At 47.4% G+C, this 58,858-nt stretch overlaps 1 protein-coding gene across 1 annotated transcript; it reads left to right on the top strand.

Moving 5' to 3' along the window:
* The first annotated feature begins 7,995 nt into the window (after positions 1–7,995).
* dnajc13 (DnaJ heat shock protein family (Hsp40) member C13) lies at positions 7,996–50,029 on the top strand. Its single transcript, XM_084460961.1, has 58 exons — positions 7,996–8,072; positions 17,408–17,483; positions 17,930–18,079; positions 18,740–18,781; positions 18,932–19,132; positions 20,180–20,386; positions 21,042–21,137; positions 21,344–21,435; positions 22,226–22,392; positions 22,581–22,660; positions 22,903–23,072; positions 23,470–23,502; positions 24,438–24,537; positions 25,023–25,130; positions 25,326–25,481; positions 25,727–25,783; positions 25,952–26,073; positions 27,057–27,132; positions 27,342–27,437; positions 27,677–27,817; positions 29,131–29,148; positions 30,326–30,408; positions 31,999–32,152; positions 32,457–32,560; positions 33,428–33,587; positions 33,901–33,963; positions 34,320–34,421; positions 35,094–35,198; positions 35,318–35,339; positions 35,501–35,681; positions 35,860–35,944; positions 36,149–36,303; positions 36,416–36,461; positions 36,861–37,015; positions 37,346–37,547; positions 37,808–37,923; positions 38,117–38,195; positions 39,980–40,115; positions 40,396–40,580; positions 40,953–41,027; positions 41,166–41,285; positions 41,485–41,678; positions 41,874–42,066; positions 42,271–42,384; positions 42,752–42,868; positions 43,164–43,341; positions 43,651–43,742; positions 44,062–44,161; positions 44,326–44,400; positions 44,509–44,621; positions 44,791–44,960; positions 45,277–45,319; positions 45,528–45,701; positions 45,914–46,093; positions 46,330–46,470; positions 46,800–46,943; positions 47,429–47,528; positions 48,709–50,029. Exons 1-58 carry the CDS (start codon positions 8,005–8,007, stop codon positions 48,804–48,806), a joined length of 6,810 nt encoding a protein of 2,269 aa, XP_084317087.1. The 5' UTR covers positions 7,996–8,004; the 3' UTR covers positions 48,807–50,029.
* Positions 50,030–58,858: the final 8,829 nt, after the last annotated feature.

Genomic DNA, 58,858 nt, shown 5'->3' with positions numbered 1-58,858 from the left:
AGTATCCCAGAAAAACGAAAAGCTCTCTTTTCCTCTTGTCTAGGCCTATCTATAATTAAATTAGGCTAACGGGTAGCGCATGGTAGGCCCCCGAATCAGATGCTCCGTAACGTGACCACTCTGTGCTTCTGTTCCACTTCACACTACTCTACACTGAGTCTCAGAGGCCACGATGTTCCCCCTCTACCTTCAATCGCGGTGAGTCAATCACATTTTAAAACAGGGCCCAGGTGTTACTAAAATACATCACTAATCTCGAATTGAATGGGGTCGTGTTTTAAGATTTGGGCTACAGATCTGTTGTTTTAGATTGCTCTGTTGAATGACAACAAAGATGAGAACAAACGTATGCGATACAGGTAGCCTACAGTTTCTTGAGGTTTGTCTTTTGGTGTGATGTCAATTTCATGCCACTTCATCTGAGGCTGTTGTGGTGACTGGAGACGAGATGTGGGGGGCAACTTTGCATTATATTGTTTTGTTGTGCAATAAGACCTTTATCGTGTAGTAAACTGGTTGTTTCTCTGCCTTTTGGCTAAAATCAACTGTAGTATCTGTTATTGTCAGTTAAATATCTCCTCCATAGGAGGACTACATATTAAACTGATATTTAGGACATGGGAGTCGGAAAAGGTGCTTGCTCTGTTCGCTCCATGCATCTACCCGTTATTGCAGTGTCTCCGGGAATGCCCCCTCTTTTTATGGTGGCACGGTGCTCACTGTCGCATCGCAACAAGAAGGTCCATAGGTTCTATTCCCGCTTGGGACGCTGTCGGCACTGTAGAGCATGTTCTCCCCAGGGGTTTGAGGTATAGGTCTACTCAGGTGGGGTGTCTCCCGGGCCTTTCTGTGTGGAGTTTGTATGTTCTACCCGCGTTCACAGGGGTTTCCTCAATAGCCTATATAAAAAAAAAAACATGCGGAAGAACAGATTGCTCTCCTGTCCGTCCCTGACCAGGATTGAACAGAGCATTTGGATTGGTCCCCGGGCCCACACATTGCACGTGTGTGTTGGAGTCAAGTTCTGTGTGACAAATAAATACTCCTTCTTCTAGTAGTGATATTAGCCACATTAAGAAAAATCTAGATACTGAATTGAGTTTCATGCCACTTGGTTAAAATGTTTAGATCTTTCCTTGTGGAACGTCATGTTTATTTAAGATGCTCTATAGAGCAATTGAACAATCTAATCTTTACATTTACATGCTCCTATTAGCTCAAAATATGGAAAACAACAAAATATGCTGCCATATGCAGACAACAAAACATTTATATAACCATATCACCAGGGGACTATAATCCCATTGCCTACAAGCGCTGAGTAAGTGCATTGAACAAATCAACGATTGGATGTGCCAACTAATGTCTTCAACTAAACAAAAATAAAACAAACGAGCCAGAGAAGAACGATTAAAAGTCAGCGCTCAGCTCCAATCAGTAATGCTAAAAAACACAAACGAAGCCAGAAATGGTGTAGTAATGGACTCAGACCTGAATTTCAACAGCGTAATTGTACTATCACCTGAATATATCAAGAATTAAAGGATTTGTGTCCCAGCAGGGTCTGGAAAAACGTGTCCATACGTTTATCTTCAGTATTGACTACTACGGTGTGTTTACAGGTAGACTATCTCTAAAAAATCGATCAGACAGCTGCAGCTGATTCAGAACGCTGCTGCTCGAGTCCTCACTAAGACCAAGAAAGTGGATCACATGACTCCAGTTCTGAGGTCTTTACACTGGCTTCCACTCTGTCAAAGAATTTACTTTTAAATACTGCTGTTGGTTTATAAAGCACTGAATGGTATGAACAGGCCTATTTTAAACCTCACCACAGACAGGGCCTATGGGCAAGCAGCTAATAGGTCTACAAACGAAGATGTCTGTTTTTGCAAAAGAACCCCTATGTATGTTGTACGGTTTAATCGGGAATAATATTCTGAAATCAGATCTGTAATCATTGAGCAATAGGCTAGGAATTGGTTCGTTTGCGTGTGAGTCATCAAAAATCAAAATATGTAAATGGTCAATGATCGAAATCTAAATAGGAGTTGGATATGGAGTTTGGATTACTGAAAAAAAAGAATTGCAGTACTGCAGTTTAGCTGAGTATTTTAATGATTTGATCATGTGTGGGCTGATTCCATAATTGTTTAGGCTTGTATGTGTAGCTGCTACAACTCGTTTTATACCATCTATTTTGTACCATGGTAAACTAGTGGGCAAAATCAATCAGAAACTCGAAAAAGTCAGGATTATGCAACCCTGGCTGATCCATTCATTGCCAGTCATCAGAGTGTATTGTGCTGTGTGCTTGAGTCATTTAGGCTACGTAGGCTAAAGACACTCTGTTCTGACATCTGACTGTTACCTGTTAAGATTGGGCAAGACATATATAGGCCCAACAAGTTACCACTTCCAGTGTGAAGCATTTAGTAGCTTAATTAATAAAGTAGGCATATTTTTTAATTTTGAAACAGTAGTCGTATGGTATTATTTCGGTTGTCAGTAGGCCTTAGATGGATTTGCTACACTGTTCCTTCCTAACACATTTCACATTTACACTAGTGAGGTCTAGCAGTCAATGCGGGTTCGGGTTGCTTGAAATTATGAGGGGTGGAAGTAACAAAAATTAATTAATCGACAGGGATAGCCTGGATGTACGCATGTGGGCGTGGTCAGCTGATTGACACATACAACACACCAGTCTAATGATAAAGGCTTTATCGTTAGAGTGGTGTGTGTTGGGAAAGGGCAAAAGCGCAGTCTAATGATAAAAGTGAAAGCACACTGTTATGATAAACGCACAATCTAATGATAAAAGCACACTAATGATAAAAGCACACGCTAATGATAAAAGTCCAGTTTACTGATAAAAGCACACTAATGATGAAAGCACACTTTTAATGATAAAAGCGCACTCAAATGATAAAAGTGCAGTTTAACGATTAATTTAATGAATAATTGAATAATTAATTTAATGAATAATTGAATTTGATTGAATTTTAATCATTCACACATTTAATTCGATTGCATTTTAATCGATCACACATTTAATTCAATTGCATTTTAATCGACTATTTATTTATTAATTTTTGTTACTTCCACCCCTCATATGAAATGGCCTGTTTTGAGTTTTTGGCTTGGCAGAAACGATAGCCTATTAGTAACTTTGCAGTGTAGGGAAAGTGCCCCTAGAGGGCAGTAAACTCACAAAAGTCTGCAGCTGCAGGCCTGTAAAATGCAGTGTTAGTCTATTATCCTACAGTAGACAGATTAGTTGATAGCTAAAATGGCACAAACTCAGTATTCCATTCTATTATTTACATTTATATTATTTTGACAGAATAAAAGTGATTGGTGTCTTCTTTAGCCTACCTGACAGGTCTTACCTTTTCATATAAATAATGGACCTATAGGCTATGTAGTAGTTGTTATTTTCTGGACAAATTATGATAGCTTTATCATATCTACTGCAGTATTGCTACTATAATGCACTATTTCACAACTAGACCTAAATAGGTCTACATGCGGTTTTCATGTGAAAATCTCATAATATGCCTAATAAATCAGTGTGTGAAAACATGCATTTTTTCGGTGCTCCAATTATCGTATTGATAGATCCTGTATTGTGACTACACACTTGGAAGGCGTCTGTCGTTCCTACCATTTTTTCATATCCATATGCATCCTGTAGACATTCCTCTATCAATTCTGTGGTCTAACTTAAGGACCGACTACAGGTCAGATCCTGGGTTCGCTGTCAATCGATACATTGATAAGGACTGTTCTGGGATCAGGCGTCTTGCTGTAGGTACTTCCTGGTAACCCAATCAGCTGACAGACTCATGACAGCAAATCTTCGCGCTTGCGCTATGATGTACTTTTGATATGAGGAATATGGCAGCGTCCTGAGTTCTGGGAAGACGGCGCAATAGATAAACTACATCATCGATTGGAAAAACAAACACACCTGCAACGCATTTTGGAGGGTGGGGGCCGAGGGACGGATACGAACTGCATTTGGTAGCGAATATACAGGTAAATTGATCTGCGAGTGCTACTCCCCTCCTACTCATCTCCTCCATGTTTGCGCTCCCTGGCTTGATTCAGACAGGTCCTCCTTGCTAGCGCCAGCTAACGTTAGCTTGACCAAAATACGGTCTGTTTGTCTTCCCAGACAGCCGGCTCGCTAGCTAGCTCGCACTCCTCCCCGTAAACGTGAAAAAAAAAAAAATACATTCCGACTTCCCTGTCACAATCTAACAAAAGTGTAATGATGCTGCCTGCAACAGTGCATCACCGGAATGGCCCTGTCAAACTTGCTATTAGCTAGCTTGCCAGCTAGGCTACACTAGACTGTTCCCGTGGCCTCCCGCTGTTGCTGCTACTACAGAAGCTAGCTCGCTATTGGACTTTATAGGTAGCGTTCAGCTAGTTAGCTTGCCCTGCCAGTTAGCCACTACAACGTCTCTGTCAAACGGGGTGTGATCATCTTCAAATGAGTCGGCTGTTATTTTATTAAACTGCAGACAATTGTCTTGTTTAGCGAACAGGCTGCGAGCAAGACAGATTATATTTTATCAACGCGTTGCTCAACTTAGTTAATGTTACTATTGATAAGTCATAAACAGAAAACACATGTAGTAAAACATGGTATTAGTGACATGCAAATTGTTTTGTTGAGAAACCACTCATGGCTTGCACTAGGTTTGCACTTAGGATGGCTGGTTGTACTATTGTTTGTTTCCCCCCCAAGAACATTCGTGGTTGAAAGTCATTGGTATCCAGATTTAGGTCAGTTTGTCACTGTCTTGCATGTGTTTTATTTTGGGACAACGTCTCACCCACACAAGCATTCTGTTATCTTTCCGTAGCCTATAACCTAGCCTAGCTACACTGCATATGTACTGTGTAGCTACATAGTCCAGTAGGGTAGACTGAACTATCAGCCAGTCTGCACAGTCAGCACTCTCTCTCAGTGCTTTGAAAGCCAAGATCTTCCTGCACAGGTTATATAACCCCCCTGCTGAGTCCCACCACTGTGAGGTGTCACTACAAACCTTGATTGTCCTCTGTGTGGATTTATCTCTATAGAACCAAGGTGGTCTTCTTTCTCTACAGTACACCAAGGCTTGTGGTTTTTCTGTAGCCTTCAGTGGTTTAAGTCATGGGGCTACTCTGATAGCACAAATGCAATTTGGCAGTTTTTATATCAGATTAAGAAGTTAATAGGCCTATATTGTCCATAGGCGTCCTGTATAAGTTGTCCTCCAGTAAGTGACTGCCCTTTGATATGGACGGTTTTATCGACTCACAAGAAGGGCCGGGAAGGGCCCGTCACATGACCACGGCCTGGAATCTGCTTCGGTCTTTTTATACCCTCATCACAGTAACAGAATTAAGCAGGACGGCCATCCAAGGTGCTGAAGAGCACGTGGTGCCAGCCTTTATGCCCTGTTGTAAATCTCACTATTGTTCATCCTAGTTCGGTTGGTCTCCTTGCCAGCGTAGATGAAAAGTGTAATAGTTAGCATATAGGCCTTAGGCCCATTACACGCATTGCTTTGGAAGTAGCCAGTGTGTTTTAAATACAGTGCTCAATAGCCTGTGAAAAGAGTCAGAGAGGCTCTCTCGTCTCGTCACCTCGGTAGACTGTGGACTTCATGATTTACTGGGACTTATTCTCTGTTCCCCCCGCGGTTCGTTTGCAAGCTGAAATGGAGAGGAAGGAAAAGTTGTTTCCAGGATCTGAGCAGAGTGCTGACACAGGTTCCCCTCGTGATGGCACAGTGGCCAGCAGAGAGAGGTTAATGTCTATCTGTTCTGTTCTTCCCAGGGCCGGGCCGCCCCGCTCCCTGTGCTGTGTACGGCCCATTGTCTTTCGGGCTGTCTTTCTTACTGGCTGGGTTTGATGTTGTGATGTTGTAGTTGTCCCGTGTGATGTGCCTGCTGGTAAGCGTCGTTTTGGTCAAGTGTGAGTGCGATCTTAAACTCTGCATTTGTGATCTCAACTCCGCTACTCATAATACATTTTTGACAATGTTGAAGAGAAAGCAGAGCAAAATGAAGGGAGGTCTGGTGCGGAGTAAAGCATGTTAATTCATTTTCCAGTCTTGTAGGGCCTCTGTCATGGTAATTAGATTTCAGCTATTTAAGGCTAACTCCTGAGACTCCAAGACTGTTTTGTTTTTGTCTAGTTGATCAATACCTTCCCTGTGTGCGTTGATCTGACCAGCCCAGGGGGTTCTGTTAGGCTTCGTTTTAAAGGCCACTTATCCCACACGCTGTTTCCTTCCCATTATGCTGTGTAAGCACTACGATGCCTGGCCTGCATGCATGGCTGACTTTAGTGCCTTTTGAGGATGTGCACGCAGAGGCTGTAAAATAGGAGGGCTGGATAAACTGCATGTGACTTGGTACAGGTACAGTGACTTGCTGTGGTTGTGTTTATTTGTAGTTGAAGTCTCTGTCAGAAGTGAAGAAGATGGATGCAGTCAGCCAGCCAGTCAGTCAGTCAGTCAGTCAGTCAGTCAGTCAGTCAGTCAGTCAGTCAGTCAGTCAGTCAGTCAGTCAGTCAGTCAGTCAGCCAGCCAGCCAGCCAGCCAGCCAGCCAGCGAGTCAGTCAGTCAGCCAGCCAGCCAGTCAGCCAGCCAGTCAGCCAGTCAGCCAGTCAGCCAGTCAGCCAGTCAGCCAGCCAGCCAGTCAGTCAGTCAGTCAGTCAGTCAGTCAGTCAGCCAGCCAGCCAGCCAGTCAGCCAGTCAGTCAGTCAGTCAGTCAGTCAGAGAGTCTCACCTCTGTATCCTGTATGAGGATTAGATTCCCTGCTGCCTAAATATTGTTCATCTGTGCAGACTGCGGAGTGATGCCACTGGCAGCGCAACACTGGGACTCTCCCAGCTGAGAGCCTCAATCAATCGAGGTGTAGAATGTTTTGAGGCTGTGTGGAGTGTGTGTGGAGTGTGTTTGAAGTGTGCGAAGTGTGTGTTTGCACGCTTGGCCTGCACGCACGCATGTTTGTGTGTCAGACAGTGCATTTGGAATGTGTGACATACAGTAAGCTTTATGCAGTGACGGGTGAAGGTCAGGGTGGGTCCTTAGTAACTAGTCAATAGGACTATTATAAGGTATTCCTCCTCCCTAACTCACATGACTGCTTCACGGTGGGGAGGAAGGAGGGAGGGAGTCTCTCCCACTGACCTGTTCCGTTTCTGCTAATTGAAGTCACATTCTTAATCCCGTACTTGGATGTCAGTCGCTTAAACGAAAGGTACCCTGCCTGGCATTGTTGTGGTCTGCGGACAAAGCACACAGCTGTGTGTGTGTGTGTGTGTGCATGTGTGTGTGTGCGTGCGCCTACACCTGTGAAACTGCATCGATAGGGCATTCTTAGAGCCCTGCATCAGGCCTAAGGCCTTCCCTATACGTCTTTCCCACAGGATTGGAGTGTGGCTCTATTGGGGGGAGGGGGTGAGCTCCGGGGAGGGAGGTTAACAACAAGGCAAGAGTCTGATCTATCTAGTCTACATCATGTCGCTTCTAGCTATAGTAGCCTAAGTCAAATGGGCCAACAGGCAGCTAGTGTAGACAGACTGTAGAAGTGTTGGCAGTTGTGAGATTTCGTTGATTTGTGTCAGTTTAGCTACTGTAATCATCTAGGCTAGGCTAGCTATCCAGACCAGTGATAGGAGTTGGAGATGCGTGTGTGTGTGTGCTGTGTGTGTAGCAAGTGTGGCTAGAGAGGTTATCAGTAGTAGAGTGAGAGGGGACGGGTTGAAATGCAGGTCAGCGGTATCAAGGTTTTACTTTTCCAGATTTGGGAAGAGGAAGGTTTTAATGTGAAACTGGCGGGCTGCTAATTCTAAGCATGGGAAACACTGCCTGCCTATGAAACATGCACATAAGTAAGACATAGAATGATTCATCATTCATCACTCAGAATCCCCGCTGAACCCCAACCCCCCTTGCTTGACCTTGTCCTGTTGTTGCAGGTCCTGCCAGAAGATGAACGTCATCAAAGACAACAAAGACCTGGCCTGTTTCTACACCACCAAGCACTCCTGGAGGGGAAAGTAAGACGCACCTTCATCCTCCGTCCGTCATCCTTCTCCCTTCTCCGTCTCCTCATCTGTTCTTCCGCAGAATGAGAGGATTTCAGGCCCTTTCAGGTTCTGTCCCTCCAAAGGGACCAGGTTGTTTCGAAGCGCAAATCCGCCTTTTAGTCAGTGCGTTGTTTGCCAGTTCTCTCCCACAGTCCTCCTATAGCTGCTACCGCCGCGGCGTAAGTAGCCTAGTTTGCCAGCCGTTTATTTGGGAATGTGACTATCTTGGTGTGAGAGCTACCGTGTGATCTTGCTGATTATGTTCAGTTCGCGCCGCTAAGGTAATGTAGTTGTAGTGCTAGGTCAGGGAAAGCCCTGAAATCCCTGAGTCAGCGCTTCCATTTTGTGGGCCTGCTTATCTTCACTGGGGCTTGAACACATGACATGATCCCCAAGATAGCCTGGCATTGAGTAAGTCCTTGTGTTTACAGGCCTAGTCTATGACATCACATTGAAGATAAGGTTTCCGAGAAGCATTAATCGAAGTAGACCTAGTCCCCGATTCCTTGTTTTGTTTGCAACAAATTCACTCTTCTAGCACGCAAACCGGTTTGTCTCTGTACAGTTAGAAGGGTCAGCAATTTGGGAATGACCAGTAGGACATGGGAAGAATGAAGTGATGACCCGTATGTCCTCTGTTTGTTTTCTGCCGTGTCCCCCGGAGTCATAGACTGAACGTACGTTCCACCACCAGGGATACTAAGAGGATGTGATCACATTACCAATACCTGACTCCTAACTGGCTTAGTCCCATTAGGGCCTCCATTGACCGAGGTAACTTAAGCAGGGCTGTGGAGGAACTGCATTAGGTACCGTGAGGCCTTCATTCTCCTAATGCCCTCTGACATGTCCGCCAGGGACCAGCCGGCGTTGATGTGCCTGTATGGACAGTGAGTGGTGTAGGGGGGGGGGGGAGAGGGAGAGAGGGGAGAGCTTTGTTGTATATCGGTCTGGGTCAATATGTGTGTGTGTGTGGAGTGGACAGTGACTCAGAGCTGTGCCAGAAGGGCCAAAAAAGAGAGGTGGCTTACACATCCCATACAGTAGCTACAGGGAAGAGGCGGTTTTGTGTGCGTGAGCCAAGCGTGCGTCGCACAACTGTATCACAGTGAAGCTTCTCTCAGTGAATTCTTCCAGGGGGCCAACACTAATTATAATCAACCAGATTACAATCAACTTAGCCTGCCCTCCACTTAATGGAAACACTCTGGCTTTTAATTATGAAGCCTAGGCCTTCCCTCCCAAAGCCATTACAGAATAAATGATTTTGAAAGTACTAGGCTCTATTTCTCTTCTTTTAAATGTCACTTAGTACAGTAGCAGGCTATTTCCTCTCTTCAGCGTGCTGCCATCACGTCCTCTTTTTAAGTCCTGTGACTCGGCTTGTGGGGCGTATTAGATCTGGTTGCGCTGGTGTGGCGGACAGGCCTCTCAATGTTGAACAGACAAAGAGCCTCTCAGAGCCATCGTTGTCTGGACCGGCGGCAAGAATTCCTGCCCCACTGGTGTAGCGCTGCCATGGAGCTGCTCTCTGCTGTAGTTATGGACTAACTCACACACACACAAAGCACACACAGACAGACACAGACGTGCACTCACGCACATTCACACCCTCATATACATACTCACACACGCATTCGCACTCAGCACAAACGCCTCATGACTTTATACTTGACTTGGCTGTGGTTTGAGCAAGTGTCAAGATCCATCAGAGAGCAGAGCCGAAGAGCGCGGTGCGCTCGGCCGACCCCAGCTGTGTCAAATCCAGATGCACTGCCCCGTATATTTGACATTTGCCGCCTCAAAATTGAGTTAGATAGTTCTGCACGTAGCTAGCTAGCACTAGATTACTGCTGTTGGTCCTGTCATATCTGTCTAGCTAGCTAGGTAACGTTAGCTGAGTGCAACGGTGATGCACCACCAGTATATTTTTGACATTTGTGTAGCCTCTTATGTATCGGCACCCCAATGTCACTGCGCATGCAGACGACGTGATTTCATGGGAGGAGATCTGTGCTCATCGGTTGCCCGATCTTCATTACATAGACTACATACTGAGCTAAGCGCCAACTCGGGCAAGTACTCATGGTTATAGGGGCTATCCACGTGTTCTCCGCCCTTCGGCCAGTCCAGTGGTGAGACATGGAGTGAAGGGTCGTGATTACCTGTTATCTGAGTCATTGATTGTTTTTGTCATAACACTGACCACATCCTCAACACTTAACACACCCTCAACACTGACCACATCCTCAACGACGGTGGAACAACACGAGGCTTCGCAAAGCAGAAGGTTGTTGTTGCAAAGGTGTTCTTAAAAGTTAGCTAAGCCCTTGGCTGCTTTCAGACACTTCTGGATTATGGCACATTGTCTTTGTATGTTCACCTAGCTAGTTATTTCTCCCTCAGTTGCTGCATTTTCGGGCGCAGAGCAATAAATCCTGAGAAGAGAGCAACAAGCACCTAAAAAAGATCTGAGATAAAAACATCTTCATTTCCCTAAAGAAAGAATGCAAAAAATATGAGGCAAGAATTTCTATGGTATCTCAGCAACTGTCAGTTCAGGGCCTTTGTGTTGGCCTTTGTTGTAGGATTTCAAGAGCAGTATCTTACAAGCCAGGGAGTCCCTGTACATTAGATTCTAGTGTGTTTTTTTGTGTTTTTTTTGTTTTACCTTTATTTATCCATGGAAGCACCACTGAGACCAAGGTTTCATCTGCAGTGGTGCCCTGGTTACACAGCATATATCATAGACAATTTAAAACAATATACAGTTATACAATAACCATATAACAATATTATCACATTCATACATATCACACAATTAAATACACTGACAACATTATCCAAAACATACACAGACCTTAACCCCATATTCCTGAATCATGTGTTTAAAAATGTCCAAAGTAACTAAGACAATTTAAAAGTTAGTTGAACACTCTTGAGATGTGTGTTCTGTACTGTAGGCTAGGTTCTAACTCTGGAGATGTATGTTCTGTACCTTAAGTTCTACATAAATAGTTGAACACTCTGGAGATGTGTGTTCTCTACTATAGGTTCTAGTTGAACACTCTGGAGATGTGTGTTCTGTACGGTGGGCTCTAGTTGAACACACTAGAAACATGTTCTCTACTGAAGGTTCTAACAGTCTGGAGATGTGTGTTCTGTACGCTTAAGTTCTAACAGTCTGGAGATGTGTGTTCTGCCAGGATCTGCAGCAGATCAGGAAGTTGCTTCACATGCAGCGTTATTCTGAAACCCAAGAGGCGAAGAAAGAAAAGCGAAACTCCAGGGTTGAGTCAGTTTGCAGACAGAGGCAGCGTGGGCCCGGCTGCAAACCACATACAGTACTGATACTGGGAAATCATTTCAAATGCTCATAGTGCTCGATTGATCTTGCCTGGGACTATGTGACATTCCGGTACAGCCAGACTCAAGCAAACAGCACTCAAAGTATTTTCTCAACACTCTGACCAGTGTTTGGCCAATAGATGAATGAAGAAGTGGTCTGTCAATTCTCATATCTGACACAGAGATAATCTGCTCTCTGGATGACGTGCTGCTGTTCCAGCCTGTAAAATGTGGTCTCCCATATAAATGTCCTTTGTTGGAGGAGACTAACCTTCACAGACTCGATTACACCCTGGTAACATAATCTACCATAACCACCCTCTGAGGAACGCACGCGCGCACAGGCACGCACGCACACACACAGACACACACACAAACAAACACACACTCCTCCCCTGCCTCCTTTCATGCAGGCCAACAGTGAGGAATTGTCAAGATGGCAGCAGACAAACGTGGCCTATTCATGTCGATGGAACGGCTCATTCACTGTGTATGTTTGTGTGTGTTTGTGTGTTGGCCTACGCTGTGTGTGTTTGTGTGTTGGCCTACGCTGTGTGTGTTTGTGTGTGTTTGTGTGTTGGCCTACGCTGTGTATGTTTGTAGACATTTGCTTTTCCAGCTGTAGACAGTGTCCTAGTGCCCCTCAGTACCTATCACTGCCTATCTCACAGCAGAGCGGTAGATCATAGAATAGCACATCATATAGTTTAACATAGCACAGCAAAGTATAGTATAACACACAGTAGGGCTGCTCGATTATGGCAAAAATCATAATCACGATTATTTTGATTGATATTGAGATCACGATTATTTAACACAATTATTCATTGATTTTTTTTTTTTATCAAAAGTTTTGACATTTTCTTAACAAATCAAATTATACATTGACTTTGATAACAATTAATTTATTAAATGTTGACAGTGGCTTTTCTTTTTAACAATGTTCTTTGGATTAGATACATGTCTCCCATGGGAGACGAATAGTGGACCTTGATAAATAAATAAATAAAAATGCCAAAACTGATAAATAAAGAAGCTTGAAAGCACCGCCACCACCACAGAAGAAGACTACCTCGGAAAAATAATTTCACTAGGACAGAAGGCGTCTAAATAAGTTATTTAATGGTAGCGCCGAGGCTTCAAAACCCAGCATTTGTTAAAATAGACCCTTTTGCTTAGGTAAGTTAAGTTTCATCTTTATCTGACACTTGTAAATATGAGCGCCTCTCCTAAATAGGCCGACACCGATTTATTTTGACGGCAAAGTGAATGGACCGGCAAAGGACTGTTGTCTGGCATGAGCGAGCGGAATGCGACAACGGGACTGAGAAGGGCTACTTTGAGGGGCACGTAAGACTGCGTAGCAAATTTTACACACCGTGTCAACCTGGTCCAAATCTGTCTCCGCGAACCCATAGTGTTTCCACACCACTGACGTTGTTTTAGCTCTCTTGTCCACCTCTCATTCTGCTGCCATAATCTTCTTCTTGTCGTGTGTTGTACAAGAGGAGCATGCATGCGCCTCGCTTGACAACTCGTCTCGCTTTGAACTAAAGTGTTTGTTTTGGGGCTTTGGGGGGTGGGGGAGGGGTCAAGCACAGTATAGCTCTGCAGTGTAGGGTGCACTTGATTTGTGCTAAATCGTTTTATGGCGATTATTTTGTTTTAATGATCGTTGACAGCCCAAATCTTAATCTAGATTAAAATCCCATTAATCGAGCAGCCCTAACACACAGCATAGTATAACACAACACAGCCTAGTATAATAGAACACAGAACACAGCACAGTACAGCCTAGTATAATAGAACATAGAACACAGTACAGCACAGCATAGTATAACACAGTACAGCCTAGTATAATAGAACACAGAACACAGTACAGCACAGCCTAGTATAATAGAATACAGAACACAGTACAGCACAGCCTAGTAAAACACAGTACATAATAGTGCAGCAGCGTAGGTCCTGCGTGTTTTTCTCCTGCAGTCACCCTGCACTTTACCCAGGAAATGGCTCTCAGCTGACGGGCCTCACCACAGGGGGTAAAGTCTCTTCCTGTCTGGCAGTCTTTAATGTGAGCGTTGTTACCTTTACTGAGGTTAGCGACTGATGCTTGTCTTCCTCAGGGACAGCTCAGCAGCTCTGCTCAGCTACAGACAGGCCAGGCCTGGCACGGACCAGGCCCAGATGAGACAACTCCTTTTTTTCTTTTTTTCTTTTTTAAAGGATGCAGTCCACCCTCCTTTTATATTCTTTTGTATCTCCACAGAGGCGGAAATTAGATATGGAGAAAGGGGAACAGCACAGAGAGAGCTGTAGGCTGGGATTTGATCCCCCGTTGAAGGATGGCACTATGTGGTCGGAAGGCGGGGCAGCGTCTCGCCACCATGCTAGCCACAGCGGACTCTTTCGTATCAAACTCCTAAGGTGGAGGATATGAAGCCTACAGTACCTCGTTCAATCCCCACTGAAGATTTGAACGTGCCAAGCCTGTTGTGTCGGCCTCAGTTTATCCCTGCCGGCGTGCCTGGGGCTTCTGAGTGATAACACATACATATGGAATGAGATAGCGGGGGCCTGGTGATGATGTCAGACTCAGACCTTGTGTCAGGTCACGGACAGTAGAAACGTGACCATTATTCTGTTTGGAGGACGAGTCATATTACCAAATTTTTAACCCATCTTTTAGCTAGTCTTTTCATACTGTTGTTATGACCTGACATGTAAATGGTAAATGGACTGCACTCATATAGTGCTTTTACCCGAAGTGCTTTACAATGGCCTCTCATTCACCCACACATTCACACAGCGATGGTGGAAGCTGCCATTCAAGGTGCTAGCCTGCTCATTGGGAGCAATTTGGGGTTCAGCGTCTTGCCCATCGAACACTTCGACATGTGGACAGGAGGAGCCGGGATTCGAATTGCCGACCCTACGATCGTTGGACGGCCCGCTCTACCTCCTGAGCCACCACCGCCCCAGTATTGTACTGTAGTGCGTTTTGCCTCCGATAGTTGAATTTCCCTGTTCCAGCTAATCACAGTGGCCGTACTGTCAGGCCAGTGCAGCTCACAGCCCAGCCCAGTGAGCGTGAAAAAGGTACAGTTTGTACTGTAACGCTGGGCAGCGCCGCCCAGTGCTGTCAAGACCTGTGCTGCGCTCGGCTGGTTGAGACGCTGCCTGTCTAGTCCGTCTGTCTGTCTGCCTCTCAACCTGCCGGACGCGTCTGCCTGTTTGTCTGTCTGTCTGTCTGTCTGTCTGTCTGTCTGTCTGTCTGCCTGTCTGTCTGCCTCCCTCTCAACCTGCCGGACGCGTCTGTCTGCCTGTCTGCCTGTCTGCCTGTCTCTCTCCCAGTCTCCCGTCTGCCGGGAGAGAGAACACAGAGGATGAATAATTAACCAGGCGTGTGAGGAGGCTCAGCCCCGAGCCGCTGAGCAGCGAGGGCACACGCCCCATGTAGGGGGCGACCCTCGGAGGAGAACAGGGGCCCTGCACCAAGGACCGATGGAGAGAGAGAGGGAGAGAGGGAGGGAAGGAGACGGGGATGGAAGTCTGTAGCTAGCGGGAGAGAGAAAGATGGAGGGAGAGTGAGGGAGGGAGGGGGAGACGGAGGGGTGCAGAGAGATCGATGGGGCAGGAGCAGAGAGTAATTGCGCTGGGGAGCGGAGGGTTTAGACGCGTTGTGTAAAAAACATCTTCATGATTTCTCTAAAGACAGAATGCAAAAAATATGAGGCAAGAATTGCTACGGTATCTCAGCAGCTGTCAGTTTGCGAATAAAGCAAGGACAGAGAGTCCTCAGATCCTCAGATCACCCACGCCCTGTCGTACCGCTGTAGCTGTGTTTCCTCAACAGTTCTGCGTGGTCGGAAAAGGCCACGTTTTACTATGCTTTCATTTTTTTAAAACGGCGTTTACGTAACTTGAGTCAATGGAGTTGGCCTGATCACAAGAGTGGCTAGCGTTATTGGACGTGGTCCAGGGTAAGTTCCTGCCATTTAGGTTGCATCCAGTGGAGCTACCCTGGCTGGAACTACCCTTTTTCCCAGGCCAGGAGGCTTTTTTGGGACTATGGTCCCTACACTGTGAGGTACAGTTGACCAGTTGACGTGCTTGTGTGCGTCCATGTGTGCCTGCTTACGTGTGTGTGTGTGTGTGCACGTGTGTGCGTACTCCGACCTGACTCAACACACACAGACGTGTCCACTCATACACACACTCTTACTCAGCGTCATAGTGGGTGTATTTTTTACTGGGTAGCTCATCAGACTGTCCTGCTTCCCCTTCCTCCACACACACACACACACACACACACACATGCAAACATACACACACACACTCACACAGACATCTGCTTGTTTACACTCTCTTCATCATCTTACTGTACTTGGCTGAGGCACTCTTCAGATGACTGGTACAGTAATGTGACGGGCGGTAGTCATGTCTGACAGGTCTTCTTGGCCATGCTCCTCTGGGTCAGTGCATCAGGCCTGACCCCATCACCCTCTCCGCCTCATAAAGAACAGTGTCGTGGAAGGCTAGCCAGGCTTCGCCGGACCCAACTCGCAAGAGCGCTTTTGGGTCTGGAGACTCAGTTCATTTTCGATTTCCAAGGGGCGTTATCAACGGTCGCAGATCAAAACGCATCCGGATGCAATTGGATAGACCTTCAACCGATCAGAGCAACGAAACGTGGGTTAGTTGTCGTATGAAGTGGGTACAGTAAACCCATCAATGCCGCCCCATATTAGATAAATGGCTGTGATTGGCTGGACCAATAGCTGGTCAGGCAGAAATCAGTTTGAACGGCTGCGTAACCGGACTGATATGTGGAGTGAAACAGAATGCGAGCTCACGTGATCAGGCTGGTGAAGCCAGGCCAGTAGGAAGCAGCCAGTGAGCTCAATCCCACTAGGTTTGTCATGCGTGCCAAATATACAAAATAATCCAAAGCTAAACTAAGCATTCGCTCACTTCACTTAACAGTGAAGGAACTACATTACATCTCAGCGTCCCAAACAAGTGACATGTGGCAGGTGGAGGGTGGAGCCTCCCTCACAGAGCAGTGTTGGCTCCATACGGTGCAGTCTGGTGATCTTTCCTGTCCCCCCCCGTCCCCCCCGTGACCTGATAGATCTGCGTTTCCATCAGGGGCTTATTTTCAGCCCTGGGGAGGTTATTTTCAGAGCTGTGATCGAAAGGGAACAACGTTGGCATGAATTCTGAGGGTCAGTAAGGATTCACAGGCCAGTGCCAAATTCCAGACGCTGTCGTACTATAATGTAAATCTCCGCCTCGTTCGACAAAGGCCGCCCAGGTCCGCCCTGACTCACTGGCACCCTGGCTGCATAATATTTCCATGCTGCTTTCCAGATTGAGAGATATCTCCAGTTTACCCACAGTGTTCACTCCACCACCACCCTCCTCCCCCGGGCCGTCTGACGTCAGACCGGCTTGACCTTGGTTAGTCGGGGGCGGGGGGGGGGGGGTTTGGGTCAATGGTCGGGGCGATCCTTGGGCAGCTCGAGGGTGGACTTTAGCCGTGGTTTACCACAGCAGTCTTGCTTGTCCTGCGGCTGACTCTCTCATCCGTGTGTTTCATCATCCCCCACCTCTCTGATCCCAGGGAATTCAGTTCCACTTCAAATATGCGTTAGTGTCATGAAGTGCTGTGAACAGTAAATATTGCCGAAGCTCAACAAAGACAAAACACTAAAAACAATGAAACAATGAAACGGTTAAAACCAAATAGAATCAGAATGTAAGGCTATATTAACTACAGTACACTGTTCATATTTATATGTCTTCAGAACATCATTGAACCGATACGCTGTTGGTGCGATGATGTCTCTAAATGGATTCAAGGGGGTGTATTTGACACATTGACAGTACAGCACAGGTATGTACAAAATACAGATGTGGACAGAGTTCTGACTCTCCCCTCCTCTCTGTTCCAGGTACAAGCGAGTCTTCTCAGTGGGAACCCATGGCATCACCACGTACAACCCCACCACACTAGAAGTCACCAACCAGGTCTGTATAAGGACACATGATCCTGGCTAGGCCACAGTGCAGCCTCCTGTGTCTCACTGTTCACAGATTCAGCTTCAGTTAAATCAGCTTCAGTGTGCCCCGGATATGTGGTTTGACCTCTCTTTCTCTCTCTCTCTCTCTCTCTCTCTCTCTCTCTCTCTCTCTCTCTCTCTCCTCTCCCCTCCCCTCCCCTCCCCTCCCCTCCCCCCTCCTCTCTGTCTCTCATTTTCACCCTCATCTCTCCCCCTCCCTCCCTCGCTCTCTCTCACTCCCCCCCCCCCCTCTCTCTCTCTCTCATTTTTACCCTCTCTCTCCCCCTCCCTCCCTCCCTCTCTCCCTCCCTCCCTCCCTCCCTCTCTCTCTCTCTCTCTCTCTCTCTCTCTCTCTCTCTCTCTCCCCCTCCCCCTCCCCCCCCCCCCCTCTCTCTCTCTCTCTCTCTCTCTCAGTGGCCTTACGGGGACATCTGTGGCATCTCCCCGGTGGGTAAGGGCCAGGGCACCGAGTTCAACCTCACGTTCCGCAAGGGCAGCGGGAAGAAGTCGGAGACCCTCAAGTTCTCCACGGAGCACCGGACAGAGCTGCTCACAGAGGCGCTGGTGAGAGGCCAAGAGACGGCGCTTTCCCACTCGCACGCCCCCGCTAACGCTGTCCGAGCTCCGCGGCTGTAAAGGGGAAAAAATGCACCGGACAAAAGCTTGTGTTTACACTTTGTAGTGCCCCCACAACAGCATGTGTGTTACTGTGATGAGTTGAAGAGAGGCAGCCCTAAATAAATGCATCCGAAACCAATTATTTTCATAGACGACTGTCAGCGTCTGTCTACAACAGGCACGTGCATGCTCAGTGTTGCGAATGGTGTTGCGATATGGTGTCCGTGTAACCCTGATAACTTCTGGCCACGCTGATGAAACGTGTAACCCAGAGGTCATTCTCGTTCTGGAGAGTGGCCCTGTAACTGAGGGGCCAGAGCTGCTCTCTCCCGTGTATATGAACACTCCGCTCCTGTCATCCCCCAATGTCCTCATCTGAAGTGTGGTATCTCTGTCAGACTCCTCCGCTGTCTAATCAAACTGCACTGCCAGACCACAGGAGGTATTTGAATTCCTGTAAATTTGCTCTGTAAACTCTGTGTGCTCTCAGTAGATGGCGCTGATTTAGAACACTGTAAATCCCCCCAAAAACAAAATCCCCAAAAAACAGCACTGACGTGGGGTGTAAAAAGACGTGATTTCCTGTCGGTATCTTTTTGTCTTCAGAGGTTCCGGACAGACTTCTCAGAAGGGAAGATCACAGGCAGGGTGAGTATCGAGACTGAATGAACACTTTCTAAGGGATGGATACTGAGGACTCTAACTGTTACAGTAGTGTCTTTACTGTACTTTAAGGTACTGTCATTTCTTATTGTGTGTGTGTGTGTGTGTTTGCGCGTGCTTGCTTGCGTGTTACAGCGTTACAATTGTTACAAGCACCACTGGAGCGACACGAGGAGGTCGGTGGGTTTGGAGGTGACGCCGGGGGGCATCGACCAGATCGACCCCCTCACAAACCGGGTGCTGTGCTCCTACGACTACCGCTCAGTGGAGGGCTTCGCTGAGGTCTCGGACTACCAGGGAGGCTTCTGCATCCTCTACGGCGGCTTCAGCCGGCTGGTACGTACCTCTGTGTGTGTGTGTGTGTGTGCGTGCGTGCGTGCGTGCGTGCGTGCGTGCGTGCGTGCGTGCGTGCATATTCATTTGTTTTTGTGCATGGCTGTAAGCCAGTGCACCTAGGATAGCATTTGTCCGGTTATCACTCCCTCCCTCCCTCTGTTGAATGTTGACCTGCATTTCTCTGTTGGAACCACAAGAGGCAGTAGTCCCAGCACACCAAAATAAAGAAGGACACCAAAATCAACCCGCCGATCTCCACCGCACAAGTAGAGTAGCGGTGAAAGCAATGGACTCCCACCCAGGAGACCGGGGTTCAAGACCCCAGTGGGGATGACTTTATGGGACTATACCCCAAACCTCCACATGTTCATCCTTTCACTCCAACCTTTACCCCTTGCCTTATAGATCAGATCCTGTCCCAACCCCAACCCTTTTTCTTACCCCAACCCACACTAAGGACTGGAAGAAGGACACCAAAACCAACCTGTCTAATCTCCACTGCACAAGTAGAGTAGTGGTGACTCTCTAATCTTTAATCTAATCTTTTTATCCCTTAACTTTGTCCAGAAACAGAAGTTGAACCAGTTGCAGCAAAATAGCTAACGTTACAGGAATCATCAGTGTTACTGCTTTAGCCACTGACCGCTACCATTAATTTTATGGAAGCTGCTGCTAGTTGTTATGAGCTCATGAGCTAACTGGCTATCCCACTCTTATTGTGCTGGATTAGCATTGGAAGCATTAGAACTGATGTGTCCAGGCGACAAGACCTATCTCAATTTATCAGACACTATTTCACGTCATTTCAATTCACAGCTATTTCAGTGGCATGACTACCTTCCGTCCTACCAGTCCTGAACAGAAACAAGCCAGCCACGCACATAAGCCAGGCTGGACCTGGCCTGGTTCTGATGTGAAAATGCAGTCGTTCCACACTCCTGTGTGGAAAAAGATTCTCTCTCATCTCTTCTCTCTCTCTCTCTCTCTCTCTCTCTCTCTCTCTCTCTCTCTCCCTCTCTCTCCCCCCCCTCCCTCCATCTCCCCCAGCACCTGTTTGCCGCCGAGCACCGCGACGAGATCATCCGCAGTGCCATCGAGCACGCCGGGAACTACATCGGCATCACGCTGCGCCTGCGGAAGGAGACACTGACGTTCGAGGGCTTCGCCACCGACCGGCTGGGGAAGTACAGCTCAGACGAGTGCATCACCTCCCTGGCCGAGTTCGTGGTGCAGAAAGTCTCCCCTCGCCACTCGGTCAGAACCGCCGCCGCCTCCTCCTACCAGAACCCGCTAGCCGCTCCCAAATAATTCAAACCCCAACCCGCCCAATACTGTACTTCCACGCTAGCCTCGGGCAAACATTACTTGTAATCGGAACGATTTCCAAAAGATTCTCAAACGCTATTTCACCCAGGTGTGACGCCAGTTAGGTTTGCATGGATGAGAGTAGGCTCTATCGGTGATGCTAACTCTGGTGTCCCAGCTTTGTCCGTGACTGAAGATCTAGCAGGTCTGGAAGTAGAAGCTACTGTGGGCCGCGTTCACACGGCGCCTTTGGCCCGCCGCTGAAAGAGCGAAGCGTGTGTCGTAACGAGGGAGGAGCACGACCTCGAGCACGCCGCTCCATAGGCAACAAGTGTGCAAACGCCATCCAAAAGAGGCGACGTGTGAACATGGCTTTCTAGTCAGTGTCTGTAGCAGCTGGCTTCACGTGGAGGAGAGTTCGACACTTAACATCAGCTCTGTGTGTGTGTGTGTGTGTGTGTGTGTGTGTGTGTGTGTGTGTGTGTGTGTGTGTGTGTGTGTGTGTGTGTGTGTGTGTGTGTGTGTGTGTGTGTGTGTGTGTGTGTGTGTGTGTGTGTGTGTGTGTGTGTGTGTGTGTGTGTGTGTGTGTGCGTGCTTTTGACAGGAGCCGGTGAAAAGGATCCTAGCTCTGACCGAGACATGCCTGGTAGAGAGAGACCCCGCCTCCTACAACATCGTCACCCTCAAGCCCTTCGGGGAGGTGGGTGGGATTCACTAGCCCAAGATGTCCGTTGTTGAACTGCGACCTCCACCTGTTAACAAACTATCCTCATTGTGCTGTTATTTTACTCTGTGGTGTCTGTGTGTTGTGGTGTGTGTGCCGTGCGCGTGCGCGCGTGTGTGTGCGTGTGTGTGTGCGTGTGCGCGTGTGTGTGTGTGTTTGTGTGTGTGTGTGTGTGTCGGCAGGTATTTGCCCTCGTCTGTGATGTGGACAACCCCCAGCTGTTCACTGTGGAGTTCATCAGAGGCCAGATTAGGAAGTACTCCTCCACAGAAAGGTACAGCACACACTCTCTCTCGAGCGCACGCACACACACACGTACACACACACACACACACACCACCCGTATATCACGACTTTTCGTTCCAGCAAAAACGAAATGTAATCTATTGAATCGCTCTACACAGAACAATTTTTCTCTGGACTGGGCGAAACTTTAGCCCATGTATTTCTATTGAACACTGACTGCCCCACCAGGAAACCGCCCGGGGAAACGACTGCCTCCCGAAAAACGACTGCCCTGCCGGGCCTGGTCCCCGGACTGGTTAGGGTTAAGGTTAGGGTTATATGAAAAGGATAAGAAAATCGTTCAGTGGAGAGCGATTCAATAAATTAATATTCGTATCCTCAGGAGCGAAAATTAGTGAGACCTGGCTCAGAAATACATGGGCTAAAGTTTCGTCCAATCCAGAGCGAAATTGTTCTGAAATTTGCTCTGTGTAGAGCGATTCAAAAGATGACATTTTGTTTTTGCTGGAACTAAATGTCGTTTGACTGGCCTCCACACACGCGCACACACACACACACGTTCGCATACACTTGCACATGGTAGTGTATTTGCTTGCTTATATGCATCTTACACAACCTCATCCGTTGTCAGTCCCTGTTTGTTTGATATGCGCTATGTGCGTGTGCGTGTGTGTGTGTGCGTGTGTGTGCGTGTGTGTGTGTGCGTGCGTGCGTGTGTGTGTGTGTGCGTGCGTGCGTCTGTGTGTGTGTGTGTGTGCGTGCGTGCGTGCGTGTGTGTATGTGTGTGTGCGTGTGTGTGTGCGCGTGTGTGTGTGCAGAGACTCCCTGATGGCCAGCCTGCTGGATGGGGTGCGAGCGTCGGGGAACAGGGACGTGTGTGTGAAGATGGCGCCCACCCGGCGGGGCCAGCGCTGGGGGCTACTGAGCATGCCCGTGGACGAGGAAGTGGAGAGCTTACACCTCAAGTTCCTGGCAGCGCCCCCTAGTGAGTCAAACCCCCAAATGCAAACTACACAGACCATCGAGAATCCCCCCCCCAGGATAAATAAAGTATAAACTGTTGATTTTGATATTTTAAGTTCAATATTCTATCGGCGGAAATGGACAGCTTTTGAATTTGTATCGTGCTGAGTCGTTGGATTCATCACAGTCTCGTCTCTCTGTCTTTCTCAGACGCCAACTTTGCAGATGCAGTTTTCAGATTCAACGCCAACGTCTCGTACAGTGGAGTGCTGCACGCTGTCACGCAAGATGTGAGTGTGCTCAAGCTGTGTGTGTGTGTGTGCGCGCGCATGTGTGTGTGTGTGCGTGTGCGTTTGCAGTCTGTTTGTCTACCACTCTGTAACCCGCCCTCTTTTTCTCAAAGAAAAACTGCTTGCTCCCGTTCACGTGTGTGCGCGCGCGCGACTGTGTGTATGTGTGCATCGCTGTGTTCATCTCAGTCGGTGTGTACGGTATGTGTCTCTCTCTGACTGATGCCCCCCCCCACCGACAGGGTCTTTTCTCGGAGAACAAGGAGAAACTGATCAGCAACGCCATCCTGGCCCTGCTCTCCCAGGAGGCGGAGATGGCCGGGCCCAACACCGAGCTGGAGAGCCAGTTCCAGGCCCTCCGGCGCCTGGTGGCCTCCAAGGCCGGCTTCCAGGCTTTCACCCAGCTGCCCAAGTAAGCACACACACACACACACCCCCCACGCCCCATCCATCCCCCTGTCCCTCTGTCGTCTGTCCCCTTCTGCTTGTCGGAATGGCGTTCTCCGCCTCTTTTCCCCCCTCGCTGTCTCTGCTGCTCCGCCTCCCTCCTCTGTTAGATTCGCTCTTTGTCCTTCCTTCCCTCTCTTTTCATCTCCTCCTCCGCCTCCCCCCATCCCTAGTCTCCTGTTTGCTGTAGAGTGCTAGGTTGTTGCTGCTGCTGTGTGTGCGTGTGTGTGTGTGTGTGTGTGTGTGTGTGTGTGTGTGTGCGTGTGTGTGTGTGCGTGTGTGTGTGTGCGTGTGTGTGTGTGTGTGTGTGTGTGTGTGTGTGTGTGGTCGTCGGGGTAACAGACTTGCTCTGTCATTCTAAGGTCTGGTCAAGGGTCTGGACTCACAGATGGAACGTAAATATGAATCCATACATCTCAGTCTGCCCCCATCTCTCTCCTCTCCTCTATTCTATTATTTCTCCTTCTCTCTCTTCTGTTCTCTCTCCTTCTCTCTCTTCTTCTCTTCTCTCTCCTCTCTCCTCTTCTCTCTCTCTTCGTTTCTCTCCTCTCTCCTCTCTCTCTACTCTCCTCTTCTCTGTCCTCACCTCTCCTCTTTTCTCTCTCCTCTCGCTCTCCTCCTTCTCTCCTCTTCTCTCTCCTCTCTTGTTCTCTCTCCTCTTCTTCCTCCCTTTTTTCCTCCTCTCCACTCCTTGAGTCTTTGCTTCTGTCTGTCTGTCTGTCTGTCTGTCTGTCTGTCTGTCTGTCTGTCTGTCAGTCAGTGTGTCTGCTCTCTCTCTCTCTCTCTCTCTCTCTCTCTCTCTCTACTTAATCTGCTCTCTCTGTTCTCCTGTCATCAGAGTCTTAGACAGGTCAGTCTGCCTCTTTGTTTTGCTCTTTATCTCTCCATCTGTACACCTCTGCCTTTCATGCACACACACACACACACACATACACACACATACACACAACAAGTGTGTGTGCGTGTTATCTGTGAGTTTCTCCCCTCTCTCTCATATGCAGTATCCAGACCAGACTGTCTCTCTGTCCTCTGGGTCACTGAGATGTATGAGAGGAATCAGCTGTGTGCCTACTGTCTACTGTCTTTGTTCCTGTGGGAGAGCCAGCTTCCCTCAGTGATATTTGTATAGTTTTCCATACAAATATGACTCTGGCCCGTCTGTAACGCCAGGGTTTCTAGCCAGCAACGTTAGACCCCCTGTCTCAAAATCTTGTCAGTGAATGGCCCGTTGTGGATTTGCAATCTAAGTTTCTCTGTGTGTGTGTGTTTGCGTGTGTTTGCGTGTGTTTGTGTGTTTGTGTGTGTGTGCGTGTGTGTGTGTGTGTTTCAGGTTCCGGGAGAAGTTGGGGGTGAAGACGGTGAAGGCTCTGAAAAGGAACAATAACAGCGTGACACACGCCGCCATAGACATGCTCTGTGCCCTGATGTGTGTAAGTGCCCTACGCATCACTGAAACACACACACTCAGCCAACCACACACACACACACGCACGGACACATCACCCACACCTCACACACGCACTGAGGGGCGGCTGTGGCTCAGGAGGTACAGCAGGTCGTCCAATGACCGCAGGGTCGGTGGTTCGAATCCCAGCTCCTCCCGTCCACATGTCGAAGTTTCCTTGGGCTGAACACTGAACCCCAAATTGCTCTCAACGAGCCGGCTAGCACCTTGCATGGCAGCTGCCGCCATTGGTGTGTGAATGTGTGTGCGATTTGGTGAATGAGAGGCCATTGTAAAGCGCTTTGGATAAAAGCTCTGTATAAGTGCAGTCCATTTACCATTTACACTCCCCTAAATAACAACAAAATGTTTCCGCACTGATTACCTCTGGGAAAGTGGTTTAATTTAAGCCTGGGCTGCTGCCAGCTGATTATGGAAGCTCTGGATAAATGTGTGTTTTTTCCCGGCCAGCCGATGCACGACGACTACGACCTGAGGCAGGAGCAGCTGAACAAGGCCTCCCTGCTCTCTTCCAAGAAGTTCCTGGAGAACCTCCTGGAGAAGTTCATCAGCAATGTGGTAAGTGTGTGTGTGTGTGGGTGTAGGTGTGGGTGTAGGTGTGGGTGTGGGTGTGTGGTGATGACCCCTAAGCCCAAAGCACATGTAGTGGGACACAAGTGTACAGTAGTATTTGTTCTCTTGCTGCAAAATGAATTGCCGTTCAAGGACTAGTTTTCAGAATCCCCCCCCCCCTCCCCTCCCCAATGTCTTCAGGACCACGGCACAGGAGCGCTGGTCATCAGCTCGCTGCTGGACTTCCTGACCTTCGCCCTGTGCGCCCCCTACAGCGAGACCACAGAGGGGCAGCAGTTCGACATGCTGCTGGAGATGGTGGCCTCCAACGGACGCACCCTCTTCAAACTCTTCCAGGTCAGACAAATATCTAACTCTTTGTCGTTTTATTGTTTTTAATAAAGTATATTAGACAGTTTACAAAAGCAGGTGACTTTTTTTTGGAGTGGCGGGGGGGGGGGGGGGGGGGGCGCAATCAACCCCCCCCCCCCCCCGTTGAAAGTCTCTATGGGATGGCCTGTTTGAAAGTGATGCTGTTTCGTGCGCGACTAGCTCCCTTAGCTCAGCCGTGTTGACCAATCGTATTGATCCTCTGTCTGCAGCATCCATCCATGGCCATCGTGAAGGGAGCTGGCCTGGTCATGAAGGCCATCATTGAGGTGAGGTTTGAGGAAGATGATGATGTTTGTTGAGGCTGATGATGGTGATGAAGATTAGATCCTGGTCATTCTGGTGATGACAACGACGGTGATGGTAATGTTGATGTCAGTGATGATGATGATGATGAAGCTGTTCTGTAAGGGGTATGTAATGTTGCTGGTTCCCAGGAGGGCGATAAGGAGATTGCCACTAAGATGCAGGAGCTGGCCCTGAGTGAGGGGGCTCTGCCCAGGCACCTGCACACCTCCATGTTCACCATCAGCGCTGACCAGAGGATGCTCACCAACAGGTCAACACAACACACACACACACACACGCACACAAACGCACACGTATACAAACACGCACACAAACACACACACATCCCTCATCAGACAGCTCTGACCAGCTGTAACAGGTGAACACACACAAACAAACACCCACACACACAGTCCATTCAAAAGAAAGCAACATTTTTCTGTGTAAGCAGTCATCTGTCAACGCCAGTCTCTGTCTACACAGACACTGACACAAGCTCCCTGTACTCAGCCTCTCTCTGTCTGAGACCTTGACCAGACCGGTCATGTTCTACCTCTTAATCTCTAACCGTCTCTAAAACACCGCTCCCGTTCTACCTCTTGATCTCTAACCGTCTCTAAAAAAACGGTCATTTTCTACCTCTTAATCTCTAACTGTCTCTAAAAGACCAGTCATATTCTACCTACTCTAAATGTCTCTAAATCTCTCTCTATCAGACAGCTGTTCTAACTCTAACTCTCCCTAAGTGTCTTTAACTCTATCAGAACCGGACCAGTCTCTAAGGGTGTGTGTCCATCAACCAGCTGTATGTAGCTGGACAGCGCCAAGCTTACAGCTGCTGCGTAGAGCGCACTAGAGCTGGTCGTTTAGAGCTGGCTAGGCTACCGATGTTTTCCACCTACGTTAGCAACGAGTGTCGTGTTTTTGCAGACTGCAGACTTAATTAGCCAAGTTAAGATAGCTGGTTAATGTTAGCTAGTGCTAACGTTCGCTGTCTCTGAGGTGTTGCCAAAAACCGACCGTCCTCGTCCTCAGAACAGCCTGCGCTCTAGCCCAAAAAGTAAAAATCTTTTCAACGGCAAAAAAAGCCTAGAGCTCATGCCGCTATAGCGCTAAAAAGCGCTTGGTAGACAGCTCTCGTCTCTATAGCACCCTAAAGCTGATTACCCATTGTAAACAATGATAAAACAGCTCTAAAATAGGGCTTGGCGGTGGACAGACACGCACCCTAAGCGTCTCTAACTCTCTACGCAGACAGCTGAGTCGTCACCTGGTGGGTCTGTGGACGGCGGAGAACGCCATCGCCCTCAACCTGCTCAAGAGGATCCTGGTGAGGTTCCACACTGCCAGTTCTCACCGCCGTGTTTTCATACTGTAGCATAACAGCGTAGAACTTGTTTCCACTCTCTCCCCCTCACGTCTCTCTCCCCCCCTCACGTCTCTCCCCCCCCCTCACGTCTCTCTCCCACCCTCACGTCTCTCCCCCCCTCACACTCTCTCTCTCCCCCTCGCGCCTCCCTCTCCTGTCTCTCCCCCCAGCCGACGGGTTTGCTGGCGTACCTGGACAGTCCTGATCCCGTCCCCGAGAAGGACGCGGACAGGATGCACATCCGCGACAACTTGAAGATCGCTACGGTAGCCTAGAGCGACGATCACCCCGACTGGGAATTGGTCGTTAGAATGAATGAAACAAATTAAGCAGTCTTGATTGATTTTATTGGACAGTTTGTGTCAATTATATACAGTGTGTATGCTGTGTAACTCTGCCTTTCTCTCTCTCTCTCTCTCTCTCTCTCTCTCTCTCTCTCTCTCTCTCTCTCTCTATCCCCTTCCTTTTCCTCCCTCCCTCTCTTCTCCTATCTGTCATCCCTCAGGACCAGCTTGGTCGTAACAAGGTGCCAGAGTGGCAGAGGTTAGCTGGCAAGGCAGCCAAAGAGGTGGAGAAGTTCGCCAAAGAGAAGGCTGACATTGTGCTGATGCACTGGAGAGACAAGATGGGCATAGCTCAGAAAGAGGTGAGGACTGCCCCCCCGCCCCCCCATAACCCCATTTTGGGGCTTGATTCCGGGGCAGGAGGCCGTGGCCTTGTCCCCTGCTTCTACTGCCGCCCCCCCTTCTCTGGTTCTGCTGCTGGCTCTTGCTCCCCCTCCTGGCACTGGGCGGTATTGTGCTGGGCAGTATTGCAGGCTCTCACTATTCCCAGTTAGCATGGCTAGCATTGCTAGCATCCGGCGGCTTGGCCATTATCTGACTTCAGAGGCACTCTTAACAAGGCTCTGCTGGGCTTTTTGCTGATGATTTGATCCAATGCTTTAATGCTCTATGTATGTGTTGTGTATGCATTTCTTTGGTGTCTTTTAGCGGTTCCAACGGTGTATGTTCATTTGAACTTGGCAGACATTAATGAGCTGTGATGTAGGTTTTAGGAAAGCTTTTTGTGTGTTTGTGACTCACAGCAGGTCTTCTTAGACTAATGCTCTCGTGAGGGCATAGTGTAAGGAGAGTGTGGTGCAGGCTACACACAAGGGCTTATAGTTCGGCTTCTATGGTTTGTGGGCACGGCACCGGGACAGTAATTGAGACGTCTTGTTCAAGTGTGTGTCTGTGTGTGTATGTGCGTGTGTGTGTCGGTATGCATCAGTCTGCTGACGAGGGTCATTCATTAACAGAAGACCTCGGCCTCTCCTGTGAGCTCTAGCTGGCCGCTCCCTGGCTCCCCTTCTGACCTGAAATCAAATCTTCCCACCGATCAAATGGGTTTCGCACGCCTCCTCAGGCATGACATGGCTCACTGGATCACCGCACTGTGTAGCCTAGCCTTGGATAATCATGATCATTGTTCTTGTGTCGTTTGATTGATTGATTGGTTGATTGATTGATTGGTTGATTGATTGATCATTTTATTGATTGATTGATTGATTATTTACGTCTCGTTATTTACCAATCACTGTAAACACTGCTTTTGCTGCCACGAGCTCCAAGATGATCAAATAATGATGAAATAAAGTAATACCTGCCTTACAATGTCACAGCTATAGACATGGTAATGACTGAATGGTGAGTGTTATATTGCATTTATACAGTCCCTTTCCAGATACTCAAAGCGCTTGATAAAAACTGTTGATAGTGGATAATTATGGAGGCTTTGATACTGATGCTAAACGAATGCTCTTGAAGATCTGGATTTCATTTGACCACCAATATCTGTAGTACCAGTACCCTTCATTGAGAATCATCTGTTAGATCCAGGGACCAATAATCTCTCTGTTATCTCTGCCCCTCCCTCCCCCTTGTCTTGTCTGGTCCTCCTTGCTGTCAATCAATGCAGCAGGACAGAAATAACCTGGTGAGTAGAACTGAGCGATGGGATCCCTCTTCCTCCTCCATGTGACCCTTGGTCTCTCAGTTGTTATTAGAGTTCATGTAACATTATTGTATGTGGGACATCTCCATCTTGGAATTATGTTTTGTTTTCACCGTTTTTGTCTAAGGTTTTCTTTTGTTGGTGTTGTGGCACAACTTTTGGGAGGGTTTTGGGGACATGTATGTTGTCTGTCTGTGTTAACACTGTAAAAAGTGTACATTTGTGAGTCAAAACACGCTGTTACATATCGTGTTACAATGTGGGTTGTCAAAAGAATGAATTAAATGTATAGCCTACATATTGTTTTGTCATTCACTTCTGACGTTGGTTAAATAGTCAAATCCTCTCAAATACTGAGTGTTCGCTTGAGTCCATCTGGAGTGTCAAGTGGGTGGGGTTTGGTCTGAAAAAGTGCAGAGAAGTATTTCACCCCCCAGGTCATATTCACCTGTGTTTTGACTTGGTTGTATAATGGTAGTCTTGGCCTCATAACCATAGTACCAACTCACACATTCTCACCCACTCATCTAGAGCACAGTACCCACCTTAGGCCTGTTCACTATCTATCTATCTATCTATCTATCTATCTATCTATCTATCTATCTATCTATCCTATCTATCCTATCTATCTATCTATCTATCTATCTATCTATCTATCTATCTATCTATCTATCTATCTATCTATCTATCTATCTATCTATCTATCTATCTATCTATCTATCTATCTATCTATCTATCTATCTATCTATCTATCTATCTATCTATCTATCTATCTATCTATCTATCTATCTATCGATCTATCTACAGTATCTATCTACAGTATCTATCTACAGTATCTATCTACAGTATCTATCTATCTACAGTATCTATCTATCTCTACAGTATCTGTCTACAGTATCTATCTAATCTATCTATCTAATCTAAATCTTAATATGTTTAGCCACAGTCTTAATGCCCCCTCCTTAGCCCTGGGCTAATTATGCCAGCCAGGGCAAGCTGGGCCTGACACTTTTCATGGTACGTAGTCCAGGGCTTACAAAGGACCTGTGTTTGGTGCTTAGGGTTAGCCCGGGGCTAAGTGCAGGCCTAGCGTCTGCTCCTCCAGGTGTGACCAGTGGAGGGGAATCATCCATCCATACGGTCTGTTCTCTCCTTCCAGAACCCCAACCAGAAGCCTGTGATTCTGAGGAAGAGGAGGCAGAGGATCAAGATCGAGGCCAATTGGGAGCTCTTCTACTACAGGTGGGTAGCTGCAGTACACACACTAAACGCTTCGCTCCACTAGAGACCCAGGACTTTCATTCAGATTTCGTCGCTTAAAGTGGGTGGAAACAATTTGAGAGTAAAAAAAAACAACTGCCTTGCAGAACCAATTCAAAGTCTTTACAAACAAACAAACAAAGCTTTACGCTTTAGGGCGTCGCTTTGTTCAGGTCTGAACCAATCCAAAGCAGTAGGCGTAGACTTGTTACCAGCCAACATAGAAAACCCCAGACGTTTGGAAGGCGGAGATCCCGAATGTCTGGTATCAGGAGACTAGCGCACACGTCCACCTGCTCAATGTCTGGTATCAGGAGACTAGCGCACACGTCCACCTGCTCAATGTCTGGTATCAGGAGACTAGCGCACACGCCCACCTGCTCAATGTCTGGTATCAGGAGACTAGCGCACACGTCCACCTGCTCAATGTCTGGTATCAGGAGACTAGCGCACACGTCCACCTGCTCAATGTCTGGTATCAGGAGACTAGCGCACACGTCCACCTGCTCAATGTCTGGTATCAGGAGACTAGCGCACACGTCCACCTGCTCAATGTCTGGTATCAGGAGACTAGCGCACACGTCCACCTGCTCAATGTCTGGTATCAGGAGACTAGCGCACACGTCCACCTGCTCAATGTCTGGTATCAGGAGACTAGCGCACACGCCCACCTGCTCAATGTCTGGTATCAGGAGACTAGCGCACACGTCCACCTGCTCAATGTCTGGTATCAGGAGACTAGCGCACACATCCACCTGCTCAATGTCTGGTATCAGGAGACTAGCGCACACGTCCACCTGCTCAATGTCTGGTATCAGGAGACTAGCGCACACGTCCACCTGCTCAATGTCTGGTATCAGGAGACTAGCGCACACGTCCACCTGCTCAATGTCTGGTATCAGGAGACTAGCGCACACGTCCACCTGCTCAATGTCTGGTATCAGGAGACTAGCGCACACGTCCACCTGCTCAATGTCTGGTATCAGGAGACTAGCGCACACGTCCACCTGCTCAATGTCTGGTATCAGGAGACTAGCGCACACGCCCACCTGCACACAGCCACGCTTAAGCTGTACTGTAGGTCCTAGTGAGGTTGCCTGAATAAAATGTGTGTGATATATCTAAGCATCTGTTGAGATGATTGTGATGATGAGTCCTGGGTACAAGTTAACTGGAGGACATTATTATGGCTAATATTTCTGTTATTCAGGGAGCTACTATTCAGGATGAGTTAGAATCAGGGCCGGACTGGGTGAATATTTCATGCCGGGAGTCATGCCCACATGGGACACTTTCAGTTTCGTTTTGTTGAGGGGGGGGGGGGGCATGGCATTCAACGCGTGTCAGGCCAGTTGGCGCACCAGGCCACCGGGAAAACTCCCGGTGCTCCCGATGGCCAGTCCGCCCCTGGTTAGAATATTCTAGATGTGAACCGAGACATCTTGAGTCGTGTGTTCCTACGTGTGTACTGGCCTTGGTTGACTTCGGTAAGAGAATGCATTGGGCAAGCGAATAAGTAAGTTACTTAATTACTGAATTAAATCAAACTGAACTCTTGTGTCCGCGCACAAGGTTCCAGCTGGACCACGCTCGCCCCAACCTCATCTGGAACCTGAAGACGCGCGAGGAGCTGCGCGACGCCCTGGAGGGAGAGATGCGCTCCTTCTCGGTGGACCGCGAGCTCGGCAACGCCAGCGTCATCTCCTGGAACCACCAGGAGTTTGAGGTCAGGGGGTCACTCACCTCGCCCGGGGCGGCTCGATCGATCGATCTTCATACAGCACCTGAAAGAATATAATGTTGAATGCACATAACATGGAGAAAGTGAAGGTGGTCGTAGTGTTGGGTTGTATTCCGATCGTCTGAAATGACCCCGACCGTACATCTCTTCACCTCTTCACTGAGATGACAGCATGTAATCCTCTACACAGATGAGCTGTTTCACTGTACAGGTAGATAATGTATAGTTTGTGTGTGCGCGTGTGTGTGCGCGCGTGCGTGTCTGTGTGGGTGTGTGTACGCGCGTACAGGTGAAGTACGAGTGCCTTTCAGATGAGATCAAGATCGGAGATTATTACCTGCGCCTGCTGCTGGACGAGGACGAGAACGAGGAGTCGGGTTCCATCAAGAGATCGTAAGAACCCAGTTCCACATCATCCACACAACACACATGCCGATGACACACTCCTCACCGCAGACTCCCCACAGTCTGTTGAGCTCGCCCTCCTTGTTTTGGGGGGTTATATAGAAGCCCAAGATCTCAGTGTGTGGTTATATGTTGTTTATTTGTTGCTACTATCTTAATGGTTCACGAAAAACAAAATATATAAACCACGTTGAACCCGTAACCTCCCAGCTGGCAGGCAAATGCGCTGACTTAACAAATCTGTTCCTCTTTTTTTGCTCGTCTTGTCGTCTGCATTCCACAAGTAGATTTGCATGTTCACATCACCATAGGCTGGCAACTTTTCAATTGTTCTGCATGTACTGTACATACATTGTACATCTCAAATGTTATATAATTACAATGTATATATACTTATGTGTAGTTTTGATTTGATTTTGCTGAAGACATCTTTGCTCGTCTGGCATTCCGTAGCCTAAATAGATCCGAAAGTTCACTTAAACATAGGCTCAATCATGGATCGGGATCAAGGGCAAGTTCAAACTTCGCCTACGACTAAGACACTAAGGTGTTGTGTTATATAATTTCCACACGTTTTGATTTGATTTCGCTGAATAGGCTACATTCCACCCTAATGTTACCGGCCCCTCACTAATCTAGGTAATCAAGTTGCTCCGCTGCCACTAGTACAACAGTGCAGGAAAAGCTGTTGGTGGATCCCGCCACCGCGCCGACGCCACGGTGTCGCTGCTTTGCCAGTTCCAAAATTAGAGGCCCACTGTCTGTAAGACATTGGCGGTAATGCCTCGATGACGCCTCCTCCCCCTCCTCCTCCTCCTCCCCCTCCACTTCCTCCCCCTCCTCTTCCTCTCCCAGATACGAGTTCTTCAACGAGCTGTACCACCGCTTCCTGCTGACGCCCAAGGTGGCCATGAAGTGCCTGTGCCTGCAGGCGCTCACCATCGTGTACGGGAAGTGCTGCGAGGAGATCGGACCCTTCACCGACACCAAGTACATCGTGGGCATGCTGGACCGGGTCAGTGCTGAGGGAGGCAGTAGACGTCTACATGGCAAATGGGTCTTAGAACCCGTTGAGACTTAAGCTGTGTGGATAATGGGTAGATAAAGTAATGTTGTAGTTCTTCAAAATTCAAGATGAAGATTTATTTATTTGTCACATGTAAAGTATGTGTACAGTCACAGTGAAATGTCGCTGCCGACTCCAAGATTATGCTCAATAACAGACTCCAATACTCAATTTACAAATTGCAAATTTACAAACTACTCAATATGGCTGGTGATTAAGTTGTTTAATGATAGGCCTCTTCCCCCTCCCCGTGTGTGAACAGAGTACAGACAAACTGGAGAGGGACAGACTCATCCTCTTCCTCAACAGACTCATCCTCAACAAGGTGAGCTAGCCGAGTGCACGGCCCCCTCCGACTCCAGGTGTGGTCGACTGGGGGTATAATGCATAATAAGTATTCATTGTATCTGTATATACCCACTTGTCTTTCCATGGGCAGATAGTACATTTCTGATCAACTACTGATGTTGAAACTATACAGTTGATGCAAGCTATTAGTGTCTGTCAACGTCTTCAGTGACCAAACACACCTGCTGACTGTTTTTCGGGGGATGAGACATTTAAAAGTTTGACGTTCTCGGTCGTCCTCGGCTCTAGCCAGCTCTCATTCTGTGTTTTTTGACGCGGTCCCTCTCACATTGCTGTGTTGCTAACATCTCAGCGTTTTTCTGTCTCCTGTAGAAAAACGTGAAAGAGGTGATGGACTCCAACGGAGTCAGGATCCTGGTGGACCTGCTCACCCTGGCCCACCTCCACACCAACAGAGCCACGGTGCCTCTGCAGGTACACCGGTCTCTCACGGCAAACTACCGGCTACCGGCACGGCAGCACCACCACTCTGAACCACCTTAACCACCCTGCAGACTACTGAATGAGTTAGAGTTCAAGTATACGCAATGAAACAGAGCAGATCATAGCTGGCTTGGGGTTTTTGACCTCATTCTTAATCAGTGGGAATATTACATTACATTACAGTCATTTAGCAGACGCTTTTATCCAGAGCGACTTACAATAATTGCATTTTAACATAGATAGTCAGTGTACTACTACTCGCCAGAACTCACAAGTGCAACTCCTTTCTAAACAAGTGACTAAGAGCATCATCTAGTGCTCAGGCCAGACTGCACGAGTAGCAAAATTAATATATAGTAGTTGCTTAGGAGGGAGGATCCTGGTAGTACTTCTTGAAGAGGTGAGTTTTGAGCCTGCGGGGAAAGATGAACAGCGACTCTGCTGTCCGGTTGTCAGTGGGCAGTTCATTTCACCAGTGCTCAACTGTTTTAGACACCAGGGGATTCTGGGTGGTTCCAGAACTTTCATTTGTGGCTGCCTTTAAATGTAGAGTAGTGATAATAATGGTTCCAGTGGGAGCTACGCTGGCTAGTATCTGGAGTCATCGACAGTAACAAACAGTTACTGTAGTGTGAATGATATGAATACGGTGTCGTCCCTCAGAGCAATGTGATCGAAGCAGCACCGGACATGAAGAGAGAGAGCGAGAAGGAGTGGTACTTCGGCAACGCAGACAAGGAGAGGAGGGGACCGTTCAGTTTTGAAGAGGTACGCTCAAAGCACATGTGAATGGGTCAGGGTGAAACCCTGAAAACGAGTGTGAGTTTAAGCGAGACTACTCAGTCTTTTATAATCTCTTATGATCCAAACATTTTCTTTCTCTACAGATGGTGGAGTTCTGGAACACAGGTAGTTCTCAGTTTCTAAATCATAAAAGAAACACACAAAGAACAATACCAACAGTAAACATTGTTAAAATACAATAGTGCATGTAGCACTCTGAGCATACCAGATGTCCAGAGTGCTATAATGAACAAAAATCCCCCCTCTACCACACTCTACCCCCCCAGGCGTGCTGACGGCTAAGACGCGGTGCTGGGCCCAGGGCATGGACGGATGGCGCCCCCTGCAGGCCATACCCCAGCTGAAGTGGTGCCTGCTGGCCACGGGGCAGGCGGTGCTGAACGAGACGGACCTGGCCACCCTCATCCTCAACATGCTCATCACCATGTGCTCCTACTACCCCAGCAGGTAGGGCAGGGGAGGGCGCTCGCCAACGATGTCTCGCTCTCTCTCTCAACCTGTGTATATCTTTCTCTTTCTCTCTCCCTTGGCTTGTATCTCCGCCATTCTCTCTCTTCCTCTTACTTTTTCTCTCTTTCTCTCTGTCTCTCGTTCTCTAAACGTATTTCTCTGCACGTTTGTTCAGGGACCAGGACAATGCCATCATTCGTCCGTTACCGAGGGTCAAGAGGCTGATCAGCGACAACACCTGCCTCCCTCACATTGTACAGGTGAGACTGGCTTAGCACAAGCTCTGAAACTGCACCCTGGTCATTAACATGTTTCAAGCAAGTTCAATAGGATAAAATGCCTGGATAAAAAAAGATTGAGGCATCCTGTGAAGTTGTATTTTAATCTCCTAAATTTTTGATCAATCAATGAATCAACCATTGAATCTATCAAATGTGTGTTCTTCCTGTCCCTCTGTACTGTAGCTGCTGCTGACCTTCGACCCCATCCTAGTGGAGAAGGTGGCCAACGTCCTGTACCTGGTGATGCAGGACAACCCCAACCTGCAGCGCCTCTACCTCACCGGGATCTTCTTCTTCATCATGATGTACACCGGCTCCAACGTGCTGCCTGTGGCCAGGTCAGCGTGGAGACACACACACACACACACACACACACACACTATCTCTCTGTCCCACTTGGTGTGGTTTTGTTTTGGACTGCCAGTCATTCTCTGTCTGTGTCTCCTCCAGGTTCCTGAAGTATACCCACCTGAAACAGGCCTTCAAATCAGAAGAGGTGAGCTCCTCCGTACCTCACCAAACACAACCACCACCGTGTAGCTCACAGCTCTTTTTTTAAGGAGAGTGGGCAGTTATTTATTCTACTTTATTTAGACGGATAGAAAGCAGAGAGAGACACAAAGGAAGAGAGGTCAGCATGGTAGTTGTGACCAGGACTGGGGCTAGAGCCCTATGTTTAAGAGTCAGCGTTCTGGAGGACTGAGCTATCCTCCTCCATCCCTCACATCTCCTTTATCTGAACCCTGAGTGTGCTGTCCAGGGAGATGTACAGTACTTGTTCGTCAGGCTGCCCATTCTGACTCAGACAAGGCTTGGTTGCCTAATTCGCGGTCGACAATCTCCTGTGACCTCCGCTTGACCTGCGACCTCCATCTACCCCCACCCCACCCCTCAGGCCAAAGGTCAGGACATGGTGCAGCGCAGCGTGCTGGGCCCGGTGCTGCCCGAGGCTATGGTGTGCTACCTGGAGAACTACGAGGCCGAGCGCTTCTCCGAGATCTTCCTGGGAGAGTTCGACACGCCGGAGGCCATCTGGAGCAGCGAGATGAGGTAGAGAGAGAGGGACACACCACTCCCCTCCAGTCTGTCAATCGTCAGTCTGTCACCCATTTATGGCTGGCCCCTCCTTTGTCCCCGTATACTGTCTGATGTACAGATTTATCATTTTGAAAGAGCTGACTTGAACATTTAATTTCTTAATTTCAATTTCTTATTCAAGTCAGCCCACCCCAATATCCTGTCAATATCAAATCAAAAAGAATGCAATGTAGAAGCAACGTAGAATACATAGTAGTACTGTACGCACATCTAGGAACACACAGCTCACTGTCCACTCAGGTCTCCGTAGTGTATTTGATTGGCTGTGCTCGTGTCCCCCAGGCGCATGATGATCGAGAAGATCGCGGCCCACCTGGCGGACTTCAGCCCTCGCCTGCAGAGCAACACGCGGGCGCTCTACCAGTACTGCCCCATCCCCGTCATCAGCTTCCCCCAGCTGGACTACGAGCTCTTCTGCAACATCTACTACCTCAGACACCTCTGTGACGCCACGCGCTTCCCCAACTGGCCCATCCGAGAGCCCGTACGTTGGGCTGTGTGTGTGTGTCTTTGTGTTTGCTGGTGTTGGTTACTTTTTTTTCTCTTTTTTTTTTTTTTACATGAGAATGAATCAAATCAAATCAAACTTTATTTGTATAGCGCATTTCATACACAGAGGCAACACGCTTTTGAGGCAAAGGAGTTAATTGAGATCCTTGAGCTGTTCTCTGTGTACAGCATGCACAGCTTGAAAGAGGGAAACTGCCTATAGCTAATTGTGTGTGACTCTGCTGCCCCCTGCAGGTGAAGCTGCTGAAGGACACACTGGAGGCCTGGAAGAGGGAGGTGGAGAAAAAGCCGCCCTCTATGTCTGTAGACGACGCCTACGAGGTCCTCAACCTGCCCCAGGGACAGGGACAGTGAGTGTCGGTCTCTCTTTCTCTCTCTCTCTCTCTCTCTCTCTCTCTCTCTCTCTCTCTCTCTCTCTCTCCCTCTCCCCCTCTCCCTCTCCCTCTCCCTCTCTCCCTCTCTCCCTCTGAATGATACAAACGGCAGTGTTTCTGTAGTAACAGAGCAGTATGTGTGACCTGATCTGTGGTGTTTGTCCCCCAGACATGACGAGAGTAAGGTCAGGAAGGCCTATTTCAGACTGGCCCAGAAGTACCATCCCGACAAGAACCCAGAGGGCAGGGTATGTACGGTACCCCTACCACTCAACCTGTCTGAACACAGTACCACCACCACTCAACCTGTCTGAACACAGTACCACCACAACTCAACCTGTCTGAACACAGTACCACCACCAGGGTTTCTGTTAGAGAAAATCAGTACCGGTCAATGTGTCCGGGCAGATTAGACTTTTCCGGACAAACTGGAGAAAGTCCGGTCATTATATTACAATATAATATTAGGCCTATTATAGGTGTTTGTCGCGGTGATTGGCCGTTGTCATGATTCCCTGCGCTAGGCCTATATGTAATTGCACAGCCACAAAAATAGTCACCTTTGAATTGTGACTGTAGGCTAGAACATGAATGTTTATTTCAATTGCATGAATCGGATTTGAAGATGTAGGCTAATTGGTTTGGGATTCGCGACAGTAGCCTAATATGTGTATGTGAATATTGTGAATTTACTAATTTCTCTTTCCAGTTTTAGCTTACCCTTTTTATCAATAAAACAGCGTCATTATAACCATGGACATCGCAGTAGGCTATGAGGATGAGGAGGACATAACTGTTGAGAAACAACTATTAGGCGGGCTGGGGTGAATAAAGAAATGCCACAATGCATATCTAGATATATAACATTTTTATTTAAAAGTGCAAGAGGTTAGGCAACATGTAGGCTTCTCGTAACATTTTAATTTAAGGCCTACGGCTGGGCTGATAGGAATTCAAAGGCTAGGCCTATATAGTCTAATTTCGGCCTTTTATCAGACAGGCTAAAATAGAACAAAACTCTGAAAATAAATAGCCTATAGCCAACTTAAATAAAGTGTAAGAACTTACAATGTGCATAGGCTAATTTCCATTCGATATTAATAGGCCTTTCCATTTTAGCCTCAAGCTCCGTACATCGATCAGGCTCCCTCTCGCTTGCTATGGTGGCCCGCTAGAAATTTAATTTTAGCCTATTGTAGGCCTAATACAATTAGGGGGAATTATTTTGTCCGGACATTATGACCGGAGAGATGTTTATTTATCGGACTTCAACGGATTTTTCCGGACAAAAACCGGTAATTACCGGCTAACAGAAACCCTGACCACCACTCAACCTGTCTGAACACAGTATCATCACCACTCAACCTGTCTGAACACAGTATCATCACCACTCAACCTGTCTGAACACAGTACCACCACCACTCAACCTGTCTGAACACAGTACCACCACCACTCAACCTGTCTGAACACAGTACCACCACCACTCAACCTGTCTGAACACAGTACCACCACCACTCAACCTGTCTGAACACAGTACCACCACCACTCAACCTGTCTGAACACAGTACCACCACCACTCAACCTGTCTGAACACAGTACCACCACCACTCAACCTGTCTGAACACAGTACCACCACCACTCAACCTGTCTGAACACAGTACCACCACCACTCAACCTGTCTGAACACAGTACCACCACCACTCAACCTGTCTGAACACAGTACCATCACCACTCAACCTGTCTGTACAGTATGATTTGTATCAAAGTGTATAGCTTGCATGAGATTTATTTAAAGATGGGTTATATATGGGATATTTTCTAGTGCTTTTACTGACTTCTCTAGGTATATTATGTAATTGATTGCATTGATTGATTGATTTGTATTCATGTAAATTCAAAGACGTCACAGAATGCCGTCATTCCCAGAAAATAACACAGAAAGGTATTTAGAGTACTTATTTCCAGTGTGCTCCACTCAGTGGATGTATACTGCATATGTGTTGATGGTTGTTCTGCGTGTCTGTGTGTCCAGGACATGTTTGAGAAGGTGAACAAGGCCTATGAGTTCCTGTGTACCAAGTCAGCCCGCGTCATCAACGGCCCAGACCCGGAGAACATCATCCTCATCCTCAAAGCTCAGAGCATCCTCTTCAACCGCCACAAACAAGGTCTAGCACTCTCTCTCTCTCCCTTTCTCTCTCTCTTTCTCCATCTGTGTCTTTCTCTCTCCATCTCACACTGCTACACTGCATCTCAGTGCTGATTGTTCAAATTAAGACGAGAGACGCATTGTACGCACCTCCAAAATCAGTCCCTTGCCTATTTGGCAGTGGCTTTCAGATTTCAAAAGTAGTGAGATATCCTTTGAAGGTGCAAAGGGTTGAATCGGGTGTGAAGGGTTGAATCTGAACCCCCTCTCCCCATTTGTGCTTTCAAAAAAATCAACAGAACTGGAACCGTACAAATACGCCGGCTACCCCATGCTCATCAAGACCATCACCATGGAGACGGACGACGAGCAGCTGTTCTCGAAGACCTCGCCGCTGCTGCCGGCCGCCGCCGAGCTGGCGTTCCACACCGTCAACTGCTCCGCCCTGAACGCCGAGGAGCTGCGCCGCGAGAGCGGCATCGAGGTAAGGCGCCACTCGCCGCAGGCGGCGTGCATGTGTTCGTGTGGTACTGTATGCGTCTCGTAGATAAGGGAAAATTTAGTTCTGCACACCAGATGGCTCTTGTTAAAAGCTATTTTATATTGCGAGTGCAGTGACGTTTCAAGCACAAAAGGCTCTTCCTCATATCTTTCCTTATCTACGAGAGTGTGTTTCCAGCACCCAGCCTAACGGGTACAGTGGATTGCGTGTGACGTTTGTATATTTTTTTTACTGTATTCATCTCCCTCTACCCCATCAAGTCCACTGGCATTGGTGCAAAACGTGTTCTCGTCAACAGGTTAAATACGATATCTCTGGTTATGTAATAATGTGTTTTTATTTGTACTTGGCCAGGTGCTGTTGGAAGCCCTGTCTCGCTGTGTGGCTGTTTTAACCGCCTCCAGCAAGTCGGACGACATGGCTGTTCAGGTAGGCCGACCTGGAACCACAAACTCTCATATTTATTATTTTTATTTAAAAAAAATATATATATTTTTATAGCTGTTATGTTGTGTCGTGTCGTTACATTGCGTTGTAATGCGTCAAGGTGGGTTGCGTCGTCCCCAGGTGTGCGGGCACGTCTGTAAGTGCTACAGTGTAGCGGCTCAGTTTGAGGAGTGCCGAGAGAAGATCATCGAGCTGCCCAACATCATCAGAGACCTCTGTCACGTCCTCTACTACGGCAAGGTGAGGACTGAACTACCTGACGTCACTTGGACATTAAATCACAGCCCTCTGTCTCCATATATCTCCACGGATGAGTTTTTTTTTTCATTTTAGTGAGGCTTACCTGTACAGTGTACTGTAAGGTTAAATAAATGAATACCTTCCTTCTGTCTCTTTCTCTCTCGCTCTTCCTCCCCTCCCCTCCCCTCCTCCCCACCAGGGTCTCCCGCGGACAGCGGCCCTGGCGGTCCAGTGCATCAGCTCCTTCGCCGTGGACTTCTTCCTGCAGACCCACCTGTACCACGCCGGCGTGATGTGGCACCTGCTGGTGCACCTGTTCAACTACGACTACACCCTGGAGGAGAGTGGCGTGCAGGCCAGCCAGGACACCAACCAGCAGGAAATTACCTTTCAGTTATCTTTCAACTATTCATTCATTATTACGTGAGCAGTATGTGATTGTATGTGTGCAGCTGTATGCGTATATGACTGTTTTACAGACTGGAGCAAAAGTTTCCTCGTTGTGGACGATAAAGAGAAGTCGTGGATGATTAAGACATTCGAATCTAACGAAATTTAATTTGATCTATTCCAGGAGGTGGCGAACAGCCTGGCCAAGCTGAGCCTGGTGGCGCTGAGTCGCCTTGGGGGCTACAGCGCCGCCCTGGAGGGGGACGGCCCCGGAGGAGAGACCAACGGGGTGGAGGGTGTCCCCCCGGAGAACCCCACCATCCGGAAGAGCCTGGCGGCCATGCTCACGCCGTACATCGCCAGGAAGCTGGGCTCAGGTGCACCCGCTGAGGTGAGGGGTGGGCGGAGAGGAAGTCGCGCTCTCTTTCTCACTCTTAATGCCTTTCTCTCTCTCTTCCCCTCTCTCTCTCTTTCTCTCTCTTCCCCTCTCTCTCTCTCTCTCTTTCCCTCTCTCTAACCTACTCACACACACACACACACACACACACACACACACACAGAGGTCATGAACTGGTGTGTTCCATGTTGTGTCCAGGTGTTGAAGCTCATGAACAGTAACTCTGAGAACCCTTACCTGATCTGGAACAACGGCACCAGGGCAGAGCTGCTGGAGTTCCTGGAAGCTCAGCAGGAGGGGAACATCAAGAGGGTGAGACATTGTTCCCTTGTTTGTTTGTTCCCTTGTTTGTTTGTTTGTGTTTTCTTATTTGTTTATTGCGGTATCTATCCCCCCATCAATCTACCCATCCATCCATCATTTAGATCAATAAGAGCTACTGGCCCCGTTTTAAATGTCCTTCCTTTCTCTCTCTCTTGGAAAAATTCACTGATCTGATAATGATATGAGAGGATTGGTACAGTAACAGCTGTGCAGAGAAAGAATGCTGTCACCTATCCAGTTGTGTTAGATCAGAGATGACCCAATGGAAGGATGCATTCTCTCTGATAACTCTTGAACTGTATAGGGATTCCTGTGTTTAATCCGGTGTCTCCACCTCTCCTGTCCTCTTCCCCAGGGAGAGAACGATAAGAGCTTTGGCTCCGAGTTTGTGTTCAGTGACCACGGGAAGGAGCTGATAGTCGGAGAGATCTTCGTCCGTGTCTACAACGAGCAGCCTGCCTTTCCCCTGGAGGTGAGCCGGCCAACACTTCAGACACTCTGTAGCCCAGCGCTCAGCCACACACACCCACCCACACACACCACGGCAGTTCATCATCTTCACACCACACAGTGCAGTAGCAGCTTTTCCCAATGACCCAAGACCTCAGCATGCTATTGAATCTCATACTTGTAACGTAACGCTACATTTGCTCTTTTATTATCTGGCGTTTCCCGTGTCATGTTTTCCGACACTCCCAAGGGATTCAGCCCAGTGTATAACCAAGCTTAGCCTGTACATCCCTAATAACCTCTCCCGGTGTCCTCAGTACCCCAAGGCGTTTGCGGCCAGCCTGCTGGACTACGTGGGTTCCCAGGCCCAGTACCTGTACACGCTGCTGGCCATGAGCCAGAGCAACAAGGTGTCGGACCAGCAGCACGCCGAGAGGCTCCGCTGGGCAGAGATGGCGCTGGAGGCGCTGCGCAACGTCATCAAGAACAACCCCGGTAACCAACACCTGCAACCACAGTAACACCTACCTACCCGTGTTGACGTCAGAGCCTTAGACCCTGGGCCGAACTCCCAACGCGGAACCCCCGGTTCAGACCTAGGACACATTTGAATACTTTGAAAAACTATATCAGACTCTAAATTGTAATACGGATTCTAACGCATTGTTGTTGTTTTTTTTGGGGGGGGGGTGTAACTCCATGTTCTGACCTCTGCCATGATGTGTGGCATAACAAGCTTGTGGTACACATTGTTTTGGGGGTGTTTACATCGGTTGATCTGTTTTTTTCTCTGTGTGGGTTTAGGTTCGGAGACGGAGTGTATCGGCCATTTCAAGCTGCTCTTCTCCTTGTTACGGGTGCACGGAGCTGGGAAGGTGCAGCAGTTGGCTTTAGAGGTACCGGCTTGCTACACATCCAGTTTCTTCTCTCTCACACACACACACACACACACACACACACACACACACACACACACACACGTCACAGAATCGTACAATATGTCTTGTCTGATGTTCCTCATTTTAAACAAGTAACATTTTTTTTTAAATATAGTCAACCAGTGGAGTTTGGACACACCTTCTCATTATGAGTACTGTATATTTATCCCCAGGGGGCAGTTCAGTTAGGAGAAGTCTGCGAAACACGCACACACACACACACACACACACACACGATGGCAGCATGATAGAAGCCGTTGTTTGTGTCCCTCTGCAGGTTGTGAACACGGTCACATCCAACCAGGAGTGTGTGAGCAACATCGCAGAGTCCCTGGTGTTGTCCAACTTACTGGTGCTACTGCACTCTCTGCCTTCCAGTAAGAACACACACACACACACACACACACACACACACACTCTACCTTCCAGTAAGAACACACACACACACACACACACACACACACACTCTCTCTCTCTCTTGGACACACGCATACTGTCGTTTGGTTTGTGTCTCACATGTCTGATTGTCTGTCTACGGCAGGCAGACAACTTGTCTTGGAGACCCTGTATGCTTTGACCTCCAACACCAAGATAGTCAAAGAAGCCATGGCCAAAGGTAATTGCTGCCTGAATGTGTTCTTTTGTCATTATGTACCAGCGTGTGAGCGGTAGGAACTGTTGCTATGGCTATTGACTAACCTCCCTGACCCCCTGACCCTTCCAGGTGCGCTGATCTACCTGCTGGACCTCTTCTGTAACTCCACCCACCCCCAGGTGCGCTCCCAGACCGCCGAGCTCTTCTCCAAGATGACCTCCGACAAGCTGGTGGGACCAAAGGTGGGTCTGGACGCGAGCCCTCATAACAACAGGAGTCGTGCGCATGGCAGTGCGCCCTGTAGCAGCTTGGCTGACCGACACTCTTCCGACGGAGCCTTACACCTCTCTCTCTCTCGCTCTCTCTTTCTCTCTCTCTCTCTCTCTCGCACTCTCTCCCTCTCTCCGCCAGGTGCGTCTGACACTGATCCGATTCCTGCCGGGCGTGTTCATGGACGCTATGCGGGACAACGCGGAGGCGGCGGTGCACATCTTCGAGGGGACGCATGAGAACCCCGAGCTCATCTGGAACGACGGCTCGCGAGAGACCGTCTCCACCACCGTTCGGGAGATGATGTTGGAGTACGTGCCTCTTCCTGCTCCTCCACTTCCTGTCCCCCTTGGTGCTTCCTGTGATTGGCTGACAGGCCTGGGTCAAAATACTATTTGGGATGTTTTCAAGTATTTATTATCTGGTGCTTGTTTGGTTCGGTCTGACTCAGTGAATCCAAAGGGTAGTATTTGAAGGGACCTCAAATAGTGTTCCCACATCCATGGTTCCCACCCAGGTCTGCTCACAGAATCGACTGCACTTTGACGTGATTGTGAAACCACGCAGTATCAAGCGGCATTACTGTATACTGTGTTTTTAGACTCTGTCTTTTCCCCTCTTCCGCAGGCACTTTAAACAGCAAAAGGATAATCCTGACGTTAATTGGAGAGTGAGTTCAACCATATTACTTCATATTGTTTAGTTCTAACGCTACAGCCCTGTGACAGACCACAGTCCTGTGGAAACTGGAGCTCCTGGCCTATCAGTGCCATTATGACTCGCTTGCGTTACACATGGGGGATCTGCACATTGGAGCTCGACACATTGGGAATGTGGATGTGTTGCGACACTGATTTCTTGATGGTCGGTGTGTTCAGCTGCCGGAGGACTTCACCGTGCCGTACGGGGCGGGTCAGGGCGAGCTGGCGGTGGGCGGAGTCTTCCTGCGCATCTTCATAGCTCAGCCGGGCTGGGTGCTGCGTAAACCGCGGGAGTTCCTGGTGTCCCTCCTGGAGATCCTCACCGAGCTGCTGGAGAAGAACAATCCTAATGTGAGCGCACACGCGCACACATCAACCTACTGTAATACACACGCGCACGCAAGCACAACGACGCACACGTACACTTCCCAGCCCAGCATAATGTGCGTAAACACCGTAACACGCGATATCCCGTTTGATCTCACACGTCGGAATGCTTAAACATCTATCCACCTATCGGGGACATTGGAATTCCTAACCACCACCTCCCCCCCCCCCCTTAGGGCGAGGCCCTGGAGACGGTCACCACGGCGGCGGTGTGTCTGTTCAGCACTCAGAGCCAGCTGGCCGACCAGGTCCCCCCGCTGGGCCACCTGCCGCGCATCCTGGCCGCGCTCGCCCACAAGAACAACGCCGTGCCCAAGAGCTCCATCCGCCTCATCCACGTCCTCTCAGACAACGAGGTGGGCAGCCCCGCACGGCGGCTTCGGAGCATCGGATTAGAGAACACCGTCTCGGGCAAACTTGCCTTGTTAACGCGCCGTTAGCTGGTTTGGTTCATTTAGGTCGACGGCTATTATACTGTGTAGTTCCACTGTATAACGTCAACCTAACTTACTATGAGCGCTGCGCGGAAAATCACTACTCTTTGACGCCATAACGTGTGTGCGCGGGCGTGTGTGTGTGTGCGTGTGCGTAGCTGTGTGTGCGCTCCATGGCCTGCCTAGAGACCATCGGCCCCCTGATGAGTGGAATGAGGGTGAGAGCGGACATGGCAGGGCTGGCCTGCGAGGCTCTCAACCGCATGTTCCAGAAGGAGCAGTCCGACCTGGTGGCCCAGGTACGCCTCCTCTCTCTATCGCGCTCTCTCTCTCACGCTCTCTCTCTCTCTCTCTCTCGCTCGCTCTCTTTCTCTCTCTAGCTCTCTTTCTCTCTCTAGCTCTCTTTCTCTCTTCTAGGCAAAGGGAATATGGCCATTCCACTGCAGACTATAGTACTACTCATACCACTGAAGTACTGTACATACTGTGATCTTGATCTGCTCCCTTAACGTTATATGTCTTGTCTTCAGTATACAGGCTGTTCTCCACAGCCGTTTTTCTTATCACAGCCTTCCCAGTTGATCATGGTCTCCATATCGCGTGTATACCTGTGCTGTGTTTCCCCCAGGCTCTAAGGGTGGAGCTGGTGCCATACCTGCTCCGTCTCCTGGAGGGGGTGGGCCTGGAGACGCTGGACAACCCCTCGGCCACCAAGGCCCAGATCGTCAAGGCCCTCAAGTCCATGACGCGCAGCCTGCAGTACGGAGAACAGGTAGGGGAACGGGTATCTCCCCGCTCAGACCGCTTGAAGGCCGGTTCATCCGTCTGCACCTGAAAACAATTAGAATGGTCCAACACAAGGTTTAAGGTTTAAGTCCCAATGATTGTCACACACCTGAGTGTGTGAAATTTGTTCTCCGCATTTGACCCATCCCCTGGGGGAGCGGTGAGCAGCAGCGCCGTGCTCGGGAATCATTTGGTGATCTAACCCCCCAATTCCAACCCTTGATGCTGAGTGCCAAGCAGGGAGGCAATGGGTACCATTTTTATAGTCTTTGGTATGACTCGGCTGGGGATCGAACTCCCGACCTCCCAGTCTCAGGGCGGACACTCTAACCACAAGGCCACTGAGCTAGGCATCCCGATGCGGTTTTCACGTTCTTATCATAGTCCACTGACATGGGTGTAAGCCAGGCTTCACTGCTACAGTAGTGGTCTCACATGGTCTCTCTGATCCCCTGGTCCTGTGTGCCGCAGGTGAACGAGATCCTGTCGCGGTCCACGGTGTGGAGTGCCTTCAAAGACCAGAAACACGACCTCTTCATCTCAGAGTCCCAGACCGCCGGGTACCTGACAGGTACGGAGGGGGTCTGAACCCCACCCCACTAGAGTGGCATGGAAACACACTCCCAAACACTCACATGCATAAGCACACACACCGTAGTTGTAGTGTAGCTAAGGGTGTGTATGGAATATACCGATTTTTTTCATGGGAAAAGACTACCTTTTATTTCATTTTATTTTTAATAAAAACTGCATAGTTGCGAACTTGCGGTAAATATTCTATTACAGTAGACCCACTTCTTCAATTACAACTTAAAAACTCCGCTTGACACTTGTCGAATAGTGGAGCCAATTTATTTGGGTCATTTTCATGATCCAAGGTAAGTTTCACGGGGTACTGTACTTTCTAAGCTGCTCGTGAATCATTCTGCTCTACGCTGCCCTTAACAGCTGTTTGTGGCCGACACTCACCGACTGCTTGGTGCCTCTCTTGACACCTTCCCACCCTTTCCCTCTCGACCTCCTCCTCTCCTCGCTCTCTTCCTCTCCTCCCTCCTCGTTTCCTCCTCAGGTGTGTCCACTCCTTCTCTCATGGCCGCCAGCAGTCCCCTGCGGAGCGGGCTCTAAGGGCCTGTGCAGGTCCTCCCTTGCTCTGACGCAGGTAGACTTTGTCCTCGCTGGCTTCCACCACTTTCATCCCTCTTCGCCCTCTTTTCTTTCATCCCTCCGTTGTCCCCTCCTCCGTTCCCCCCATCTCCTCTTTCCCAAACCTCTCTGCTCCAAGACCCCTGAGGGAGGAGGACAGAGGATGGACCCAACAAGGTGGCAGACTTTGATTACCACAAGTCTGACTTTGAAACTCCCAACAGTGACAATATGTCCATCGGTCATATCAAGCCCTAAACCTCCACAGCATCTCCAGTCGCATCCTACCACCCAAACACCATCATGCCTCCACCAGCACAACCCTCTAACCAGACATCATAACATAACGTAGCCAGACAACATAGAGATCTCTCTAGTACCACTATCATGCTTGTAGCATTTACCACTGTAAAGGCTAAATATCCGAATGATCAACTTTTGAATTTATGTCAATTGATTTCTGTTCAGGAAATGAAAAGACATGCATCATTGGACGCCTCACTCCCAGTGGACAACATGAAAGTATTCAGCACACTTTGTTCAGTGCGGTCCAGTGTTAGAAACCTGGTCATTCCTTTCACTCCTCCCTCTCTGTGTGCGTCCTGTAGGTCCCGGAGTAGCAGGCTACCTTACAGCAGGAACCGGCGCCACGGTGCTTCCCAGCGTCCCGCCCCCTGTGGACAATGACGTCGGAGACCTGGGCTGACAGATGGACAGACAGACAAAAAAAGACTGATGATGCGCTCAGGCACCCAGAATGCCCTGCGGCTCCACAGCTGCAGCTCAAAGAGACAACTCCTCAGCTCCTTGATGGAGGGAGGGAAGGAGAGAGAGAACAAAGGAAAGGGAGAATGGAGGGAAAGAGTGAGAGTGGGCCATCGCTGACTGTGCCCACAATGTCCGCCACAGCCTTCAACTGTCACTCCCCTGCCCCACACAGCACTCAGTCTTCATAAACATTTTGATTGTTTTATTAAACCGACGACAACACTCTTGTGCTGTCGATGTTCCTCGTTTTTTTTGTTTTCGATTCTTTGTGCTTCTCTCGTTTCTTCCGATGAGACGAACATAGTTTACTTTTGTATGAATATATTTTTTACTCTTGATTTTTTTTTGGGTGGGGGGGGACTACAGAAGACTGAGGAAGAAAACTTGTAAATTTGAGCCTGCCTCTTCTCTGTTCTCTCCATCATCTCCATCATGCCCTGTCTCACCTCCCCTGCTCAGCCACACATCCTCCCTCACACACACACACGCCACCTGTGGTTTTGGAGGTTGTTTGGCCTGACTATGTGATCACAGGGCAAAGTTAGCTTCATTTCCGTCTGACTGGACACACCTGCCGTTTACCTGTTAACAAGAACGGGTTGTTTGCATCAGTACATTTCCTAGTTTTATAATGTTTCAGAGTGTTGTATGGAAAAGGTTATCAACTCTTAAATGAGGCTGTCGCTAAACTGTATTATATTGTTGTGCTACCCCTCTTTAATCTCAAGGAAACGACGCTTGAACGTTCAGGCTGGAGCTGACGATTAGGGCCCCTGTCTGCCCTCTAATGAAGTTGGCATAGTGCTCTCCTCTTCTCCAGTCTCTGTACCCTGACATGATTATGGTCCTGTTCCACACTTCCATTCTGCTCACTCCCCATGAAGGCTGCCCTTTCTGCCTCTTCCAACAAAAGTACAATTGTTTTTCTGTGTTATTTTCCTTCCCCAGAATGCAAAAAGCACTAGAATATTAACAGCCTTTACAAACTGAAATGAGCTTCTGCTAAGACACGAGGAATGATGATACTGATTCTGATTATATAAATCGTATGTGAAAGACTAGTGCAATTGTGAAATGTTCAATGTAATATGACATACTATATGAACTTTCTATATTGAATGTACAAAAGATCAGTCACACTTGTACATAAAATTTTAAGAATAAAAGGGAACCCACAGTGTTGTTATTTTGTATTAGCCTCTGTGATGTCACCACACCTCTGCTGAGACTGACTGTTTCAGTTTTGGGATCTAGGCTAAGAAACATTACATTAATCTGCTAATAACAGCTGGCTAGAAAAAGCCTCTCTCTTAGATGGTTGGAAAATAAGTGATTTTCTTAAATTTATTCTAAGGTATAATCTATTCTCTATTCTAGTTTGGATAAATTATCCTACATTGTGGTTCTGCAATTCCGGTTTATGCTGCCAGGGAAAGGGATGTCTGGGGCCCCCTGATGGAACTGCTGCCTCCACGACCCGACCCCGGATAAGCGGATGAAGATGGATGTGGTTCCGCAACTGCAAACTACCCGTGTTTCATTAGGAAGTTTCAATTAAATTTTGTTTCAGTAAAATTTGTTGGCCCAATCAATTGCTGAAACGTATTTTCATGCAGGCAATATGGACCTTGTAGCTCCATGATATGGACAGGGTTGATACTAGAATGGAATTGCTCAATCCTTGCTGCCTGCACACCTCCTGGCGGGCAAACGATTCCGCTGTGAGCATTTGATGACGTCTAACGTAAATGTGAAGAGGTCCCGTCCCTACTCCCTCCGGACGATCCATTCTAGCATCAACCCTGGGGGTTCAAAACAGAAGTGCAATAATGCTAACAATTATTTTTTTAAGAGCTAAGGCTTCTCTTGCAAATCATATTCTATTATACTAAGAAGACAGATACACTCACTTTAAAATGTGTTTATTTATTTTTGTGAGTGGCGACACGCACCAAAGATAGCAAATTTTGTCAATCCCTCCATCCCGTTGTTGACCTGCATTTCTATGTTGCCACAGGAGGCAGTGGTCCCAGTACACTCAAATAAAAAGACTATCGCGCAATATCAAGTTCCTCGGTAGTATAGTGGATAGGGCGACCACCTCCCATGTGAAAGGTCAGGGGTTCAAGCCATGGTGTGGAATATTTGTCACTGGATGTTATAGAAGTTATGTAAAAATGTGGTTACCTGGTAGTTGATGTAGGTGAAATTCTTGCCCACATCATGGTGCCATGTCAGTTATTGAATTTATGTGCAGTAATTGAACATTTGAAATACATTTTGAAATTATACCTACGGTATAGGTGTCTCAGTAATTACCCATATATATTAGACTATACTTTGCATGTATTTACCAGGTAAATGTTTAGTAATTGGGGGACTATGAAAGGAAGGGTTACCCAAAAAATGTTCAGAGTAAGTTTATTTAGCAATAGAAATCCATACCAATGGGCCTAGGATATAGACAAACTACTGGTGGAATGGTGGTGGAGCAATAGCGGCATTTCGGATTACTAGCGGACCGCTGTCCCTGACGTTAATAATCCGCCAGAGGTCCGCTTGCCATTCGATGTGCAAATGGCCAGGAACCCGCCAGCGGATTCGACTGGAGGTCCGCCAGCTCGTCCATCGGGGACCCGCTGTAGGTCCGCTAGCCTTGTGTTATGAGCAGGCAAGCGCCTTGCATGGCAGCTGCCGCCATTGGTGTGTGAATGGCGCTCCGGGCCAGTACCTAACCTAACCTAACCTAACGGTCCCTGGCAGGGCAGTATACTGGAGTATAGCATAGTATACTGACGTGGACCAGAGCCAACTCTGGATGAGAGCTTTTCCAGACCCTGAATCACATTTCCAAAATTCAGATACAGGGGCTGGTGCCAAGTCATGACAGAAGGGTTATTATATTGTCTTGAACCAAGCAGGTTCTGTACAGTACTCACTCTGACAGTACCCGTCTGTCACCTAATCTCAATATGAACTTCCACGGTTCAAGTTCAGACAATATAATAACACTTCTGCCATGGCCCAGCCAAGACCCAGTATTGTCTAGAATTGTCTAGAAACAATTATTTAATACATTGATTATGCCATCACATTTCACTGTGGTTGGGACATTATTTATTTGCATTCTAACAGAATAATTAATCCGAAGCGACGTACATCAAATTGTAGGCTACACCGGGACATGAACCAGAGACCTTAGGGTGGTAGTCAGGTGCTGTCACCAGTGTCCTATCTTTGAGCACTCATGAGTTAACACATTGTGCTGTAGACATTTCAAATCAAGCTCATTGTGAATTCAAGTGTTCCAAAACACAAGGCATGTTCGATATAATTATATATGACCAAGACATTATAGTGTTCTGTCTAGAAACAATTCTTTAGATCTTTGTCCATAGACTATAGGCCTACAGGTCAAAATACTTGTCAAGAAGGTTTTGATTTAATTTGGCTCAGGAGCATGTGACCAATAAACTTGATTTGTAACTTGACAGGAAACATTTTCTTAAGTCTATACATTTGTAAACAGTTTGTGTTTACACCAATGAGATACATCAGGCTGCATTCCGAATCGCATACTTCTACTTTTTACTACCAGTACGTACTACAGCTGCCCCTAGAAAGTATGTACTTTGCATGCAGTATGCATACAACTGGGACATACCACTTTGTCATAACCAAGGTTATAATAGCATGTCATTAGTTTTTATTTTTATATCGTTTTAACTTTTTGTTTTATATTTCAGTTGAGTTTTAGTTTTAATTCGTTTTTGAAGCAGGTTTGTTAGTTTAGTTTTTATTAGTTTCAGTTTTAGGTTGTTGTTTTTTTCTTCTGCCTCTTGAGACTATCCTGATCTAGTGAGCTCACATTGTTTCATTGTGAGTGAAAAAAAAACAAAGTGCATATCAGGTTACTTCTGCGCAGGGGCAAAGCAAAAAAAAAATTGGAGGATAGATTTCATATCCACCCAAAATATTAGGTTTATTTTAGTTAGTTGTCATTTTTTTGTAAAGTCTATTTCAGTTAAAAAAAAAAAAAATCACACCTAGTTTAAGTTTTTTTGTTAGTTTTCGTTAACTATAATAACCTTGGTCATAACATTGCGCTTAGAAATTTGCCCACATCCGTCGCAGTCCATAAAGTGACATTCGTCCACAGCTGTCACTACGATGTCATTTCCACTGAGCAATGGATTGTGGGTCAGAATAGCTAGAAAAGTCTGCTGGCTTGCATACTCCAAAATACGACTGGATGTAGTAGGACATCCTGATATTTTTTGCTATACTGCATGTGGCATACTATGTATTAGGACATACAGTACTACATCCTTTTTTGGCATACTATATAGTATGGAAGAATGCGATTCGAAATGCAGCCTCAGTCTTTGTTCACTGCAGTGAGAAGCCTACATTTGTACCTGACATGTCCTATACTGTCCAATACTTGCATAGCTATAATGCTGCCACTCATTTACGGCTCCTCAAACGGCTAATCAGTCTGTCATGTTACTGGCACTGATACGGTTTCTGACATCTGGGAGAACTTGGGGTGGCTACTACTAACTAAACTACTAACTAAACTACCCTTTCGACTACAAGCTTGTCATATTACTTACACTGATATGGTTTCTCTCCGGCGTGGAGTCTTCTATGTCTAACTAAACAACTCTGATCGCTAAAAACTTTGTCACATTCCTGGCACTGATATGGTTTCTCTCCTGTGTGGATTCTTCTATGTCTAACTAAACTACCATTTTGATTAAACGCTTTGCCACAGTGCTCACACTGATATGGTTTCTCTCCTGTGTGGATTCTTCTGTGGGTGTTTAAATGACCCATACAAAGAAAGGCTTTGTTGCATTGCTTACACCGATATGGTCTCTCCCTTGTGTGGCTTCCTCTATGGATAACTAGCATGCGCTGTGTACTAAAAGCATTGCCACATTTCTGGCACTGATATAGTTTATCCCCTGAGTGGATACTTCTATGGTGAAGTAAAGTATGCTGTCGACCAAAAGCTTTTCCACATTCCTGGCACTGATATGGTTTCTCTCCTGTGTGGATTCTTCCATGTCTAGCTAAACTAGCACTTTGACTAAATGCTTTGTCACACTGCTTACACTGATATGGTCTCTCTCCTGTATGGATTAATCTATGTATAGCTAAACTATCCCTTTGACTAAAAGCTTTGCCACACTCATATAGTTTCTCTGGTGTTTTGCTCTCAGCCTCCCCGGTAAAAACATCTTCACTCTCACTTCCAGAGAAGGAACTGGGAATAGGCATGGTCCAGGGGCTGGGGCCAGGGCTGGAACAAGGGGTAGGCAGGAGCCTGAGGCAGCAGGCCGTTAGTTCAGGCAGCAGTCCTCTCTCCTTGTCCTCCTCTTCTAAACTCTGAGTTGTAAGACAGTTTGGAGTTAAAGAAGGGGGCTGAGAGTCACTGGCTGGTTCTGGTACTCCACAGTCCTCTTCATTAGACTCTACTTTTATTTGTTCCTCAGTTTTGTTGGTGGGTAAAGAGTCTCTTTCTCTGTTCTCCACAGCTGGAGTTTGCTCAAGAGGTGGGAGTTGTGATGAGTCCTCCGGATCACAGCAGGTTTTCACTCTAGGAGAAGGGAATATGGAATCTGTAGTATCAGACTGCAGCCTTTGAAGCTGCTCTCTACCCTGACTGGTCCACTGCTCCTGTTCCTCTTTAATGTGTGGGGGCTCTGGGAGAGAGGGCTGCTGCCCTTGAAGCTGCTCTCCCTGCTGACTGGTCCACAGCTCCTGTTCCTCTTTAATGTGTGGGGACTCAAGAAGAGAAAGCTGCTGGACATCTGTGGGGAGAAGGATTAAAGGTTAATTCTATTGCCATGTCTGACAGCAGAAAATCAGGGAAAGCTAATTCAGAGAAGGATTTGTTTTTTAAAACAGCTAACCACAGCCATATTAGCTCGCTATTTTTAACAAGCACAATGAGATGAGAACTCCCAATAACCATTTTATACAAAAACGTTTTTACGAGGCAGGGTTAAAAACTAACATTTTCCTCTGGTGGCACGAGTGCTACTAATTTTTTCAGTTGGTCGAACCAGAACATCATTTGTTCGCAACAATTGTTTTGACGCTTCATGTCCCAAAAACAGATCTGATTAATCGATGAATTGGATAAAAACACATTTAAAATATACATTTTTACAAACACATTTAATATACAGCTATACAGCCATCTACAGTATACAATTTTTGGAGTAAAGTGTAAGTAGGCCTATTCTATGGCATTGGGTCATCACATTGCATTTTCAGCATAGTGAGGAATGAACTAGAGACTAGACTAGAGTGAAGCAAACTAGGTTTCTGTGGATGATATTGCCGACGCAGTTTAAACCAGTGTGTAGCGTAGTGATAGTGAGGAAAATTAGTATGCAAACCATTTCAAATACAACATAACATAGACCCAATGAATTAATCATTAAATTCGTTGCCATCTATTTTTATAATCGAATTGTACACAATTTATTTTACTGGCACCAATGCGACCCATTCAGATTTTATATTGCATTACCCCAAAAAGTCTTAAATGTGAACAATTTGGTCAGTTTTGAACCCTGCTAGGGATGCACCGATCCGGTAACCTGGTACGACCATCTCGTTCTCACGAGCTCACATTCTGTTTCACTAACGCAGAAGGGTCTGGCCTTCGCCTCCTCGAGAGCGATTATCCCAAAATCCAGACCATACCGGGCCAATCAGGGACTGCGTTTTAACTGCCGTTTCGTACCACAGTGGAAAGCAGCCCCTGATTGGTTTGTGCCTGCCACTCGCTAAACAAACATGGCGGTTCCCGAAAGCAACGAGTGGTAACGTTAATGTTAGAAGAATAAATGCAAGTTATTGCAGAAATAGACTTAATCACAACACTTAAACAAGAACAAGAGTATGCACTAGCGGAGTTTCTCGGTGGAAAAGACGTTTTTTGCCGTTCTTCCGACTGGATTTGGCAAAAGTTGGCTGAACGCTGATTGGCTGAAGGTGTTTGTCAAGGCAAGTACGAAATCGCTCTCTATGGGGCGAAGGCCAGACCGATATTGCGGAGCGAAGCAGTGAGCTCGCTAGATCGGGATGGTCATACCAGGCTACCGATCTGGCCGGCACAGATCGGAACTGACCGGTTTTGCACTTTAACGCACAACCAGCTGATTTATTTTGCATTTTGATTGATAATGAGGGCGTAAATCTAGAACCTGTTTGATGTAACTTTATCTCGGGTTGACTAACAATGTCCAAAATCCTTGCACGTTTTTCTCCTTGGAATAATATTTTTTCCTGCACTCTGCAAGCCAGGAAGCAGTCCAAATATCCAAAGCTGCCATTGCTACTGTAATCGCTCGCTCATTGACAGAATCTCTGAAAAGCTTTTTACAGTTTAAAATTAGGACATGCTTCTAGTTGCTTTTCAGCAGTGTGAACCCAGCCACACAAAACTGTCAGGTAGATTTCTTTCAAGGAATTTCAAAATAAAGGTCATGCAAAATAATTCTACTTTTTCACTGCGACTAGTAGCTCCATAGCTCCCTCTATTTTATTTATTTTATTTAAAAGAAGGGACAATGCACATTAATCAACATATCAGTTTCCACATCAATGTAAATGTACCAGAGTTAGCTAGTAGACCTAAGCAAATTTTCATCTGCAGTCCCCCGGCAGGTAAACATAGTACTACAAAACAACACAGTATAATAAAATACAGCACAACACAACAAAATAAATACAATTTTCATTTACATTTTTACATAATTGCTCAACGGCACGAAATTAACTTTTTTCCTCAGCATCCCACAACTGTCCCAAATTCTTTCAACTGTCCCAGACTTGACAATCATTGTCCTAAATTTATTTTCTTTTTTTTCATTCTACATAACTAGAATAACTTTGTTTCAATAATACTTCAGTGAGTCACTCTGGTAAATTTTGAGTGTTCTATGGTATCAGCGAATATTGCCTGCCTTTTCAGCTTAGTGAGGAATGAACAAGAGTGATGGGTTAGGGTTAATGATGGTAGATGGTAGTGATGGTAGTCTATTGCCAATGCACAGTTTAAGCCAGTGTGCTGCCCTATCTCCCAGTTCATCTAAGCTAACACTACCTAGCTAGCTGGCTGATAAAACTGGCAATTAATAAATGCAAAATAACATGCCGAGACAGCCTTATCATCAAATCAAAGCTTCAGCGAGCTACTAACTAGCAATTGGAAATGCACAGCAAGCTGCTACGACAGTGATTTGTGAAGATAGCAATATGTATCTAGAAAGCTGAATGAAGAGATAGCACTACGTTACATAGATGCAGCCACAGAAGCTTACGTTAGATAGCTACAAGTTTGGCTAGGCTACCTAGATCAACTATCTAGCTAGTTGCTACATTAGTTAGCTAGCTTGGTTGTAGAAGAGCTATCATACACAACAGACAGTTCTTCGTCGTGCGGGTTAGGTGTGGTGTCCTCTCCTCCCCAGGCTCTGGGCCGTGCTACAGAGATGGTGGCGTACACAATACAAACAATAAATAGACATACACAGAGTATCCAACATTTAGCTTAAGATGGGATCTCAGGGCGTGCATTTATAAATGTGAAAATACTAGACCAATAATTGGTCTGCTGGGGCACTGTGACACCAGGTGCGGGATAGTGGAGCTTTGAAGTGACTAGGGCATGAAGGGAGGATGAGAAACACGACCTTGCTTCGGTTTGGCACCAGATTGCCTCCGGAGAATGAACCCAGTAGACAACTTTCTTGATAGAAATTTTCATCATCCCAATTGGGAGCATATGTTTGCGAGCAAAACTTGTGTGAAAGAGGGAGCCAGAAATCATAATAAAGCGGCCTTGTGGGTCAGAAATGATATCCGTGTGAGTGAATTGTGTCTTTTTGTTAATTAAGATTGCCACCCCTCTAGCTTTGCCATTAAAATTAGAATGGAATACTTGCCACTTAGCCGCTCAAGTAGGGCTGCTCGATTATGGCAAAAATCATAATCACGATTATTTTGATTGATATTGAGATCACGATTATTTAACACAATTATTCATTGATTCTTTTTTTTTTATCAAAGGTTTTGCCATTTTCTTAACAAATCAAATTATACATTGACTTTGATAACAATTAATTTATTAAATGTTGACAGTGGCTTTTCTTTTTAACAATGTTCTTTGGATTAGATACATGTCTCCCATGGGAGACGAATAGTGAACCTTGACCTTGATAAATAAATAAATAAAAGTGCCAAAACTGATAAATAAAGAAGCTTGAAAGCACCGCCACCACCACAGAAGAAGACTACCTCGGAAAAATAATTTCACTATGACAGAACGTGTCTAAATAAGTTATTTAATGGTAGCGCCGAGGCTTCAAAACCCAGGATTTGTTAAAATAGACCCTTTTGCTTAGGTAAGTTAAGTTTCATCTTTATCTGACACTTGTAAATATGAGCGCCTCTCCTAAATAGGCCGACACCGGTTTATTTTGACGGCAAAGTGAATGGACCGGCAAAGGACTGCTGTCTGGCATGAGCGAGCGGAATGTGACAACGGGACTGAGAAGGGCTACTTTGAGGGGCACGTAAGACTGCGTAGCAAATTTTACACACCGTGTCAACTTGGTCCAAATCTGTCTCCGCGAACCCATAGTGTTTCCACACCACTGACGTTGTTTTAGCTCTCTTGTCCACCTCTCATTCTGCTGCCATAATCTTCTTCTTGTCGTGTGTTGTACAAGAGGAGCATGCATGCGCCTCGCTTGACAACTCGTCTCGCTTTGAACTAAAGTGTTTGTTTTGGGGCTTTGGGGGATGGGGGAGGGGTCAAGCACAGTATAGCTCTGCAGTGTAGGGTGCACTTGATTTGTGCTAAATCGTTTTATGGCGATTATTTTGTTTTAATGATCGTTGACAGCTCAAATCTTAATCTAGATTAAAATCTGATTAATCGAGCAGCCCTACGCTCCTGGTATT

The sequence above is a fragment of the Borostomias antarcticus genome, assembly GCF_949987555.1.
Source record: "Borostomias antarcticus genome assembly, chromosome: 2".
In the NCBI taxonomy this organism is placed as follows: domain Eukaryota; kingdom Metazoa; phylum Chordata; class Actinopteri; order Stomiiformes; family Stomiidae; genus Borostomias; species Borostomias antarcticus.
This window is presented reverse-complemented; position numbering and strand designations above follow the sequence as displayed.

What these genes read in the sequence shown, in the direction of transcription:
- dnajc13 (XM_084460961.1), top strand. Translation starts at nt 8,005, where the DNA reads ATGAACGTCATCAAAGACAACAAAGACCTGGCCTGTTTCTACACCACC. An exon ending in AGAAGTTCATCAGCAATGTG is followed by an intron (nt 25,131 to 25,325) that starts GTAAGTGTGTGT and finishes CAATGTCTTCAG; the next exon opens with GACCACGGCACAGGAGCGCT. An exon ending in GCCGCGAGAGCGGCATCGAG is followed by an intron (nt 40,581 to 40,952) that starts GTAAGGCGCCAC and finishes GTACTTGGCCAG; the next exon opens with GTGCTGTTGGAAGCCCTGTC.